The sequence below is a fragment of the Microchirus variegatus genome (genome assembly GCF_963457635.1).
Source record: "Microchirus variegatus genome assembly, chromosome: 4".
In the NCBI taxonomy this organism is placed as follows: Eukaryota; Metazoa; Chordata; class Actinopteri; order Pleuronectiformes; family Soleidae; genus Microchirus; species Microchirus variegatus.
This window is the reverse complement of record NC_139805.1, coordinates 15,958,786-16,030,874: the sequence shown is the minus strand read 5'-3', so window position 1 is coordinate 16,030,874 and position 72,089 is coordinate 15,958,786. Positions and strand designations below refer to the sequence as shown.

The 72,089-nt window shown below is 40.4% G+C and overlaps 2 protein-coding genes across 2 annotated transcripts; one reads left to right on the top strand and one right to left on the bottom strand.

The window, feature by feature from the left end:
• Nucleotides 1–15,052: 15,052 nt before the first annotated feature.
• slc44a5b (solute carrier family 44 member 5b) lies at nt 15,053–47,406 on the top strand (the record flags this gene model as incomplete). Its single annotated transcript, XM_083887875.1, has 22 exons — nt 15,053–15,092; nt 31,634–31,682; nt 36,919–36,992; nt 38,392–38,476; nt 38,684–38,768; nt 38,887–39,000; nt 40,778–40,838; nt 40,928–41,051; nt 42,745–42,828; nt 43,070–43,182; nt 43,279–43,410; nt 43,727–43,826; nt 43,911–44,003; nt 44,186–44,273; nt 44,383–44,645; nt 45,186–45,280; nt 45,373–45,476; nt 45,565–45,638; nt 45,853–45,923; nt 46,188–46,276; nt 46,434–46,518; nt 47,291–47,406. 22 exons carry the CDS (start codon nt 15,053–15,055, stop codon nt 47,404–47,406), a joined length of 2,139 nt encoding a protein of 712 aa, XP_083744001.1.
• A 5,167-nt stretch (nt 47,407–52,573) lies between these two features.
• Nucleotides 52,574–60,067, bottom strand: LOC310925645 (LIM/homeobox protein Lhx8; the record flags this gene model as incomplete). Its single annotated transcript, XM_083887638.1, has 8 exons — nt 52,574–52,650; nt 53,420–53,609; nt 55,148–55,243; nt 56,209–56,312; nt 57,121–57,341; nt 58,209–58,330; nt 58,501–58,626; nt 60,008–60,067. 8 exons carry the CDS (start codon nt 60,065–60,067, stop codon nt 52,574–52,576), a joined length of 996 nt encoding a protein of 331 aa, XP_083743764.1.
• Nucleotides 60,068–72,089: the final 12,022 nt, after the last annotated feature.

Genomic DNA, 72,089 nt, shown 5'->3' with positions numbered 1-72,089 from the left:
TTAATTATTAACACAGAGCTATTGGCATCCTGAACTGTGCACTGAGCTTCACAATGCATCAGGTCCTGAGGTGGAAATGTGTATGTGTGTGTCTGTGGAGTGCAATTATGCGTTGTCATTCCCCAATATACTTTCCAAAAGAAGTGAGTCTGTGCACAGAATCTCTCAGTTAGCCTGGAGTGAATTACACGCTTCACTGCACGATCACCTTCCCGGCCATTACTGCAACAAAAAAAAGAAAAAGAAAAGAAAACATTGCATTGCTCCTGTTTCTTCTTTTACATACAGCTGATGGGGTGCATTTCCCCTTGTGCACTGTCCAAACAATTACTCCCAAGGTGCGTTTAATCATTTTAATGGTCAGTTTGACTAACAAAAGGCAATTGACAGTGATGCTGAAGCTTCCCAGGTTTCTCACAGAGTGATGATGCTTGGAAAGAACCACTTGCAATGGCAGTAAGAGGGGTGGCTGGGGATGGCTCAATATCACTTTACTGTGTCCGACACCGGTGCTGGTTGGGGTCAGAACTCTGCTGCCAGGGTTTCTCGCTCGGACCAAACCATGGCAATACATCACCGCCACGCTGAAACATCTATGCCAGACCTCCTCCATGTGCACCGTCGATATTGAAGACAATTGTTCCTGCAGGTTTTTGTTTATTATCATCATCATCATCACCTCCAGTATCAACAGATACTAATATCAGTCTGATACCCTTTAAACTAAGGCGTGGCTAGCAGGTTACCACCTTACCCTTTAACTCTACCATAACACGGGGAAGTGAATGAGGGAAACTGCGTCATTGTCTTGACTGGTCCAGAAAACAAAATGATGAATTATTACCCACGCACACGGACTCCAAACTCATCAGTTTGATCTTGTTTATACACCTCACAGGGGAAACCCGAATGATACTTGAGTATTTTAACAGCTGTCTACAAATTACTTCTAGAATCCATTCTCACTTTTGACGTCACATCCTTGGTTCACCTCCATTTCTGTCTGAAATAAATCAAAGCTTTCCCCCGTCATCGTAATCAATCAATCGAGCAACGATAAAATAACGTGGCAAAACCCAATCTCATTTACGGGTACAGTCCAAAGAAAAGCCTCATCACAAAAGACAAGTCCTTTCAGCTCCTACCTTCAGGCTGCTGTTGTTAAGTCTCCCTCGCCAAGAAAAACACAGACAAGAACTCATTTATCCTTCCTTTGCAAAGTTTATACTTCTTTTTTATGCTGCTTTTAGACTTGTTTTCTGAATATACACACACTGACAATGTCTTTGTCCTGTTACAACAGAGTTTTCTGATTTTGAGACTTGCTTTCAAAGCAGACTCCATTACTCAGCTCTGAATAATGCACCACAGTTTCTTTTCCTTCTTTTTTTTAACACTACTTTTAGTTTAAGGACTGATTTTAACTTTGACATTCTCATTCATTATGAAATGAACTTAATTTGAGTGGTAAATGTATGATTGTCTTAAGGATCCCTGCAGTGGAGCTAGAAAAACTATGTAATAATACATCAACAAATCTGCAAGGCACTGCACTTTGTATATGGTTTTAGTTTGTCTTGAAATAACCTTCAAAACCTACAAAACAGACTGCACAACACATTTAAAACGGGGGGTGACACAGCGTTACGCCCTCTATGCTGTGTCTCTCGTTCAGGGTCGATGGGATGCTGCAGTGACTCGCTAAGTGGCAGAGCTTTTTTGCATATTTTTGCATCAGGGTAAGAGGTAAGACATTTCCGGGACAAAGACATCATCATCATCATCATCATATCATTTTTTTCAGGCCCTTATTCATTGGCTTATTTGCCTCATGCTTGATGTGAAAACAGACAATTCTGTGCTGCTTCTTTGTGCAAAGAACTGGTGTCACTCTCTGCTCAAACAATAATGACATCAACTTCCATATAGCCCCTTAAATATCACTCATAATATGAGCAGTATGTTATATGGAAGGTATAATAATAGAATCTCAGCTACATTAGCTCAGCTGAGAGCAGAGGTATCGATGATGAAGTGGCACCTGTTTGTTGGTGTGGCGTTTTAAACCGATCCGCACCGTTTTCTCTTCCTCTCTCAGAGGCCGACTAATTACACTGTAGCCCAAGGACAGTCGACATCTCATTAAGCTACTCATGATGATGACACAAGAAGCAGCCGCAAAACTTTGTCTGCTCTCAATTTCCCCGAGAATAAAGGTAGAGTAATCAAGGCAGGCTGCGCTCTCCTTTCTTCATAAGTCAACGTCAGACAGAGGGAGGAATGGAGCTATAGACGACACTGGAGAGACTCGTTAGCAGCCAGTAGCTGATGGAGAAATGTGAGAAACAAGATTAGACTGGAAATGGATCTGACAATGTCATCAAATCCCCCTAGGTATTGTTTAAAAAAAAAAAAAAAAAGCACAGCATTAGAATACAAGTATATTAGCATGACTACCAATTGGGATGTATATCATTTTGAAGATGACACCTGCCCAGTGTGACAATTGTAATCAGAACTCCTGTTCTGAAGCCTCGAGATTGGGGCCGAGTGGAGGTTCTTCAAATGTTAACCCTTAGAACACAGATCATTTGCTGCTTTTTTTTCCATGTTTAAACGTATAGTATATACAGAGGCTATACAAATGTGCAATATAGATTTCATATCCTTTTTTCAGCACAAACTATGCAGGCGATCTGATTTTCACCAACTACATAAACACACCTGAGCAAATAGTACTCAAAATGTTTAAAATTGGATTGAATTTGTTCATTTGGCTGGTTTTTATGAACAAAAAGGAAAGCAAAACGGTCTAATTTTGTGACTTCTGCCCAATTATTAAATAAACTAACTAACTATTGCTATTTTGTATCAGTACTAAAAATGTGATATCAAAATAATCATAACTTTGAGTGAACAACACATATTCATTTTTTGAAGCCTGAATATGTGACCTATAAACACACACCTGCAGGATGTCCATATAAGGACATTATTCCCACGGCGAATTACCCAGGGTGCACCTGCGTCACTGATCCGTGAGCACTCTCACAGACATCACCTGCAACCAGGCTCCTAATGGACGATACTAGTTCTCAAATTAGAAACAAGAAAATGTACAAAACTGACCACATATTATACTGAAATTAGCGACTGAGACAATTAAACTCCTCAGGAAAATGTTTGGCGATTTTGTAAATCGAGTGAGAAGTAGGCAAAGTGTCAGTTGGAATGGTCACACATTAAGTACATAAAGATAACAGCTTTTTCTAAGGCTACGTAAACCAAACTATATATATTTTTTTTAAAGCAATTATATATACTGATGGTTGGTATATTCCATTTCTGCCTTTGTACATTACAACATCTATAAGAAAGCTCAAAAGTGAATGTGTGAATCATTGTAGGTCAATTTCTTTTGCATAACTGCCTCTCTAATGATGCCTATTTCTGCGGCTGACTGCAGCACAAGGTGTCATAGCACAGAAATATATAGCCCATAATAAGTAGATGGATCCTGAAGTGGCACAGGCACACGTCCACATCCACGTTCTCACACTGGCTTTGGGATTAGTGTGTGTGTGTGTATATATAAAGGCCAGTGTGGATGTTTTCTGCTGACAGATCCTCAAAATCTAACATGTCTTCAACTGAAATGTGTGCATGTGGATGTGAAGGCGTGCGTTTGAAAGTGTCTATTCAACCCTGCAGCTCTAATTACTGTAGCCTGTCAAAGGAGAGACATGCACACTCGAGGACATCTCGCAAAAATCAGCAGACATTGCAGCGTGTCGACGGAGAGCAACATGGGGAAAAAAAACAACAACACAGAGACTTCAAAACATATCCCTCATGAATGTGCATAACTTTGAAGTCTAATCTCACAGCAGCAGTAGATTTGTGGCTTTTGAAAAGGGCTGTAATGATTAATGGATCAATTAACCACTAACTATTTCAGTTAATTTATTGTCGTCGTGATTTTTCAGCCTCTTGAATGTGAATATTCTCTGTTTTCCTTTGCTCCATATAACAAAGAAATCATTAAACCCGAATCATTTTGGTTTATGGACAAAAGACATCTGAGAATATAACGTTTAAGAATCACCAGTCAACATTTGTTGACACATTATGGGAAAACAATCAACAGATTCATATATCATGTAAATGTGTGTGTTTGTCGCAGCCCTATTTGCATGTGCATTGTTTGTATTTATTTTACTATGCAACACTGAAAAAAAACATGATGAAAAAGCCTAGTCTGGATCCATCTGCCACTGTAATGATTAATGTATGCAGGGAGCTTCATGAGACATGAATGGACCACAATCCACCACCGATACCTTTGTGAAATTACAGCCCAGCTCTCCTCACACATGGCTTTGATGAAGGCATGAAATCTTAACGTGTGTTCCTGTCTGCATGAATGTGTGTGTGTGTGTGAGAGTGCTTTATATACGCCATGATTCCCTTCAGCAGCAGCAGCAGCAGCAGCAGCAGGAGTCCTCAAATGACCCTGAAGAGAACAAACTGATTCACCCAGTCTGAAGCACCGTTTCCTGGTGGCTCTTTCAGAGCGTGCAGCAGACGTATCAGCAATCCATTCATGACACTAAGCGGTAACAGGAAAGTGTCACAGTGTGAAGCCATCATGTGACAGCCAGGAGGGGGAAAAAATCACAGAAAAATTAATATGGAAACATAAAGGGTAAAACTGCTGTCATGAAAGATATGAGCGCACAAGAGTAAAAATGTGTGTCTGCATTTATGCATCAATTCTATTTTGCAAACTTTTGTACAATTAAAATTGTATATACAATAGAGTTGTGTGTGTTTTGTATGTGGGGATATTATATTATGAACAGTATGGAACAGATGCATGAGTTCCGCAAATAGTGCATTCAACTTCCTGGCAGTGAGGTTGAAAGTAATGAATTACATTTACTTGCGTTACTGTAACTGAGTATGGTTTTTTTGAGTGTATGTATAATATTACTTTGACTTAAGGTGCCATATGTAAGAACGTGGCCAAAAACGGTTACTACATTCAAATTCAAAATACTGAGGTCTTTTAGTTTTCGTTTTCTGACGTAACTGGCAACCTGTGGTTGCTCGGCAGCTGAGACTCTACTGACTGCAATTATTGGTAGATGGCGGTAGGTGGCGCCACATGCCAAAACATGATTTCAAAACATAAACATGATTTGCAGTCTGCAAATATTTTGTCTGTACTGTTGTTGTTGGTGAGTTCAGTTTGTTATATGAACATTATTCCTGAGTCTCTGTGACATATTAGGAGGATTTTATGGCCAGTTGCTTTAGATTTATTACATAATGGACCTTTAAATATGTTTTTTTTTACGTTTTTACGCTGACCAGGTAGCTCAAAGCCTTTCCAATACCTGATGAAGGGGCTGAGTGTGTGAATGGCTTCATTGCTTGAGCTGCACACTAATCAAGGTCGCAATTTTCTAAAAGTGCTCTTTTTCGCAACACATGCAAAGTTCAGGTAAAGCAGTTCAATAGATCCTCACTCCAGATGATCTGGTGCTATGTGAACAAACAAAACAAAAAGAAGTGGGAGGAGCACCTGCCACAACTAACCTCATCCTTCCACATGGTGTCACAGAGTTCACACAAACTCATTGTAGAACTTTCTAGCAGTTATTCAGCGCATTCTGTACGGAATCAGAGTGGGATCGTCATCAAAGCGATCGCAATCAAAGCCTTAACATCCAAGGCACTTCTTATATATAACCAACCCCTTATTTGTGTGTTTTCATCTGTAACTGATCATCAGAACCTGTATGCTTTGCCGGTTTACAACCTATTAAGTAGTGTATTGAATTGTGTTTAGAATAAAACCTTTTAAAGACACTCGAGTTGTCCGCCATACTTGTTCTGGTCGCCCTTTCCAGAGGGTAGTTTATTGAGCTGTAAGAAGCAGCCGATAAAAATCTGGACAGTTGTAAACCGTGGTAGGGATCGTTGTTGAAGAACACGGTGCCGAGCGGGGAACGCCCGTCGTTGAAGAACATCGTCGGGACCACCAAAAACGCCACCACAACGGGCAAAAAGCTAAGAACCAACAGGGCCGTCAAAGGGCTAAAGCAGCCACCGCGACGGTGCAACCGAGGGCGAGCTAACGAGGCCGTTGAAGGCGAAAGAAGTACCGCAGCTGCAAGTAAAGTGGAGCTGCGCCAACTACTGGTAAAGGAACCAATAGTTACTGAGCAAAGTAAAGTGGAGCCGTGTCAACTACTGGTAAAGGAACCAATAGTTACCGAACTAACCACCAAAGAGTCAACGCTTGGCCGTCAAAGGAGACAAGCCAACGCTGCTGAGACTCAACGCAACTGCTACCACGACATCGAAGAATCGACGTCGCAGGGCGGCCGTATCGTTTATCGTTGTTACCGAGGCCCAACTGCTAACCGTCTTTGATCTCTTCAGTTAAACTGATCGAGAACCAAGAGGAAAGTAAGATGGCTGGCAACGAACTAGAATTGGAGGACCAAGAACAGGAGTGGTCCAGAGCGAGAAAAATCCTCACAACAAACATGCACCTTCTCATCGCCACGACCAGTTTACCAGGGAGTGAACCGGTCGAAAGAAGTATGGAAACGCTGTTCATCAATTACAAAAACTTCCTTAGCACAAGCTTTGAATATACCGCAACACTAGAGGAGATGGAAGACTCAATGGATGAGGATGAGTTCAAGAGGCGACAGGGCAACACCCTAGCAAAGAAAAACGCCACCATACGAGAGTACCACACCACCATAGAAACACTGTGGTTTACGCAAGCAGAACCCAAAATAGACGCTTTCATTACAGAGTTTAAATCAACTTTTGACAAGACTGAGGCACTCAGTAGAGACAAAACAACACCGCGGGCACAGCAGGAGTACCAAAGTACCAAACTTGACCAAAAACTCGATGAAATCAGAAACGCCGTGAGTACCTGGAAAGACTACCAACCACATGGAACAAAGAAATGGAGATTCCTTTCGTCATTAAAAGAAGACAAGGAAGACCTGATGAAAGGATGGGAACATCAATGAGACAAAGACGAAGGCGCTGACAGCAAGGTCACCAAATACCAACGGGAAACCTCCACCAGCACACCACAACCACCGAAACCCAGTACTACCCCTGTCAACTCCAGTATAAGACAAGGAAGTGGTGCACCACATGGTTCCTGCATGTCCTGGACTGGAACCCGAGTACAGCGGAACTGTCCCCTTGGCAAATCACACCACTTACAAAAAGTGACAACAAGCAGGGCGGTGAGGGCGGCGGCTATCAAAGTCGAAGAGCATTTCACAGGGAAGACGAGAGAAAAGGGCAGTGAGGAAGTCTGCACAACAGCAAAGGCAGCAACAGAAGCCGCAGCAACGACATCGGTGAAAGGGCACGAGTCAGAAGATGTAACTGACGCAGATGCTTGTGCAGAATCTGAGCCCGCACCGAGTGAGGACAGCTTTGCTCGGGCCGAGGCTGAGACTGAACCAGCGTGCAAAGCTGCAAAGGCCGAAACTGAGCCAGCGTGTGAAACTGCAACTGACCCTAGGGCAGGGCCTGAACCAAAGCCAAAACCAGAGGCCAAGGTAGAACCAGAACCGGAGCCCGGGGTCAAGACAGAGCCTGAACTAGAGGTTAAGGCAGAGACTGAAGATGACGCCAAGGCAGAGACTAAAGATGACGCCAAGCCAGAGGCGGATGAGGATTCCGGGCCAGAGATGGGGACCGAATCGTCTAAACCCACCCTGGACGTCGATGATGATAATCCCCTGGGACATGTAAGGCCTCCAGGCTCAGATGCTGAGAAGGCCACTGACGAGGTGATGGCCTCTACTGAGAAAAACCCAGGTTCAAATGCAGAGAAGGCCGCTGACGAGATGGTGGCCTCTGCTGAGAAATACCCAGATGCCCTCAACCCCATTAGAGCAGTTCTCCTCAGATTCAGGGAGGGTGACATCTCCAAGATGCACAATTCAATGTGGCCGGAAGAACAAGAAGTCTACATGCATCAATTCTTGTGGCGAGACTCGCCGCCTGATGAGATTGATGACCACACTACAGTGAAAGTGAACATGGGAGACAAGCCCACTTCATACATTGCACAGGCAGCTATGAGCGAGACCGCAAAGTTACCCCAGTTCACTGACATCAAAGAGGAAAAAGGAGTAATAGAGGAAAATGCCTCCCACAACAACCTACAGCACCAAGATGAGATCCTGAAAGCAGTGCAAAAGACCCTGAAAGGAGGGGTTTTTTACCTTAAACCCTGGGTCCAGTTAGGTCAAAGTGGGAGGAAGGACGAAACAAAACAAACCCAGACTCTGGTGCCATCCAATCAACTAAGGGGAGAAAACAACAACCTTGTGCAAGGAGGATTGTTTCCCTTAATGATGGCCCTTATTAACTCCCCCAAGAGAGGGGAGAAGAGGGGAACTGAAATTGACCCCACTGAAGAAGAAGTGGAAATAGAGACACCAGGACCCCGGAGACCTCGTTGTGTCCTACTGAGCCAGATTGCCGGGCGGAACAACCCCTGGGATAGAGGCAGGTGGTACAGGGTTAGAATCATCCACCACGTGATGTTTCCAGATGGACCCCCACTAGCGGAGAAGTGGTTGGCTCATACACTGAGAGCCCCTATTCCAGCAAAGTGGGAGGCAACACTGACGGTGAAAGAACTCAAACTGGACCTGTGCCTGGCCACTCAACAGGGAGTCCCATTTCCTGTAACAACGCTTAACTGGCTCGTTGTCAGCAAGGACGAGGCCTCAGGATTGCTGTGGTGCTACGGCAGAGTCCAGAGTTTCAGCCAGGGAGAGCCCGGCGTGCCCCCCGGAGTGCCCTTGGCCCCCAACAACACCTCAATTAATCATGAGGGCGTTGCCTCACCCTTTGAGTTAATGGCACTTAACCTCTTCGGGCCCTACGCTATCAGAGACACTGTCAGACGGAGAAAGAAGAAGACGAAAGTGTTAGGTGTAGTGTTCAGCTGTACGGCATCAAAAGCAATTCGCGCTGACATCGTAGAAGACTCGTCGACAGAAGGGTCCTTGAAGACGTACCAGCACTTCGCAGCTCTCAGGGGCCACCCAAGGAAGCTTTGGTTAGATCAAGGGAATTTTGTAGGCATCAGGCCAGTGCTGAAGGAACTTTATAGGTTTCTAAATAATGTCGATAAGGACCAGATCCGGGCAAAGGCGGCAGCCACAGGAACCGATTGGACTTGGGTGTCTCACCCAGCAGACTCTCTACACCGGAACGGAGCAGCTGAAGCAGCAGTCCGCGCGCTCAAAAGAGCACTGAGTAACATTGGTGAGGAGGGCAACCTGACAGCGCTAGAGTTCCAAGCCCTTCCCTACATAGCAGCCAGCCTACCTAACAAGAGGCCCGTCGGTGCCAGGGCTCAGGTGCGGGACGAACTAATCGGGGTTATCACCCCTAACACACTCTTGCTTGGCCGTTCTGGGCCTAGCGGGGACACTCAAGGATTCGAGTACCCAACCTACCCTGTTGTAAGACTGAGGGCGATTCAAATTGAAGTCAATGAGTTCTGGAAGCGGTGGAGCCAGCTGGCGGGCCCGAGCCTTTTCGCCCGACGGAAGTGGCATACACTTACTAGAAATGGCAATTGGAGGCTTGGTGTGGTTGGCCGACCAGAACGCATTGAGAGGCCAATTCAGGCTAGAGCGAGTCGTAGAAGTATATCCCGAAGCAAAAGGCGTGGTACGAGACTCGAAAGTAAGAACTTGCCGAAGTTGTCCAGTCTCTGGCGGGCATTGCGAGAGAGGCCAGGGGGTAGAAAGTTGCCCCTTCGCCATCCTCCACAGGGATGTCAGGCCGCCGGTAGTCCTACTACCAGTGGAGGAGCAGGAGTAAACCATCGCTGCAGAATACCCGACCTACCCCTCCACCAATTGGTGGAGTGTTTCGGTTAAGGATCAAGACCCCCCCCCCCCCAGGATACCGTGAGGACACTTATTCATTCTGGACTGATTGACATGTAATCAATGTACTTTGTTTAGGGAACAAACCTTTAATTACGCACATCGTGTGAAATGTGTAATGCGTTGATGTGGTAGCGCGTTCCTGTTTAAGGACGTGACTTTATGTACTTTAGGTAAACGTTACATCTGCTTAAGTCTTAATTATTATCATTGATGAATTAATTGTAATCTATAATCTCTATAACTGTTTGAACCGTTGTTGTGGCTTACTTGGGTTCAAGAACCAGGAAGCCAAGTGGGAGGTGTAGAACTTTCTAGCAGTTATTCAGCGCATTCTGTACGGAATCAGAGTGGGATCGTCATCAAAGCGATCGCAATCAAAGCCTTAACATCCAAGGCACTTCTTATATATAACCAACCCCTTATTTGTGTGTTTTCATCTGTAACTGATCATCAGAACCTGTATGCTTTGCCGGTTTACAACCTATTAAGTAGTGTATTGAATTGTGTTTAGAATAAAACCTTTTAAAGACACTCGAGTTGTCCGCCATACTTGTTCTGGTCGCCCTTTCCAGAGGGTAGTTTATTGAGCTGTAAGAAGCAGCCGATAAAAATCTGGACACTCATGCATGGAGGTTAATCAACCACAGAACAACTCAAAACTGACCACATGGGAGGAGCAGACTTCCTTTACAGTCTCAGTGTGAGACTTAAAGAGGCACAGAATTCAGCAAGAGAACAAACACCTCAGCACTGCACAAGAACGTCACAAGAAGGCATTGGTGACATTCGAGCGAGAGAACATTGTTCCAGTGTTGGAGATTAGGTGCATGTCAAGGATGACACCAACAAGAGGGGACTGAGCCCAAAGCTGCAAGCTCCATGGACGGGACCCTCCTTGATTGTTGCTGCACCTCGTGGCCCTGTCACCTGTGAGATTCAAGGACTAAAGCAGCAGCAAGATAACACATCATGATAGGCTGAAGCCATATGACAGTGCTCTTGTGTCAAGACCTAGACTTACATTGATGAAGATGTCACCAAGGATTCAGAGGCAATAAACCCCCCCAGGCACATGTGGTCAATAAGAGACACCTCAGCAGGAGAGACAAGACAAAAAAACTACCAGCAGACACATAGTCAATAATCCAGAGCGATTCAGGAACTAGTTACAAGAGGACAGAATGGCTGTTAAGTTGATGCTGATTTGCCTTTTTTGAAATAGTGCTTAAAAGAGGGTATGTTTTATTGCCAAATTATTTGTGTGTGATTCTGATTAGAAGATGGTCCATATTAGTAATAAAGTAGTGAAGGGACCTCCTGCAGTCTCCCCTCTCTTTCCATACAAAGTGTGATGTATTTTAGTAGGACAGTGAAAGCAACACGCACATTAGGTAGACTTTACAAGAGTTTTGAGTTGGTTATGTTTTGCAAAGGCAGTGAATGTCTGCTGTTCTGAGTATAGTCTGGCTTTGTGGAATCTGATGAGCAATTTAGCTCAGACAAGAAACAGAATATTGTGGTCAGATTAGATGCTGAAAGCTCTAAGGAATACAGCGCGCCTCCCTCTTTGTGTTTTTGGCCTAGATTCATTTCATTTCAAACAACGGCCATGTTGCACTAATTAGCCTTTCATACGAACGCCAGATACTTTAGAATGAGGTGTTATATTGAAATCTAGGGCTTAGTGATACATGATTTAGATGCACAATCCATTAGATCTTGTCGGGGGTTATGATAAATCTGAGAAGGCAAGAATTAAGGAGAAAAGATTTACAGAGATCAATACAATTTGAAACGTGTGTGTGTGGAGATTATACAAATGGAATAACATTATCTCATTATCAGATTTTAAATGGTAAAATATGGTTTGAAAATGACAATTTTGGTTAAATAAGCAATACATGCTTGCTGGATTAATAATTTCCCCAATATACAGAAATGCAAGTCAACTTTGTTGAAGGTTTTGTCCATTGAAACCCTATCATTAATTGAATAATCTGTATCCTGAATGAGTCGATCCTGATCGTGCACCTCATCATTGTGAATTCAGAGTATTGGATGGTTGGCAGTTATGTGTGCTTTGATTAGAGGTGTCCTCAAGGTCTTGAATGAATCTCAAAGCACACCTGCAGGGAGCGCGTAACACCGACATGAGTGAGGCTGCACATGTGGAACAAAACCTTTTTTAATTAACTCCAACCTCCTATCCGCTCAAGTCCCAGACAGCTGTTTGCCTGTGCTGAGCCAAAATCATTACAAATGCAAAATAACATGTTGTGTTTGCATCTGTTTTCAGTGCCAAAAGCAGTTTTGTTTCCCCTCATTATGGTGTCCCTGACTCAAACCACCTAAGCCTCTGGATGTTATTTACAGAAAGTCGAGGGACTACGAGTTACGGTAAAAGTCCCAATTTACTTTGTAATAATAATAATAAGGAAAAATAAGAATGGTGCTACAGCAAAAAAATACCCCAGTTGCATCCAATCACCCAGTGCCGTCTGTATCTTTACTACACATCCATGCTACTGCTGTACATCTTTGCTGGATCACATTTTTATGGTGGCAATGATTGCAACCGCAGCTAGGGTGCTGAAGAGTGGTTGTGTGAAGACCATATTCTGTTTCTATCCAGACTGCAATAAAACCACAGAAAAAGAAATTACCTTTGGTTTCAGAAATTGGGGAAAATGCTGCAATCCAAAGCCAGATATTGATTTTTTTGAACTGACATTCTGAACTCTGTGGAACTGAAACTTTGTTTAAAAAATAGCTTTGATCTGAAATGGCTTTCATTCAATGACATTGAATACATTCTTCACTTAAATAATGTAAACCATGAATTCATCCATGAATTGAAGCAGAGTCAACATCAAAGTATTCAAATTAAACACCATCCATCTGATCTCAATAGTGAAGACTCCATGAGTTTAGAGGGAATACTCTGCAATAACAAAGAAACTCCAGCTGAGGTCAGTGTTTGTTCACGGCACACTCTCTTTCACTGTCATCTAAAATCCCTATAGCTGCATTGTTAGCTGCACCGCTGCTTGGAAAGCACAGCTTTTGCTGTACAGATATACAGACTATGTATATATATATATATGGGTTCTGATGTGATGCATCTATCCTGCAGTCACTGGTGTGAATTCTACAATGTTTATTTCATCTGAAAAGCTCGGGGTATGTGATTTAAAGGGACAGTTCAGTTTTTTGAGGTGTACAGAGTCATTGTGTTGCGTACAGTAGACTCACTCAGGTTCACCACTCTTGAGCGTTTGGACGGGGAGACGGGAGATCACGATTTACTCCTTGTTTTGATGTAAATGAGGGACAGCAGAGAAAAATGTTGTTGTAGCCCTGTAAAAAATAAAAACAAGAAAAGAACGATTTTAACTGTTCCCAACATTTCAAATAGGTTGAGTGTCATCCGCCACACTAACACATATTCTGTTTTGCTGCACTTAGACATGTGCAAATGTGCTGAGAATGCCTCAGAACAGGGTTGTCTGACAAAATGGCAAACCTGTGAAAATATAAAACAATTTATCAAACCACAAGGGGCTGTCACATTACACGCACAAATGTGTTACTCTAAACAGAGACACACAACAGACATAATTAAGCACACAGAACAGTGAAGCCATTGCAATGCCCATCTGTTTCAACATGGATTTGTTGCCTTTTATGACATTTTAAAGGGAATTGATGATCGTAATTGTACACGCGTGACACAGGGATGGAAACATTGTCACAGGGCAGACAACCACTGGAAATGAGAATAGTGTGATCACATCAATACAAAGCGTAGATTGTGTTCCAGTTCTCCGGCATGCTTCTCGATACGATACGCAATACGTGGTCCGCGATATCAAAACATTGCAAGATCATATAGAGATGCATCACATTATCTGTCTGAATGAAGAAAAATGTGCAGGATTTCTCTATGTATTAACAACATAGAGAACAAAGTGCATAAAATCTATGTATTGAGCGTGCATATGTTGGCAGGAGGTTCGATATTCGCTGGATATTAGTTTTCGAAAGACATTTTCTCAATCAACAAATAGACATTTTCCCATTCTGATTGCTGTAGTAGTTGCCAATAGTGCACAGCTACTTACTACAGGTGAAGTTTTGTTGATATCTGCCATTATTGTGAAACGGTATGAAATTAAATAATTAAAATATTCACCAAATATCAACAAAAATATATTTTCTCATTACGATTGCTGTAGTAGTTGCCAATGGTAGACAGCTACTTAAAATGCAATTAAATACTACTACTACAGCATTTAGAATGAGAAAATATATTTTTGTTGATTTTTTTTGGGAACATTTTAAATCTTTAATTTCATACCGTTTAACAATAATGGCAGATATCAACAAAACTTCACCTGTAGTAAGTAGCTGTCCACCATTGGCAACTACTACAGCAATCGGAATGAAAAAATATCTGTATCATTTGTGTTGATTGAGAAAATGTCTTTCGAAAAACGAATATCCATCGAATATCAAACCTCCTGCTAACTTATGCACGCTATTCTCTCATTCATTCATTCATTCATTCATTCATTCATTTATTCAATTGAGCAGTGCCGTCACAAGAAAACATGAAGTGGCAGGGACTGTTTACTTCATCTGTGCATTTACAATATCGATATTATCGTATTGCGTGAGGAAGGACGACGATATATCACCAAATCGATATTTTTGACGCACCACTACTTTAGCTACAACAACAACAGCAGCAAAAATCTGAACTATCCCTTTAAATCTCATCCTAACAAAGAGAAAGTGAGACAGTTTCCATCAGCAGCAGCAGCAGCAACAACGGCGCACCGCGTCCCCTTTAAGACCGTTTCGGAATAATTAATGACGTCGAGCTGTAAACACGACTGACGCTCAGCTGCGTGGTCGAAGCATCCTCAGACCAGGAGCCAGAGACCTCTCAAGGTTCCAGTGTCAGTCCCCCCACCGACAGGAGCAGCGAAACACACCGACGACACAGCCCGCACTTCACATCGACTCTCATATGCAGTCTCCAAACCCCAGACGACGGTGCTGCATCTGTCCTACCAAGTGCCATGGCTAGAAAGACGGACATCCCCCCCTCCTCTTACTATGGTGAGTCGGTTCGTCTTTGTTGTAAACGCGGATATATTTACCCCCCCCCCCCCACACACACACACACACACAGCCCCCCCGTGACGCTGCATTTGTTTGTTTGTTTGTTTGTTTTTCCACACTGAATCATGTTTGACCCCCTCGTCGTCATTTACGGGGACCTTAGCTAGCTTCCGCCAAGTAGCATTTGAGAGGTTATTTAACGGTTGTCATCAAATGCGCAGTACCGCTGGGATGATGGTTTAAAGCGGTTATTAACGTTCGAATAGTTCATTAATCGAATGCATTGTGTGTTCTAATTCAGTCTTAAACAATGGACTGTGTTGCCACTGTTGAGTGTTTTTTGCCTTTTCATCTGCCTCCTTTTGTTTACCTGCTGTATTCTCCACTTTCCTCCTCTACATGAGGTTGACACATAGTTCCAGCATTAAGCATTAATAACACCTTAAGAGCTGCAGATGACTGTGGTTAATGAGTGATATGCTATTTTTTTTCTTTTGTGATCGTTCGATGAGGTTGAACAAATGTAAGAAAACAATTCTTCTCACAATGAACTAAATCTCAACATGATGTCATGAAATTCCTTTGTTGTAACAGCAGTCAGTCCACAAGGCAAAGATGCTCCAGTCTATCACAGCATCACAGCAGACAAAGGCCTTGTTTGGACTGTCAGGACAAAAACTCAGCCAGATTTGATCCAGATTGCAAATTATGTGTGGGGGGAAAAAAACAAAACAACAAATCTGATTAATCTAAATATGACTCAAACCACATTTGGAGTTTGTTTGAAATCTGGTTTCTGACTCCTCAAATCACATTTCTAATGATCTTTTTGCATTACCTTCGTTGTGACACACAACAATGTCCGAAGTACAGCACCACGCACAGTAAAGCCAGTCAGGTCTAATGCATGGAACATTTCAATATATAAATAATCTGTTCTGCACTGCAACTTGACAGGGCAATTTTATTTTTGGAGAGCAGGATGATGGACATCAATTTTTCCTGTGTATGTCATGTTTGAACGCCACACATCACAAACGTGGGTGTGCCTACATTGTTTCCAAAGCAACCCGTGCAGAAAAAAATAATCTGATTTGCCTGTAGTTTGAACATAGCCAGGGAGGAGCAGCAGAGATAACAATTTAGATTGAACACTGTTTTTCCTGAAAACAATTTTCAGGATAACTTACTGCAGTGGTAACCAACCCATTTCTCCAGGCTCTCGTGTTGTTGCTTGTATAAATTGAGCGTGCTTTGCAAAAATCAAAAACAACAGCAGCAGCATGGAACAATTAATGGTCACCCATTCCTTTCCCAAGTGTACCACTGAGCTAAGATAACCTTTGCATACCAGAAAGCACGCACTTCTATTTTGTTTAGATTGCAACTTAAACTCCCAAACTTAAAATACACACTCCATAAAAGCCTTATTTTGAGGCTCCGAAAATCCATTTTTTAAGCATGTTTTAAATGTTTACAAATATAATTATGGGTAGTATATTAACTTTCCGCAGATAAACTGTCCTAAATGTTATGCACTGGAACTCTAACTAAACTTTAACTGTTGATACTTAAAATCAAATAACACATTAAATACATTTACATACACTTCCGTGGATATCGCAAAGAATTTGCTAATATTTTAGAAGCACATTTCTCGCACACTGTTTGAGAACCTCTTACTGACTGACTAATCTTCTTAAGCCTCAGCAATGACCCCATGCTGTGATGTAGTACATTTGTCACTGGGATCAAATATGCAGTAATGGTAGATTATCCTCTGTTTTAATAGTTGTTGTTGTTGTTGTTTTTTTAAAGTGGTGGGATAAGAAGTCTAATACCTTTGATTCTTTTTTTCGATTGCTTCTTCTTTTGAACTGGCTCAGAGTGAGCCACATCTTTGGTTTACTCCTGTGATACATTTGTGTTGTGTTTTGCATTGTTGTGCTCTCAATAGGTGTCTGTTAATATCATCAAGTCTGAAGTCCACTTTAATGATTATAATTGCAATCTTGTAATGTCACACGACATGAGAAAAATGATGTACTAAGTGGTACTAATACACTCAGATAATGTGATCGGGATTCAAGCTACAACTGTATCAGTCAGCCCAGAGTCGGACTCAAACTGGTGGTCTGTCTGCCTGGTGCTCCATAGTTCCCACCCAGAAATAGTAAAATAAGCCAGTACACAGAATAGGACAGCGAGAAAATCGTTGTGAAATTTAGCCTAATGCATTTTTTTTGGACTGAGGAGGAGACTGATTTTATCCTCTATCATCTTAAATAATTTGACATTTTTAAGTTAATGAATCGCGGGAAGACTCAGAATGATGCTGGACATGCTAACAAATGCCTGCATTGCTAAACTACAAATCGCCTGATACTATCAAGCTGAAAGGTGTTGGTTTTTTGCCCCCTTGCGGAGTGGAGGCTGCTAACACACTTATTGTTGAATGAATGGATTTCCCACCAATACTTGTATACTGGGACAAGGGCAGCTGTCCAGTTGAATATTACAGTCTACTACAAATGTGCATGGAATCTGTCTCCATGTGGCATGTTTGTTATACAGAGATATGACATTTTTGGACAAAATTTCTGTCTATTAACCTCAGTAATAATTTGTTTATAGAAGCTATAAAATCCTTTTTTACCAGATGCTATGAAACAAAAAGTCACATAGTCTGGTGATTGTCTTCAGTTTTTTTTTTTAGAGTTGATGCCAATAATTCTAACGTAGCCAATAGTATTTTGTTGTATATATAATAATCCTCTATTTGATAACTCAAAGCCTTGTATTTTACAGGTGAATGAAAGGTTGTGGGTTCAATTACATGCCGATGTGCCCATAGGCAATACTCTTTGAGTGGTCAGGACTAGAAAAGTACAGAACATTTAACATTTTTAGAAATGTAATTCTATGAAATATCGTCACTGCAAGGTTATTGTGGGAAGCACGCTGTAATCTGTCTAAGCTTAGGTGTAAGGCAGAAACCAGTATTGTTACAAATGCTCTATATTGTAATATTTACAGCTGATACGTCAGAGACGTCAGTCACAGAGGCTTGATAAAGTAGATACAGTGGCTTTGTTGCCTGAGAGTTTCACAGGCTTTGTGGAGTTTGCTCCTGGCAGCTTGTGATGGGGAAAGCTACTGTGTGTCTCAGTTATTCCCTCACACGCTGACCTCCCCTGTGTCCCATAGATCTCATGACTCCAGCACTGCGCCAGTCAAAACTGCAACCTGTCAGCTATAGCTGTGTTTCCCTGCCCCCCCTGCAGACATGTAGCTCACCAGTGGGGCCTTGAAACACTCCATGATCCAGCTGGTTCTTTTACAGTATGCCACAAACGTGACGTTGGTTTATGTCGCATAAAGTGTTGTAGGCAAACGGCCCAGGGTGGAGTGTAACATAATATGTACAGTATGTGTGCCTAATTATACTATTTATATATTTCATCACATTTTGCTTCAGCCCTTCTAGTACTCTCCAAAGAATCTCACAGAATATGGGAAGACAATTTAATTAAGGAACATAATTTTTGCCTTAACAGTGTCCAGTGACTGAGCTAATGCAACACGCCACAGAGTTATAGTGCCCCCCTGTGTTTAGGTCAGCTGCTTTTTGCTACTGGCTCCCTGTTGTTTTTTTCCATTAGATTTTTGGGCAGAAGAGCAAATTGGAGTATTTTGCTTTGTGAAAAAAGCAAAAGACAAATTGTCCCGGAGGACACCCTGCCGGGTCGTGTTGTCAGCCTACATTGGCAGCTAAAGGCTTCACACTCAGCATTTGTCGAAATGCAGACTATATGTGCAATGCACAGTAAAGAAAATCACCTTTGTAGTTGCTGACTGTGAATCTCTGATTGTCTAACTTTGGGTGGATGGTGCTGTCCAATCAATTATTTCCAAGCCAGCTGGTTGCAAGACATCAGTAAATCGAGATATAGAAAAGGGTTTCTTTCTAAACCACATTGCTATGGCACATAGTGGAAAAGGGACATATGTGGCCCTGCGATGGACTGGCAACTTGTCCAGGGCGGACCCCACCCCACATTTTGCCCTATGACAGCTGGGATTGGTTCCAGCCCCATGCGACCCTCATGTGGAGGAGGAAGTGGTAGACAGTGAATGAATGAATGAATGTAATTAGGAAAACAGTGGAAGGGGTAGTAGCACATGAAGAAATTTTACTGAAACAAGTGATAGCAGGTAGACCAACAATCTTCCCTCTCTGCCCCCCTCCCTTGTTCACATCCACTTGCTCTACATCCCTGATTGATGTGCATGAGGCTGGTATATTATATAGGATTTTCTAACTCTGTTGCAAATGTGTTTAGTGGGCTTACACTTCTTCTCAAATCTTCAGTCTGTTAGAAAACTAGTAAAGGAAAAAAAAACCTCATCATTCTCTGAAAGGTTTGTAACAATTTAGATATGAGATCCTTTCACTATAGAAAACGGTGACTCGGGCACACTGTTAATTATCAAATTTCTCGCATGGGTGGCTCCACCTATGCACTGCATTTTTTATACCGAGTCAATGTAGAGTCTTGGCAAAAAAGCAGAGAGTGTGTTTTAGAATCAAATGCTCACAGCCTCGTCCTCTGAAATGGCAGTCGAGGAAGGCTGTGGTTTAAACGGCACCTAAGACCTTGTGCTATTGTAAGTGTCACTGTCCTCTGCAAATATGCATTTAAAATGAGCAAAAGAGCCGTGCTCACACGTATCTTGTTACACATTTTAATAGTGTGCGTGGCATACGACTCTGTATTGTAGACTGTTGGTTTGCATGTGCTCATTATTTTTTAACATGGTTAGGTTCTTTTGCTTTTATATTATTCACAGTAGTGATAGGGTGGGTCTGTGATTAACCTCTGCACAGAAGCGATGGATAGGTTGTGAAAATGGGACATTTAGTTATAAAAAGGCTTCGTAGGTGACAGTTTGTTCATGATTTAAGAGTAAAATGACATTGACTATTGAGTGTGTTCAATTATGCAGCTAGGTATACAACAGTTTTCAGTCATGTGACTCCCATCAGACCTAGACTACAATAAAACCCAAAACAAGATGGCAACTCGCATTGGAAACAATATTGAACTGGAGTCTGTGCTTGTTAATTTCCCATCACTTCAAAATAACGAACATTTAAGTCTCTCGACAGCCACAGAAAAACAGAGGGATGAATAAAAACCTCACATTTGAGGCATTTGCAATTTAATTTTACTGCTCCTGCAGTCACAGTGCAAGCACTTAAAACAACGTAGTGTCTGCCTCAGCTCAACTTGGTGATGTCTACATGGATCTTATCTACATATCTTCATCTACATATATCACAGGATGTGAGCGGACCATCTGAAAACATTGGCTATTACTGTGGGGTGTCTGTCCTGCATAATGATAATTCTGGAATCTGTAAAAGACTCACACAGGATGTCTTAAGTTTGACACAACTAATTTGCCTGAGAGAAAGAAGTTGGCAAACAACTGAACAAAATAGAAACCTGAAATGTTTTATTCAACACAGGCCAGTCCCAAGTTATATATGGGGACCTACTATTTACAGTTCTGCTCACAGTACATGTCAAGAGAAGAGCACATTTGTTCACAACATTCATGACCATTTCCGTCACACTTGATATTATTTACTTACTTATTTCTCTTCTTGTTCGCTGGAGTGTGTGATAAGACTGAGGGAAGCCAGTCTGAGGAGAATGGGTCATCAGATTTGGCACCTAAAATTAAATAATATGACTGTTATGACAACATACTAACAAATGTAAGGTTCATATTGCTAATCTCCTTTTTAAATATGACTATTATCAGCATTATCAGTATCATTGCACATAAACACACAGGACATCACGTTCAAATGGAAACAATCTAATAAACAACATTTCAGGCTAAAGGCAAGCCAAACTCCATTGTAACGTTAGTGTAGTTTTATTGAGCTACAAAGCTTATTTGCTAATAGCATCACTTGCTGTTTCTCTAGTCATTTATCTTAGTCTTTGGAGTTGTCAGACGACTACATTAACATGAGATTAAAATACAGTGATTAAAAGAGCGCCATAATTGCATGCACTTACATTTGATAAAATGGTCGCTGCAAAGACGTGTGCAATTCGATGGTCACCGTCACTGTGTTCCTTCCCCAGGGTCAGAGACGCGTCTAATGGCATTGATAAACAATCTTTGTCACTGAATTGTCTTTAATGGATGGGTCCTGTAAAAGCATAACCCAGTTATATCTGCTCATTGATTAGTGCCTCCGATGTAGCAACAACTGTACAGAATGTTGATTTAAAAAAAACATAGGAGTATCTTGGTTGTGAATGCTGTACTAGGAAGCTGTTTTGCCCTCCATGAGGTGCTCCTAAAGGAATGTGACATCTTGTGAAAACCATCAATACAACACAAAACCAGATCAGTGAGAAAACCACTGTCAAGAATATTTATGGTGGAGTGCTTCAAAGAATCAATAAACTATCCGTATCACGCCATGGACTATTGCGATATTTAATTGGTGTGTATTGCACACACGGATATCAAGATGTGGCCACTTATTTTTAAATCTTTATAAATCCAGGCCAAAGCTGCTAGAGCCTGTCACTGAGTCCTATTTCACAGGAACACGGGGCTGCCACTGACATGCCTGGGGGATCCCACTGAAGTAACCAAGGTCACAAAGCCTCAGCCACAACACTGCTATTTCTCCACTCAGAACAGCAGGATAGCTGTCAGTGACTGACACTCTGAGATGCTAACTCCCCTCCTGGGGGGGTGGATCCAAGCCCGGGTCGCTCATTCTCAGCATTTTAGGGGATGTCAGCTAGTGCTACTACCATTTGAAAATATGTGCAGCAAGTACCATTCATGCACTAATAGGTGTTACCCCAGTGGTATATCTAAGCCAGTTGTGCCAAGTACACTGTCCTGGACCATCTGCTAATAGTTGAGAGGATCCCAAGTGGCTGTGCTAAGTAAAGCTAAACTAGAGATCTGTATGTTGGTTATGTCTCAATAAGGAGGCAAAGTACGGTAAAGGTTGTGTGGTTCTCCAGGGAAGGAAACTATGAGCAAGACAGAAAATAATCCTGGAGTTAGGAGGGCAGTAGAGAAAAGGCAGAGACGGGGAGGGTGGTACTGCCACATGGAGCATGATTATGTGCATTAACGCTCCACATTTTCTAATATTATAAAGGAAGTGGGCCATCTGGAGCTTTTACCTCCTTGTATTCTTCAAGAAAATGATTCCAATAGGTCTTGTTTTTCCATTGCATGCAGGGGTGTGTGGAAAACTTAGAAATGATCATGATGCAGCCACCCCCACCCCTCTCTTTCTGTGGGTGTGTGTGAGACAGGTCTCAGGGTTAGTGGAACATAAGAGCTGCCTAATTTAAGTGAAGTTTTGCCAATAAATCTCTGCCCACCACCACTCGCCCAGAGCCTGCATAATCTTGATTGTGAACCTTTACTCCACGGACAACCACATGACCTTTTGTAGTCTTTTATTGTACCACAGCTTTGCTGGTCCCATTATCTTCAAAACAATGGTCCAGTTTTGTTACCATTGTCATGTATCCAAAGCTGATATTGCAGGAGGCACCAGAATACTGCAAGTTTTTAAATACAGAGTAGAGGAAAACTCAAAGGCCCAAAGCAATGTTACTGATGTTGTTTCTCCCCACGGATTGACAGAAGCTAGTGTTTTCATCAAATATGAATGAATATACTGTACACAGCAGTCAGACTTACATACTCTGCCTACCCTGCTGAGCAACATCATTATTCAGAATTTTGAACATTTAGTTTTCTCCTTTTTATTTATTTGTCCTCTCTAAGACCAGCATAGCTTTGACAGGAGTGCAGTCAGCACTTCACTCTCTCCAGGTCTTGGAAATATTTATGAATCCACAGAGTAAAAACAACAAAAAATGGCCCCACTCACTCAACCCATGTAAAGCACCTGCAGTGTTTTGAGCTGTTTGCCTGTCCACGGTATGAAAGAAGCCTGTGTTGGACAGTGGAGCTTTGGGACACTGGTGTCTGTGTCTGCCCACGTTTATGTGTCTGTGTACTGGATGTACATAGACGGGCTGAGACATGTGGGTAAGGGGGGGCTGTAGTTGTAGGGAGGGAATGGAAAAGGGCAAGAAAAAGTTTTCACTGGAAGGTACACTGTACTTTATATTTATTATTGCTACACATTACATTTGAGAGTTGTGCTCCTAATGTAAAACATATGTCAAAATATTCCATTCTAAAATTATGTACTTACATTTGTAGACATGGAGCAGTTTTGTAAAAGCAAATCACATTTAACTTGCTTGTCTTTGCCTCTCCTCCAGTTTGGGTTGATGGATACCAATTATCTCTGGATAACGCTATTCTCCTTTTCACCCTAAAACAGTGTATTTTGTTATCCTTTTATTATCAGTGCTCATGTACTAATTACTATCACGTTTTGTCCTTCATTTTACCCATTCTTCTTTGACATCAGTTGCAGATTTTCATTTAGACTTCTTCTGATGTTGCTGTCAGCTGGGATTGCAGATGGGATCTATCTCGACTTATTTTGCTCCTTGTCCACCACTGTGTCCTCTTGGTTAGCTAGCAGCTAATTCCCAGCATGTAACTTGAAATCTCTCAGGATTTTCAGGACCAGATGGGACACTAATCCATACATGGCATACATATTCCTGTACCTGTACCCACCAATGTGGTGCTGCCTCTCAATCTATGCTGCTCCAGCCTCTGTGCTGCAATTTTTTTTAGAGACATCTTGGGTTCTGTCTGCTGTTGTAGACTCCTGTCAGCCCATGGCCAAGTCGAAGGGAATGGGCCTTGTCACTGGTTCAAATCCCAGAACAGTTCAAGAGCTGGGGTGCTACTGAGCAAGGTACCAACTCCCATTGCTCCCCGTGCACTGATAAGTGCTGACCACTGCTCCTGTGTTTGCTTTGTATGTGTCCACTACTGGTGTGTAAAAAATGATTGGTTAAATCAGTTTGGTATGTGCAAATAAAAGTAATTATAATTTACTATGGATTGTGTTCCAAGGGCATGTTATTGTGTTGCTATGCTCATTGCCTCTGTATTGTCCTTCATGACAGTCTTTTTCCAGCCAGTGTTGAGATTTTTTAATGGCTGCCACTTTCTCTTTTTGCCAATGATACATCCCATTGAGGCACTGTGTTGCTGTCCCTGAGATGCCCCTCTGTTTTCTGCTGCCTGAGGCATTCTCTTTGCTCTATTCCTGACAGAAAAATCATGCATTGAAGTCTAACGTTGAGATAGCGGCCTATCAGAGATTCAGAGTGTGTAATATGTAGTTATATAAAGCCACCTGTTCATGGAAAGTTGTATCTTCCCAAATTGCAAAATAAGGTGATTTACTGCTTTTCTGAATTTTCATTGAAGAATTATCACTTCATTCTGGATTGTCATAACTGGATCTCCTCCAGCACAGACACTCTGGGGATGATTCTTCAATCGATCAGTCAATCTCAGCACATTCTTCTTCTTAAGTCACATGGACTTAAAACTAAAACCTGAATAGAAACGTACATTGATAGTAGAATTTTTAAGACGTCACAGCCTTGATTTAGAATGTTAGGTACTCATCATTGTAAAGTGATCCATAGATCTTGTTGCTTTCGTAGACTTGATTTAAATACAAACAATACAAGAGTGAAGATTACTGCTTAAGACACTTGTCTAATCCTGACGTGTAATCCCTCACCCCAAAGAACCTCATTGCTTTTGATCATTTGATTATCAACCTCATTTTTGTGTTTTTAATCTTTAAGTCACAGTGGAGACATGGTGTCATTATCCAATGCTACATCAATAGAGGAGACGAGCAGTCAGTGGAGCTGACAGATTACACTAACTGTCCCAGTGTAGCATGCCTGCCAGGCTTTTTCCAAATGATGTTGACTGCAGACCCCGATTCAACCTGACCATTGCCAGCATCACACGTCCAGCTCACCAGCCTCATCTCTAGCACTGCAGTGCAGTCTAAACAGCTGTCATCTAATGCAGAGTTCGGTGGCCTGGGATCACAACTGATTTTTACCTCTCTCTTATCCCATTGCTGAAATCTGTTATGTGGGTCAGAATTAAACTACCTCAGCCCAGTGGAAACTGTCACATCGATGCCATAACTATGAACACGAGCTAAAGCTAAATTTAGCTTGCTCACTTGAATGTTATTGTGGCAGACGAGTGAAGAGTTATATAATCCTCTTCAGTTTTTTGGTGTGTGGGGCTGATATTTCCAACTGTTGTAGAGATTGAAGGCTATCCTGACACAATCATGTTCTATTTCCCAGTGTCATATTCTATCATTTGTCTTATATTGTTATTTGGATTTATCCAACATAATGACCGCACCATTTGTGTCATTTGTGTGTTGGACATCTTGCTGGAGGCTGATCAAGAAACCACTGACATGGTTGAAAAAAAAGCCGCTCCGCATGATACTCACTGCACCACAATCTGTCCTCTCACCACCAGCTCTCTTTGATGTCATTGTGATTCAGCTTGCTCTCGCCATATGGACCAACCTACTTTTACCACTCTGCTCCTCCACCATAGAGACACGTGTGGTATGATCATTCACACGACCTATGGTGATCAATTAAATTGCTTTTATTTAAAAATAACATATATTCTGCTTGAATTGGGCAAAGTCTAGTAGCCACCTATGTTTTCACACTTGCCCTCAGCACCCACCTCTAATGTGAGATAATGTGACATAACCCACTGACCATGAAGCTGTAGCAACAACAAATAGACCGACATGTCTGTGCATTTTGTGCAGATTTATATGGACCTCAAATTAGTGCCACTGTATGGTGCTGTCCTCTTATCACATGTTAAAACTGAAATGTTTGACACTGACTGATTTGACTCATCTGAGCTTTTTAGTGGAAGTTGGTCATATATCATCATCATCATATAAAAAATTAACCGTCTGAAGATTGGATGATGGATTGTATACATTTGGTTCATTTGTGTTTCAGCTGTGCTCTCAACAGTGTAGACAATTTTAAATGGATATCCTCTTACTGTATATTCAATGTCAGTGCCATACAAATGCTGCAGTGAGCACCTGCTGTGACGATCTCTTCAGTTGCAAGTCATTAGAGTGTGGAGCTGAGGGGGAGGGGTTGTTGTTGTGTTGTCCATCTCAGCTGATTGGCCATGATCAGGTTGATGATCTGGCCAGTTTCTCTCTTTCTCGCCCTCCTTCCCTCCCAGACGCTCCTCATCCCATTCACACCTTTACTACACCACTGATTAACTGATCTAATAATGTATAATAACTTTTCTATAAATAAGTATAAATACATCAGTTGAATAATGGAGACTGATATGAACCGGTACTGTGTTGTATTTACATATCAATACGGATTGTCGTACCTGATTTTCGTATTCCCGTAGCAGCCTCAGCATTAAAACCACTGGAAGCTCAGCTTCAACTGTTCTCTATGGGATGACACAAAAAAGGTTTGTTTTACTGCGGTGAGCTTAACGGTAATTGGGCAAATATTGCAAAATCCTAACTTCCAGGTAAGCTCAGCTTCCACAACAGTGGATGGGGGGGATCCGGGGTGTGCCATGGCGGACACAGGGCTTCTGCATTGTGATTGGAGGAAGTGTCAGATAGGCAGAACCAGTTTTTGATTGACAGTGTTTGCCTCCTTCCTGTGTGGATTTTGCAAGGGAAGTTTATGGACAAGTAGCTGGTCGTTGTGTGTTATTTGCACGATGATATAGCCCATTTTTACACTATAAATAAAAACACTGTAGCATTTCAGTGTCACATAATTATGGAGTGTTATACTTATGTATGTTAGCATTTATGTATAAATAACTGGGCCTGACATTAGCTTCCCCTGTTTCAAAGACCAGCAGCTGCAACTTGTGCAGACGGTCAAAAGAAATAAAGGACAAAAGTAAAGCAATGGTTAAAAGGACTTAATGTTTGAAACATACATCCACCATAATGCTCAGCCATCTGCAATTTGCAGCTTGTATGAGTTAACAGAAACAGAGACGTGATTTTCCCACTCACTCATATACAAGTAGTGTCTGGTCCTGCCAACGATTGTTGCTGACTGTGCAGCTTAAGGACACCTGCTGGGTTTGCTGTTTTCCCAACATTATTTTGCTGTTGGCATCTCTATCCTTCAGAACTCCTCTGCTGTGCAAGAGGAACAAAAGCAGGCGAATGGTTCAGAGAATCTTGGACATGAAGGAGAAAAATGGTGAAAGCAAGTACAGTAAGCTGTCAGAGCACGGAGGGTCTGTGGATGTTAAAATATTTACAAGCCAGTGATTTTCATGCATTTACAAGTAAAATGTGTGAAACAGCCTGGTTTAATACCTTCATGCAGAAAAATCAGCCGTTGAAACCTTTTTTTTCCCCACATCATCTAGCAATTTCACCAATGCGAGACTATTGTCAGTCAAGGTAATTAACTCACTCACTTAGGGATGCATAGTGTGTAAGAAGCTGCTGCTGAATCAGTGAGATTTCAAGGAGAAGAGACAGGGGAAGATTTTTTTTTGGGGGGGATGTGTCTGTTCTACAGATGATGGCAGCAACTGCTGCCAGTCGACATCATCCAACTCCACTGTGTCCCAGGCTGTATGTCACCACGATATATAACATATAGGTACTAGTTTATGATTTACTAGTATATTGATATTTTATCTCAGCAGAAATTATTTTATTAAGTGGTTGATTTTTTACACTTATTTATCCTGCACTCTTTTTCCACCAAACAGACAAATATCAGCTTTTAGCAATTACATTTAATCAACAACTTTATATTTCTTAATACCCTGTAGTTGGTTAAACCCAATATACAGTATATTTAAATATGTGTGTATTTAAACAATATTTTTAATAGTTATTTTTCAATTTAAAGCGGTTTGGGTGATTTAAATGTTTTTAAAGCTCCCATAGAGTGGTCCTATCGCACATATGTGAGTTATTGGGGTGTATTTACATACATTAACTTGTTTTTATGGTCAAAAACCTCCTATTTGCTGAAAATGAGCCGAGAGAAATATCTCCTCACTGAAGCTCTCGTCAGCTGAAATCTCACCTCCAGACGACAGACTGTGATTGGCCAGCCAACGACAGCTTTCCCAACTTGTGATTGGCCAATACCTGGAAGTAACTACTCAGCACACCAGCTCTCAGAAGCGCAGCTCCCCCCTCTGGAATGGTGGATGTACTGCTACTCATTTTCAAAACATTGTTTTAACAATGTTTAAAAATCGCTTTGTCACGACTCCCCGTTGCAGTCCCTTTTACGCCTTTGACCCAGAGGCGGACCCAGAGTCAGACACTGTCGCAAGTGAAACACCTCCACAACGACCGTTCTTCTTCTTCTGTGGTACAATGTACCCGTGCCCGGAGCAGGAGGATCTGCTGTTCCAGGCTTTTTCAGAGATCTCGCTGAGCCCGAGAATACAATAAAACTCAGCGTTTCCAGCTGTGGCTGAACTGTTTGTTTCGAAACTTTAGGGCTTCAAAAACGAGGTAATGACGCAGATACACACCAAAAAAACAGCGTTAATTGGAACTTCCGGTCTATGGGAGCTTTAAACTCTCTACTCTTGTTTTGATTAAAACTGCTTCCATCATATCATGTGAAGTTACTTTTCTTGGTCTATTTTATCTCCCTCCTCCTCCATTGCTGGAGTGTATTTCTCACTCACTCAGTTGTTCACACATGGAGCTGCTGCTATGTTTTACACAGGGTTTGATCATGCCAGTTTTAGGTTTTAATACTGGAACAGGAAACGGGAAGTGTTGTTTTGGTGGTATGTGTGACAGATTGGGACTTTGCAATATACTGTGTTGGGAGATAATTGTCTGTTTATGTGGCACGTGAGGAACAGAAGAGAGCTCTCAAGCCAAGAAAACCATTGTGGTTCACTCTGCGTGGCGGCGGCTGTAATCATAATCCCGACCTGAAAATGAAACAAGACAGACATTAAGTAATGCAGACACTCAGACATCCAGTGTGGCCTGAATTTACTAATATGATTTGCTGCATGTTGTCACATGGGAATTGACAGAGCATGCAATTGGTCTGCATTTCCTGGACCTCATGTGCTGTAAAGGCTAGAAAAGCTATGGTAAGTTAGAATACAAATGCTCCATCAAAATGTCACAATTATCAGCACTGGCAACACAGATGCACTGAGCATTGACGTCATTGACCCGCTCCGTGGAAGCATGGCAAGCTCAAACATCAGTGAAGGAGAGTGCCTTCCTCCAGAGTTAAATTCACTGCAGTAGCTTCTGTTTATGAATGTTCTGTATCAGGGATCGATTAAGGTCCATCTTATCTAACCTCACATATCTACCACTTCATTGCAGAGTGGTCTAGAAAACATGACATTTTCTGTTGATGATGATGATGATGCATGCCAAAAGGTATTTGTGCTTGTGTGCAGTCGGATGCAAGAAACTGTCAAACCTGATCTGTATTTATTGATTTGAACAGTGTGGCAGGTAATCTGAACATACCCTGTGGCTTTTGTGTTTGTTGCCTGAGTCCTTGATAGGTTTTGTTTTCTGAACGTGAGCTTTTAGCATTTAACGCTACAATGTTTTCAGCATTGTCAACCTCTTCGAACAACAGAAAGGCTGCTGCTGCTGCCAGTCTGCCCAGCACACGTTTACAATTACAACATTTTACAGTACATTAAAGGTCACATAGAGTGGTCCTGTTGCACATAAATGTTAGTTATGGAGGTCTACTTACATATATTAACTTGTTTTTATGGTCAAAAAACTCCTAGTTGCTGTAACCTAGCCGATAGAAATCCTCTTTTCTGACAGTGTTTTTCTGCTGCGAGATTTCAGAGTGAACTTTCACCCCCAGAAGACAGAGTCTTGTGATTGGCCAGTACTATCCAGCGCATCCGTTCTCAGAAGCGCAGCGCCCCCCTCTGGAACGGCGGATGCACTGCTCCTCATTATCAAAACATTGTTTTAACAGTGTTTAGAAATAGCTTCTTCACGACTCCCCACCGCAGTCCCTTTTATGACTTTAAACCGGAGTCAGACCCAGAGTCAGAAGACACTGTTGCTCGTGAAACACCTCCACAACGGACGTTATTCTTCTTCTGCGGTTCAATGTACGTAACCGGATGTGCCCGGACTACCGCCCGGAGCAGGACAATCGGTTGTTCAGGAGAACCGCTGCTTACGTAACTATTACGGGATTTTCAGTGATCTCGTTGAGCCCCGAGATTACAATAAAACACAACGTTCTCAGCAATGGCTGAACTGTTTGTTTCGAACCGTCAGGCTTCATAAACAAGGTAATGACGCAGATACACACCAAAAAAAACAGCGATAATAGGAACTTCCGGTCTAGCTCCGCTTTAAGAACAAGGACGACCCTTCTCGCCATCCCGTGTGCGTCGTCCAATGCACTCATTCCTCACAGTTTGAGAAGCTGTTGCATCCCTTGGGTATGGCAGAGATGGGAAATCAGCCCACTGCTGCCCCTACACCTGCTTCAATCTGGGAAATATTACACTGCATGTGTGACTATGTGTGATATTACACTGCATGTGTGATTGTTGCCAGGAATTTCCTCAGGAATTTGTTGTAATTAATTGCGATAGAGAGACATTTGAGCACTTAAAAATAGTCAATGTTGAATGCAAATGTGTGTGCTCACACCTACAAGTAGAGTCAGAATCAGAGTTTGCCCCTTTAGTGACTGATGGTGTTTGCAACTGTGTTTCTGTATTTATTCGGCTGGGTCAAATGGGGAATCCTCACTGTGACCCAGATAAGTTGTTTTACTCTAGAGTTATTAAAATGATAAATGATGTTTCCATATTAGGAACATTGTTGTGGCTTTTATCATCTCTCTTCCATCCAGTCCTGCACTGTGAAATAACCTACTTTGTCCTGGCCAGTTGGCTGGCACAGCAGGTTAAATTGTGTGAGACTTGTGTATGGTGTCTGTCAGTGTAATAAAAAAGGATGTTCATAAATGTTTAGATATTTTATTCCTTGTGTCCCCTTTGTTTAACTTTGATGTAAATTATACTCTTCAACAAAGCAAAAAACATCTTCTCCCCTACTCTGCTAGTGAAGCGGATCATAGTTGGTACAGTCTGGTGCTTTGTCGTGCATATGCTTATTAGTGAATTTCACAGGCCAGTTTGTAAGAATTAGTGACATCTAATGGTAGGGAGTAGTAAAGACTGCAGATAATAACTAACAGAGGACTTCTCTGGACACACAAGTGCACACACCAGAAAGGATGTCACTCTTCTTTGTTTGTGTAGGAAGCTTCTGCTTCAACATACATACAGTACATACTTATTTAATACATACACTTACATAATTATTATTCAGGGTACAGAAATAAAACTCTTATGCAAACATAGTGAGTACATTCAGATTCTGCCAATAACCCCTTCTCAACGTTACACACCGATAATAATGTCTGTCATTATTTTTGCTTGTTTTACAGGTGAGCCACGCAAGTTTGACCCAAACTTCAGAGGACCTGTCCATGAGAGGTACTGTAAATACTCAACATCAATACTAGAGCTGAAACAATGAATCTATTAATCGATTACTAAATTAATCGTCAATTATTTTGGTGATATTTTGAAAATTGATTCATTAAAACGAGATTTCTGATTGTTTTAGCATCTTAAATGTGAATATTTTCTTAATTTCTTTGCTCCACATAAGAAAGAAATCATTAAAACTGAATAATTTTTGGTTTGTGGACAAAACGGGACATTCAAGAACATTGTCATTTCCAGGTTTGATGTTTTTTAACATTTTCTGCCATTTTTGGACAAAACGATGAATCGTGAAAATAATCTACAGATTTATCAATTACGAAAATAATTGTTAGTTGCAGCTCTATTCAATACCTGAATTAATATTACAACGTGTTGTTATCAGCCACAATAGAAGCACCCATTTTAGACACTGATATTACTTTTGTTTGTATAATGTGACCCTTTGACTACTATTCATTATATTCCTACACCGAACGCCCATGTGTATTGATTTTAGCCATTGTATAATCTCTCTGGCCCGCACCACTGTAAGGGCACCGGTGGATTGATCATTTGTCATGTTTGTTAATAAAGTTTGAGTCAGACTGTTGGCAGCTCTCTTCACTACACCACGCAGATCAATGGCCATAAGTCAAGCCGATGGCTGGACTTCTCACAATAACACACATTAGCAACCACTCAGAAGAAGCCGTAAAGGATACAGAGCACACACTTGGGAGGTCATTTTTAATCAGCGGCCCTGTAGTTCGTCTTCTGATGAACTGTAGACTTCCAACTGTCTCATGTAGATTACAGTTTTATAAATTGTTACCTCCACAAAGGAGGTTGTGGTTTTTTTGAGCAGCATAGCTCAGCAAGTAAAGGATGGATGTGGATTAAATTTCTAGGCCTGTAGGTCATGGTCCACTGAGAACAAATGTTACATTATAGTGGTGATACAGTTTTTCTTAAATAATAACGTAAGTAAATAGAGCAGTGTATTACTATGGGGAAGTGAGCAGGCTTGGCAGAGGTTGTCACTCTCATGTGTGCTTTCTCTTAAACTTTTATTTACAATAAAGTTAAAGGTGCATTATGTAACAAATCTAAAGTAACTGGCCGTAAAATCCTCCTAATATGTCACAGAGACTCAGGAATAATGTTCATATAACAAACTGAACTCACCAACAACAACAGTACAGACAAAATATTTGCATTAAAAAAAATATTTTGTGAACCGCAAATCAAGTTTATGTTTTGAAATCATGTTTTGGCATGTGGCGCCACCTACCGCTGTCTACCAATCATTGCAGTCAGTAGAGTCTCAGCTGCTGAGCACCTACGGGTTGCCAGTTACGCCTGAGCTACATTGACGGAGAAAAAGAAACCTAAAAGACCTCATTCCCCGCCATATTCTTACATATGGCACTTTTAAACATATGTTAATATGTGAAAAGTTTGGTATTTATAATGGAGGGCAATTGCCTCAAAAGATCAAAACCATAATATAAAAAAGATTGGTGCATATGAAATGTAATCTACTTTTCAAAACCACAGGTTGAATAGTTTCCCTACAAAAATGAATATATAGTGTTTTTTGGAAATGAGGTCTAAGACTATCATGATTTATCACGACGAAGAGCAAAATTTTGCAATAAAGCAAAACCCCTCAAGGGTGTCACCACAGGCTTCTTTATGATTTAGTCATTTTGTGGGGGGGTGGTAGGCTCTTATGTCTTTTTTTTTTGTTCAGTGTCAGTTCGGCAGGCTGCTGTGAAGGCATGTTTCAGTCCTCCTGTGTCTCTTTATCCCACTCTCTTCAGCCCATTTCACTGCTATGGCTGGGTGAAAGCACCAACTATACTTTGATGTTTCTGTGGCTCTGAGGCTTTTGTCTTAATGAGAACTGGGAGTGAACTGACTCTGTGGTCATCTTGGTTTCATCCAAGCTCAAATCCTAAATGAAGTTCCTGTATCTGTTACTGAGCAGTCCCCTCAAGCCCAGACAGAAGTGGACGTGGTACAGTGTAAACTTATTCCAGCTATAAAAAGCAATATCATGTCAAGAAACATTCTCGGTGTTAATGTGTACTGTAATGGCGCACAAACAAATGTAGCTGTAGATCGCTCGTCACAGAATGTGTGACACTTTACCTAAAAAAAGGTGTGTGTGTCTCAGAAAAGCTGCTCACTTGAGTCCTCGTGACTGTGAGAAATATCCCTTTTGTCTGCAAAATGTGGCACTCCAAATATCTCCTCCTGCTGCAAGGCAGGGACACAGTCTTGCAGTCTCACCGATTCAATGACACCCACTCGATTCTGTGGCACCGCTGCCATCTGTGTCACCTTGGCTCCTGCAGAGTGGCAGACTTGTAAATATACCGCGGACACAAAAGTTTCTGACTGCATCAGCAGAGCCCTCGAGTGCTGTAAAGCATCACTCGGTAAGTTTGCATGGAGTAAACATGCAAGCCTGGCTGAAATTTTATTAAAGGAGACATATTATACCCTATTTCTACAAGTTAAACTAGTTCCCTGGTGTCCTAATGAACATGTCTTTAACATGCTTTGGTCAAAATACCTTAAGGATGAAGCACCACAGTAGTTCAATCACCCTGCCAAAACAGCCCTGTTCAGAACGCTCGGTTTTGAGTGCATGTCTCTTTAAATGCAAATGAGACACAGGAAACTACGTCAGCGTCACTGAGGCTCCGGCAGCTAACAGCAGTTAGCATTTGGAAAAGCCATAATTTGCAGACTCTAGCTGGCACATTTCCGTCATATATAACATCCACTGGACACGTAAATCCTCTGAGGCTGGAAGTTTGTGTAGAACTCTGAGCTGCACTGTGTAGCCAAGAATAGAACACTGTGGACTTCCGCTCTTCCGTATACTATTGCTCTCACCAGCACTCTCGCGTTTATTAGGGACAAAGTGGAGACTCCGCGAGACAACAATTCCAGGAATGTCTCATAGTGACGTAGCAATGAGTGCGGAAGTCAACATCACGTGTTTTATCTCCTGTACTTAGACTGAGGCGGACCACAAAAACATGACTGAGTCATCTTTTTTCACACTTTGCCTACTCATAGGGCCTCCAGAGTCCCAAATATAAGTATTAAAATGATTAAATCAAATTTCTCAACATCGGGCAAACACATAAAGATAATGCAGTTAGACCCAAACTGACCGCTCTGCTTGCTCTGTGCTCTGCACAACTCTTGCCTCAGGGCTTTGACCAGGAAAAAAAGAGAAGCCAGTACACAGAAGAAGAAATAGACAACAGCAAGAAAAACATGGCATAATCCAGACTGCTGGATGCCAGGTCAGAGTTACTATACTTTTTTGCATGTTGGGATTAGACTTGGATTCCCTGGCTCTTGCTTCCCTGAGATAAGAAAACAAAACTTTTTCACTATCCTCAGTTGGTCCCCTCTAATCACCTGGGATGTGAGGCTGAGTTATAGCTTACATATCTAATATCTAGGTTAGAGAGGCATTTAAAGACAAAGAATGCAGCCATTGCCATGGCAACCTAGACAGCACTTCCCCTTGCTCTTTTTGAATGAATGAATGGATACTCCCTTTGTTTAATTATTTTCACAATATCAGCAGTAGTTTTGCTGGTGGTGTGGCGTGTTGTGTCTAAACTGTGGTCGTCTTCCTGGCTGCCTTTGTTTGTCGATTATCTATGAAAAATAATGTTGTGCAAGTCCCTAAGCTTTTCATATAACAACCAACTGCATTTATCAAACATTATCAGCTCCATGCATGTCACCGAGGACAGATGATGACTCAAGTTATCATATTTTGAATTTGCAGGTAGGTGCAGTCTTAATGAAATTTAGATAAAAATGGGATAATCTTCTTCCGAAATGAGAAAAGCAGAGGATTATCAGTCTGGCTGGGACAAGAAATACTCTCAGTCTACATTTTATAGGCTGGGAGCTCCACTGCAGATATTAAGGCAGGCCCACTTCTTAATGCCTCAGCATGCACATGAAATATTTGGTGGTCGTAAAAGTTAGCATTTTAATTCATCATTCATCACATGAGCTGATTGGTTAAGGTCAACAAAAATGTGGTCATATATTTCCCCACAAAATGTTGTCCAAAAGGGCATTTTATAAGGGAAGTCTGCATTCTATAGGACAAAACATAGTAATGAACATGTCACGGTAAAGCCTGAAAATGATGCATTAACCTTTGCAACCAAAGATATTAGAGACATGTTTTATTAATAATGCCATTGCAGGAAAATAAAAAGTCCAATTTCCAATGAATTTCCAGATTTATGTGGCATTTGGAAGTTGCAAAGCTGTGCACATACTGTACAAAGTGTCTATACAGAACCATGTAACCATGCTGCATACAAAACAAGGACAATTCACTCCTCAAAAGAACAACACAAAGGAGGCACTGTCACATCTCTGAGCCCAGGCCTACTCTTGACCTTGGCTTTGCTCCTCTGGATGAAAGAGGAGAGAGGTTGAAAACTGAAGGAAATGAGGGTGTCGAGTCAATTATGTGTAGCATATGGGGTTCGGAGGGTATTTCTGTCCCTCATACACGTCCACTTTGTGCACTGGTTTGCACTGGGCTTTATTCAAGGATAGGCTCAGTGCTCACGGTCTGAGGAGTTTTGAAAGAGCACTGAGGAAGGGGCTGGACTGACAGCTTCTCTCAGTGTGAAAGGGATAAGAAAGCTTGTTATGGAAGAGATTGTGAAAAGAGAGAGAGTCTCAGAGACACTGCTGTAGCTAGCAGTCTATGGCGACCGTGGAAGGAGAGGCAGTGTTGAAAATGCTTTGTCTGTGCCTGTGGGACACTTAATTCTGGGGATGGGAGTCCGATTACAAAGTTGCAAGAGCTCTGCAACATTGAAAAGCAGCATCAGGATGACAACTTGCCATGCCTGATAGCAAAGACTACACCCAGCTATACATCTCACACTTACTCACAGCAGCTGCATTATATATTACCATATATTACAAGCAACGAAACGGTTAAACAACACAATACCCACCCAGTATATTCTTTCATTCAAGTGAGGCATATTCCCAATTATCCCTGTGTATTACGCATAGCTAAATGATTTCCCCTTCTGATTCAGATTTGGATTAAAGAATGCAGCTAACCAACCATGTTAAATAATCAGTTTTTTGGTTGTTGTTTTTTTGCTCTTTGTAATCTTGGTTTCCCACATGTCTCTCATTGTCCCCACGTCTTTCCACTTCCCAGGAGCTGCACTGATGTGGTTTGCTGTGTTGTCTTCGTCATTGTCATCCTTGGCTACATCGCTCTGGGCACCGTGGGTGAGTTTTTGACACATTGTGCTCACACCAAGTTTCACGGTGACGCAACCCGCAGCAGACACACAAACACGGACTCGCGCAAGTGTAATGAGATTTCTTTGTCATGTTGTGGAAGTGTGAATTGCTCACTTATCCTGTTTGCCTGCTTGTACAAGGCAGAATTTGTAGCTCGTGAAATAATTAGCTTGTGTGCACTCTTTAAATGTTTGGGGGTTTTTTTTATAATAGTTTTTCCAACATTTTTGTTTACTACAAAATGGATTTGTTTGCGGGCCAGTCAACAAGACGGGGTAGTTTAAATATGCAGCTCCTGCACAGAAGGGACTCGGGAGTGCAGCTGGTATGGTTTACTCTAGTTGTATCCTGTCTTGAGGTGATTGTGGAAACAAAGCTGTTTTGCGTTACAGTCATGTTCTTGTAAGATCTTGGAACCATTTAGGCTACACTGAGATCAGATTTCTGTCAGTGCTGTGTGAACGCAGATAGTCTGATAGTAAATTTGGATTTTCAAATCAGATTTGTGTCACTTCAACTGTACCATATGCAGACCTGGCATATGTACTACAGAGTTCCATTTTGTGGTGTTTTTGTGTGGATGAAGACATTTCTTGAAACAATGCCGTGTTTATGTTAAATTAAAATACAAAAACAAAAAGATTGTATATGGGAAGTTCTATTTCCATGTGGATGTGGCCTTCCTCCCATCTATCTTTCATCCTGTCCATCTTTCTGTCTCATATCTTTTCACTCTGCCTCTTTTCTTGACACTAGAATACATCATCATTTTCCTCCAGCACATCTGACCACTTTACTTCCTCTTCCAAAGCACATTCATCACAAATCAGGGTAAATGAGGTCCCACTACTGTCGCTAAAGTGCCGACCCTCAACCGGCTTTTTGTCATTGGTGTCACGTCTCAATCTGGGCAAGAAAAAGACTCTGAGTTTCCCAATTATTTAAAAAAGAGCATAAGCCATGACAATGGATGTGACTTCAAATAAACTCTGGCAAGTCTGCAATCAGCTGACGAGCTTTGTTGTGTATGATTTTTCAGTTTCATCATCCTCGCCGTGACAGAAGACAGTGCGACGTCTTTGTTGTGCCGTCTCATTCACAGCACAATCTTTTTATTGACTGACTAGGTAAAAAGCCTTAACACTGTGTTGTTCAGGTTGGGCAAACAATTGAATCACAGAAATGGCTCAGTAAATTGAATGTCAGGGTTACTGTTGCTGCTGTCATGCGAAGCTGAACAGAACAAATTTAACTGATTTGATTATTTTCCCTTTTTTTCATAAAGTTTCTTATCTTTTCTTATTTCTTATCATCAGATATGACTGTGGCCTGTGTTTATGTTTAAGTCCATGCAGTTAACTAAAAAACTGTTGAATGTTTTCAGCCTGGATCCATGGTGACCCCAGGAAGGTTGTCTATCCGACTGACAGCCATGGTCAATTCTGTGGCCAGAAGAACACGCCCAATGCGTAAGTGCAAAATTACGGATTGGAGTAATTATGTTCTTCAATTTGTTTCTCGGCTTTCCATTGTCACCCTTCCACACACTAACGACTCTGACCACAATACATGGAGATGATTTGTGATTAATTATAGCAAGCACATATTTTTGTGCGTGTGGGTGATTGTGTGTGCACACTGACTTCTCTCCTCGTCTTTATTGTTTGTCTCCACAGAAACAAAGCCATATTGTTCTACTTTAACATGTTGAAATGTGCCAATCCTACCGTTTTAATTAACCTCCAGTGCCCTACAACCCAGGTAACACACTGAGTGAATCCCCTCTTGCAGCTCTTCATATTATGATGTTCAAATTTTCCTCCATGAATGATATTCAAGATTGATGGGCTGTCTCATTAAGACGATGTCTCTCCCCCAGCTCTGTGTCTCTAAGTGCCCTGACAGATTTGCTACTCTCCTGGATGCGTGGAATACCAAAAACTGGGAATATTACAAGCAGTTCTGCAAGCCAAGTTTCACAGTTGGAAGTAAGGTGAGAGAAAATGGTCCATTTTGGATTCTATGTTCGGTAATTTCTCTCCTCTGAATATTCAATTAAGTTTCTTTTTTTTTTTAATAACATCATGTCACTACGTGTATTATCTCAAAAATGATATTAGATCATTGAAAATTATCTACGGAATTTTAGCAATACAGAGTTAAGACCATTGACCAGGGGTGTCAAATTCAAATAATCTGGTGGCCAATGAGCATCTAATAATAATAATAATAATAATAATAATAATGCATTATATTTGAAGGCACCTTTCAAGACACTCAAGGTCGCCGCCAAGGTAGTCCAGTCAAGTGGGGCAAAAAAAACAAGTGTTCAGTAGCGAGTGGGCACAATATTCCATCATGATATTGCAATAAAAATATTCATGTTGATATTTCACATAAATTGAAAGTAAAAGAACACGTTTTCATAGGTAATGATGCCTATATAAATGTTAAGTTATGTGGAACGTATTTAAAGGTGCATTATGTAATAAATCTAAAGCAACTGGCCGTAAAATCCTCCTAATATGTCACAGAGACTCAGTAATAATGTTCATATAACAAACTGAACTCACCAACAACAAGAGTACAGACAAAATATTCGCACTAAAAAAAATATTTTGCAGACTGCAAATCATGTTTTAGCATGTGGCGCCACCTACTGCCGTCTACCAATCATTGCAGTCAGTAGAGTCTCAGCTGCCGAGCAACCACGGGTTGCCAGTTACGTCTGAGCTACAATGGCGGAGAAAGCTAAACCTAAAAGACCTCGGTATTTTGAATTTGAGTGTAGTAACTGTTTTTGGCCACATTCTTACATATGGCGCCTTTAAGTTGTATTAATGTAAATATTATATTCTGTCTATATTCCATCCCCTTGCTGGCAGCTGTTACTCACACGCTGTGTTTAAAGAAAGTTGGTGGGCCATGTTTTCATTAAAACATGGTATTAAGTGCCAGTTTGACACCTCTGCCATAGACTGTAGCTATATTAAAATGGACATAGTCCAGGCCACCAGGCTAACTGCTACATCCCTTTCTGCTGGTTGCAAAAAGAACTCTGTTTGAATGGAGGTCTACAGGAAAATGAGCATACGTTCATGTCTTCTACAGAAGAACATGATGTCAGTCTAAATTGCATTCCCTTTTAAAGTAAAATCATGGCAAAGCACATGTGTGGACACCAGTGTGATTGACAGTTACTCCTACTCAATAGGTACCTGGTTACAGGGTTTTTTTTGTTGTTGTTTTTTGCATCAGGACGACTAAATTCACTTTTAAACAAAAAGCCAAAACACCCTCAGATCTCCTGAACTGTATCTGCACAGTTAATGGTATTCATTCATAACAAGCAGATCTGGATGTGCTTTGAGACACAGGCCGGCTTGAGCTAGAAGCCACTGATGCACATCACAGTCTGGTTGTGTTGGGCTGGCAGCAGATCAGTGACAGTGACGTTAGCATGTCGGTCTGTAAAGATCATTTTAGTGAGGTGGCGTGTGGGAGCAGCTCACAACTCAGTCATACTGTTAGTGCTGAATCATCATCGTCACTTCCTACATCAACTCAAGTGTGGCACTGTTACATCACGTCAGTCACAGTCACATCAGGGTTTGGTTTTTTTTGGCGTTTTCCAGAAAACGGAATCTAAAATCACTGAAAATTAAAACATTGCTCAAATCAAATAATGACCACGCCACTGTAATTTTAATCACTACTAACCAAGATCACATTTTCAGTTTGAATCATTATCTCCTTAATTTCCTTTTCAGTCAGCGGTGGAAGTCATACGAGATGAAGACTGCCCGTCCATGATTGTGCCAAGCAGACCTTGTAAGTGTCCCTGACACCTTTCAAAACATTCAATAGCTCCTTGTGTGTTTTTGGCAGGCGTGCAAAGAAAATCACTTTTTGTCTTCCAGTCCTTCAGCGGTGCTTCCCAGATTTTATTACAAGAAATGGAATTTTAACTGTAGCTAATCAGACCATCTTCAAAGACGGGGACAATAACAAGAGAAGTGTCAGAGACCTCAAAGATGCTGCCAAGTAAGTCCTGCTTCACTGCACCCTGAATCCCTGTCTTTGTTGTCAAACTATTCATGTTACATACATGTGTAGTGTGTTTAAATGATAAACACAACATGTGCTGTGGTTAAAGGAGAATAATTTACCACTGCACCACAGCGTGTGTTAAAACTGTTGTACTGTCAATAGGGCTGCTGACTCCACAGAGGTTTGGACAAATATTACAGGGTAGGACAAGTGGACATGTCTCTGATGCCCAGGAATGTGTCTAACCACATTCAAAATCATGTGCATGTCTATTGCATGAAAGCGCAGCTTCGCTAGAGGGAACTGCAAAGTGTTACTAAAAAAACTTATAACAGCTGCTTCGTAAATCTGCGCTGTCGACGTGTTAATGGACTGAGATGACAAAGATCAGATGAGTGGAGGAATCATGCATTTAAAGCTGTAAATAAACATGATTCTGCGCTTGCTCTTAGTAACCTGCAAATGTAATCTGCTTTCATGTTTTTTTTTTATTCTTTATGTAGCCATTCAACAGGGAGCACCAAGGTCTCAAAAACAATTCATTTGACCCCTTTAACTTGTGTAGACTAACCTTTATTCCTCTTTTCTTCAACGTGAAGAATCTGTGCCTGCATCCATCCGTCAGACTGAGTGAAGAAGAAATGAGACAGATTAATAACTAAATTGTTGGAGGTGTATTTTTAACACCAGGCAGTTCACAGCCTTTGTCAATTAAAAGAGCTGCAGTAATGTAGTGCCCCCTTGTGGCCACCACATGAGCCACTGTAAAATAATATTAAAGTGAGGTTTGCATAATGGTGCTGGATATTATCCACGCTCTTGGACGTGCACAGGGTGTTATTGACCTTTTTAGGCAGTTAAAACAGAGTTCTTCATAATAATGAGGTTGTTTTTAGAACTCCTTTGAGTGCTGTGTCTGGCGTGTTAGCTTGTCCTCTGTTTGTCCTCTGTCTGTACCTGTACTGAGTCATAGGGCAGTGTGTCTGTAGTCAAGCCCTGTCATACTCTTGTATTATATTATACATAATATGTATAATATCTATATATCATGTATACAAGTTAAATGAATAGAATGAGAATATTATCTTGTAAAGAAGAACGCTTAAAACTGTCCCAGAGAGAAGTTTGAGTTTATGATCTAGGTTATTTCTACATCAGTGTCAGTGAGTGATATGTGTCACTGGGGTTCAGTAACATTTCTGATTAAAGAAATATATCAAGATTTCTTTGCAGATTCAGTGAAACGTGTGACGTTTTATCTTTGTGACCCACTTTTGAGAAGGTTCAGGAAAGATTTCAAGGCAGATGGAGACTTTAAATATGGTTCTTTTGCTTATCTGTACTCTGAACCTTACTTCAATACTTTCTGGATCTAGCATGATATTACTTAATGCTTCTTTAATCAGTGCTTGCCTGTATCGCAGTTAGTAACATGCTGCTGTGCCATTTTTTCTCCACATTGTAGCTTTCAATGCTAACTATTTCAGCAGAGCTACTAAAGTTTTGTGACTCTTTGATATAAAATAATAACCCAGCGTAGCGGTCACACAGTTCAGATCAACAAAAATAACATTTTAAAAGCAAATGTCAAAGATGACCTCACACAGCCTGTGTTCTGTGCTCTTAGTAAAACTCTTTTTGTCACCTTTTCTGTTTCCCACTTTTCCCTTCATACTATGTTACACAGAGGTATCGCCAGCCTGCTCAATGCCAAAGAAGTTGGCATGAAGATTGTTGAGGATTATGCAAATTCCTGGCGCTGGATCCTAATGTAAGAATTCCTGTGTTTTACCTTTACCTTTGTGGTCAAAGGCATTTCCCTGACTAAGAACCATTAGTGAGAGAAATTATGAAATAATGAAAATGCTATGCAAAATTCATCTATGAAGGTGTTCCTGGGTAGTTATGTAGCAATGCTCTTCCATGTGATTTTATCCAACCTATAGATGAATTGCCATATTATGCCATATTTAACCAGCAGCTTTGCATTGTGTGTGTCTGTGTTGTTGCAGTGGTTTGGTGATAACCATGGCGATCAGTCTGCTCTTCATCCTACTGCTGCGCTACACTGCTTGTGTGCTCCTGTGGCTCATTGTGTTTGGTCTCCTCGCTGCTGTTGGTTATGGTGAGTAGATACAGTACATCTCACATGGTTTACCCACAATGCCATTAAACAAGATTTAGATTTGTCATTCTGTCTCTCTCTGTCTCGGTGTCTTAGGTATCTGGTACTGCCACTGGGAGTATAGGTCTCTGAGCGGGAAACCGGGTGCTAATGTGACCATCTCTGACATTGGCTTTCACACAGACTTCAGTGTTTACCTTCATCTCAGCCAGACGTGGCTAATTTTCAGTATGTTGTACTCTTGTTATGTCATATTACCGTCTTTGTTTCAATACGGATGTCATTGTTTTCAATGTTTTTAATGCATATTTCTTTCTTTTTTTTTTTACCTGTTTTTCCTTTTAAGCACTTAGTATTGTTGTTGAAGTCAAACCTTTATAGCAATAGCACTATAACAATGCCCCAGTTGTAAAAGCAATGTTTTCCATGTATGTACATTTGTGTTATTTTGTATGCAATCGAGCAAATTGTAGAACACTAATTATTAATTATAATTTTAATACTAATGATGCATATAATCGGATTTTTTTTATTTGTTTTGTAGTGATCATACTGTCAGTGGTTGAGGCCTCCATTGTGATAATACTGGTATCTCTAAGGACAAGGCTGCGGATCGCTGTTGCGTTACTAAAGGAGGGAAGCAAGTAAGAATGGATCAAAGCTGTGCTGTCATTACATTACTATACTGTGTTGACCCAGTTTTTCAACATTTGATCTATGTTTTTTAGGGCCATTGGCTACATCATGTCCACTCTGATCTACCCTGTCTTCACCTTTCTCCTGCTGGCCATCTGCATCGCTTACTGGGCTGTAACAGCAGTGTATCCTTTAAACAGAGATACTAATGAACTGTTTCATGCTGCTTGTCATGGTTTTAACTTTAGAAACACTCACGGAAACATGCACTGTGAATATGAATTGACATGGAAACACGTGTGTATGTTGTCACTGTCGAGTGTTGGAGATGTCACTCAAGAATTGTCCTTAAATATGCTGTCCTCAGCTTCTTATCGTCATCTGGTCATGCGGTCTATAAGGTCACACCTATTGATGATAAATGCATGTATGCCAACCTCACATGCAACCCAAAGGTAATCCACTCTCTTAAGGAGATCGGGGAAAACATAAGTAACAAATAAGAGTCTCTGAATCCTTCACTCTGGTCCATCAACACTAAAACTTTTCCTTTTCTTCCCCCAGACCTTCAATCAGACCAACATCACCAAAGTATGCCCCGGGTCACAGTGCATGTTCGCCTTCTATGGCGGGGAGAGCGTATACCACCGCTACATCTTAGTCCTCCATCTGTGTAACTTGTTCATGTTCCTCTGGTTGGTCAACTTCATCAACGCCTTGGGCCAGTGCACGCTGGCCGGAGCCTTTGCTTCCTATTACTGGGCCCTGAAGAAGCCTAACGACATCCCTGCCTGCCCCCTCTTCACCTCATTTAGTAGAGCCATACGGTATGTAGCTACGGACACACATAATGCACCGGAATTACTTAAATCATAAATTCTGGTATTTTTTGATGATATGTTATATTGTGATCAGAAATAATATAACATTATTTGCATGCTGCATCTTTCATCAGGCTCTGAGGGAGCGTTTGTGTATAACTGCTGACACAACCAGATTTTCAGAGCCGTAGAATTCACTTTCACAACTTCTACTGGGCTTTTCTTTGCATTTTCAGTCCTAGTGCGGCCTCCTTTGTTAGGACAATGTTGCTGTTGTCTGTGTTGACATTAAATAAATCACTTCCTGTGTGCGGTGCAAAAATGTCACCAAACAACATGAGCTCTAAACACTGCTATACTAAGAAATGCAGAGGGAGTGGTGTGGAGCTATGTGAGCACATTTGACATTGGCTTGAACGCATTTAAAATTCACACTGAATTAAAGTTACATACAGTTTTATGCATAAATGATTAAATATAACACATGTATTCATTGCCAGTTAAAATATTGAAAAAAAATAATTTCATTTGTACCTTGTGTCACAGTTATCACACAGGTTCCCTGGCCTTTGGTTCTCTGATTGTCGCTGTGGTGCAGATGGTCCGAGTTGCTCTCGAGTACCTGGATCACAAACTGAAAGGTATATGCCGTCAGTTTTAAACACACTGATGTTCTTCCTCTCACACAATGTGATGGTGTTATTCATTGCAATGTCTGTGATTGTTTTCACAGGTTCACAAAATTCCTGTGCTCACTTCTTGCTCTGCTGCCTCAAATGCTGCTTCTGGTGCCTGGAGCGTTTCATAAGGTTTATAAACAGAAATGCATACATTATGGTGAGTTTGTGGAGCAGGGCAAGGCTTTGAGCTGCAAGTGATCAAGTTCAATTTGTACTTCTTACCTCTGTCTATTCTTTCTCTATAGATGGCAATATATGGGAAGAACTTCTGCACCTCTTCAAAGGACGCTTTCTTCCTGTTGATGAGGAATATTATTCGGTAAGATTCTTATGCTTCTGTGTCATAGATGAGTTATACTCTTTGCTTCTTTTTCCATTTTAGTGGGTAAAATGTTGGAGAGGCAAACTAAACTAAAATGTTAAAAACCATGTGCACTTTTGAAGTGATCTCTTCTTGCATGTGTGTTTCAACACATAACAGCGTGTTTCCCATTTTCTCCTCCGTTCTGGCGTTTCCTCTCACTCGTCTGCAGAGTGGCTGTTCTGGACAAGGTGACAGACTTTCTACTCTTCTTAGGAAAGCTGCTCATCACAGGAAGTGTCGGTGAGTTTCATGTCGCCTCCAATCTGTGAAGTGATTCAAACTGAAGAAATGGAGAATGAATCTCACTCTTATGTTTATGCAGTACATTTCAACTCACGTCTTCACAAACTGAAATTTACTGATGAATAAGCTCCCTGACTTTAACTTGGTTTTAGAGGGTATTTACTCACTGGCAAACTACCTGTCCTCACTTTTCATCAAAATATGAACTGAAAAATGAATTTATAGTTTCTTTTTCCTTTGCTTGTATTTTATCTTCTTTAGGTGCTCTGGCATTTTGCTTCTTCACACGTAAAATACCAGCTATTCAAGAGGAGGTGCCGTCACTAAATTATTACTGGGTACCCATCGTGGTAAGAAATCAAAACTCACTTTCTGCTGTTTTCTCTTCAGTTTATTTTATGTCTTCGTATTTTCATAATGTGTATTACTCATTTTCTTAGTGCTGCACAACTTTGTTCACATAATAAAATACTGTGCTTACTGATCGTGAACTGTCGATTCTTTCAGACGTTGATATTTGGATCTTACATGATTGCACACGGCTTCTTCAATGTGTACGCAATGTGCGTGGACACACTGTTCCTGTGCTTTTGTAAGTATGGGCTGCTTACTCACTCACTTTGCGTGACACAAACACAATACTTATACAGATAAACGTAGGCTAAAGTAAAGTTCCAAAAACTGTTATTTATGGGGGACACATTTGGCTGTAACACAGCCTTAATCGTTGTGCTTGCGCTCACAGGAGCTCGCGTCCTGGGCTCCGGCCAAAATGTTGACAGAGGAGACTGCAGTATTTTACTCACGGAACAAGATGCACACTGATGCGGTTACTAAAGCAACACTCCAGTCTTGCTCGGTGTCAGTTACTCTCCTATCTGGCTCCTGTGCATAAAACTATTAACTTTTGTGGAGTTTTTGTTTTCTTTGGAGCTGCTGCTGCAGGAGCTGCGTGTTTGTTGATCTTGGCAAACTCCGATCCTACACGAACTACAACAGCTCGCTCACTGCTTGTTACTGCTTTAGTAACAGTGGGTGGAAGTCAGCCACTGATGTTACCTGAGGCGTACAAGAGGCGCACATAACTTTGCATCTTGTAGATTCACTACAGAGGAGGTTATTGTGGAATTACTGGCTTTAAAATAAACAATTAATGCATACACAGTCACTTTAAATGTCAAGTATCCTGTCAGTTGTTGACTGATATCTTCTGTAACTCTGTTTCTGCTCTCAGTTAATTCCTGCATGTCTTTGTTAATTAACCTCTACTAAGTCTTTCTCTTCTTTCTCTTCCTGCCTGTCATTCTGTGCACTTTCCCTCCTCCTCCTCCTCCTCCTCTCCCCGTGCTGTGACCTGGTCTCAGGTGAAGACCTGGAGAGGAATGATGGTTCTTCCTCCAGGCCCTACTACATGCCACCTGGCTTGCACAAGATCCTGCGCAAAGGAGAAGAAGGTGCCAAATCTCGCGCTGGCTCCTGAGCAACGTGCAGCCATTTTTGCTGCATCTATTGACTCTCTCGCACACTTCCCCCAGATAAACTATAATGTGCAGGGGCCTAGATGTTTGAGAGCAAGTATTGTAGGGCTAAACATCAAAACTGGATGCATCCCTGCCTGGTCCCGGATGACGCGGACATGAAAGGACAGGCTTTTACGACAATTTCTCACAGAAAAGGCATCGGGGATTAGAAAAAGGCGTCTGATTACTTCCTCTCTCAAGCCAACTCAGATTCTTGCCTTTTTTTCCCCTGCTTTTTTCTTCTTTTCTGCTGACCTCTGCCTTATTGAGAGGGTACTTGTCAACTTAAAGGACGGATGCACAGACAAAAAATAATAATAAACATGAGCATTTTTACCGACAAACAAACATGAGGACCTTAAAAATGTACAGATGCCACTGATGAACTACAGCATAAAGCATCACCGTTAAAAGAAAGAGGTGGTGGACTCGCGGTCACTCTTGGCGCACTTCAGTCTTCTAGTGTAAACTCATGTTTTGTATGCACTTTCACATGTGGGAAAAGAACCATGTGATGTACTTTTTTCTGCCTGACATGATTGTTTTGCTGGCTGTTGATGTTTACCATTGTTTTTTGTTTTTTTTCGATCCACTGTATTTATACTAACACAAAACACACAAATCCAAAATGGTGTGTCTACTGCACTTGGAAAAACAGGTTTCTCCTCTTCTTCTCTTAAAAAGGTCACAATCATTTCAAAGTTTCCATTATGCTCATAGACGTACTGTAGACCAGACGGAGAATTTGGGGGAGGTCAAGACTTTAAAAAAAAAAAAAAAAAAAAAGATATTTTATGGTTTTCACTTCAAATCTGAACTGAACCTGAGAGTTTTCAGGAAACTTCTGAATGCAGCCACTAGTTTATGTGCCTAGTTGTGGAAAAAAGAAAAAAAAAGAAAAGAGAAAATGTTCCTCTTATTCTGTTGTTTTAGATATAACACCAGGAACCTTTGCGATACAATTTATAAAAGGATGTCAAAGCCATTTTTGGTAATTTTTTTATTGGATGGTTCAGATGTAGTGCTGTTTTAATACTAAGTGTAATACACACATCTGTCTGGAGGCGATTCAGTGTTCTTTTTGTATAGGGGACTTTTTTTAACCAATGAAATCCAATGACAATGTGAATCATTTTTTGGAATAAACATAAATGGTTGGAGTATTGTCCAGTTGCGCTTTCAACGTAGCGATGTGATCAGATGAATCAGGGGGGTTTACAGTCACTTTGATGTTTAACACGCGCATTTTCATGACTTTTAACACACTGCTGCTGCCTCCTAGTGTGGGACCTGGAAGTGAACGACGGCTCTGCTGTGCGGCCTTACTACATGAACCAAACCCTGAAGGGCATCTTCAAGAAGAGGTCAAGACGCAAGGTGAGACGAGGTCGTCGACCAGAGTAACGACAGTGTTGGCAAATGTGGTGTATGTGTATATATACATATATATATATATGTATATATACACTGTAATGGACAGACAAACTGTATGATGTGCAGATCTGACTATATTTCATTTACCTGCACAGTACTAGTTGAATTATGTGGTACTTGTATTTATTGCTAACTCCAAGAGTTTATATGAAAAAATCATTCATATATACATATATATGTATACAGTTTTTGATAGATAATGAGGTTTGTTACTTACAACATTTGTATCAGGTTTATTTGTTCTGGGAGTTCTTGCAGTTGCCATTTGCCACCACTTGGTGGTGCCAGTCGTTACCAGACCTTTTTGCAGTGTGCGGTTGTTGAGCCAAATGCACTTCTTTTTGTTTTTTTCTTTCCATGAAATAGTGTATTGTGAACTCATCTGTGGATTTTTATCACAGTATTTAATGTCTCACATTGAGAGAAACAGGTCATATTGTCAACGTATATCATATTGTTTTTCTGTTCAAGTGTTCATGTGTTCAGTTGTATGTGATTTGTTTTGATTTTGCAGCCACACAGTTTACATTTACATGTTTTTGTTTGTGCGACAGACGGTTAACAACAGGGCAATTTGGGATAAAACCAGGTAACTAAAAATCATAGGTTTCACAAATCACAAACGACAACAAAAACAGAACCCTTAGGGTGTGACATACATACAGTTTCTTTAGTTTTTAAGCTGGACTTAAAGTCATACTCCATCAAAATGTTGGTCACTAGTTTCAGAGAGTTGCCTCTTCAGGATTAAAAAAGCAGCTATTGAACATGTTTACTTGATTAATTTCCAAATGATCATAACGTCCTCAGAATCTAGTGTTTCATTCACTCTCTAACGCTGTATTATATACAGCAACAAACAGACTGTGGACTAAAATGCAGTGGTTTGAGAAGTTTGTGTTTATCTTTGCAGCTTCATTCTCTACAGAGGCTGAATCTATAATGACCAAAATAGATTTCTGGCTACTGTTATATTCATATGAGATGTGAAATATAACTGTGCTTTGTATTGTAGAGCTATAAGCATTTCATTTACTTGGTGTTAAAAACCTACTCTGCTGTATTTATGTCAGATTATGAGCTTCTATGATTTTATAACACTATAACAGCTATGTGAATCCAGAATATGATCGACTTTCTTTGTATTATAAAAAAAAAAAAAAAAAAACGACACAGCATGTGCAGCAGGCTGTTATTAAGCCAAACAATAAGAACTCTTGGCACATTTTACATGTGGAGTCCTTGTGTCCTCCACGTATGAAACCTGCGATGAGGTCACCTCGTGCGTCTCTTTGTGCTGTACGCCTCTCTGTGACCCTCTGATCTCTGAGAATGCGACTGGTGTTTGTGAGGCTTCCTGTTGTGTTTGTCAGACCTCCTGCACCCTCATGGTGCCTCGGAGTGACAGCACACGGGCAGATTTACACACACTGTCTACCCCTGTTTGAGCTCAACACGCCGGGACACGCACGACGTTAACCATTCAATATAAGCAAAACAAGTCGTACACACAAACTTGTTGTGTGTATGAAAGAGGAGACACGGTGCGTGTGGTGCTCAGTTTGGCATATTACACTTGCAACATGTCATTATTCAATATTTTATGGGCTTAAATCTACTGTTCTCTTAATTGTTGCATCTTTCTGTGCATGAAACGCAGGTTCAGTTTCATTCTCATGAGAGTGAATACCTGAGATCTGATAAGGGGAGTAAAAGCTGTTTTTATATGCTTCTCTCTCCCTCCCACGTCTGGAAATTAGATTCTTTTGGTCAACCACAGTCAACAAGTACACACAAGTAAAACTTCTCTCTTTGTTGGAATGGGCGTCAGTTTTCTTACTGCAAACTCTTAAAAATAAAACTCTCAAGATGCAGCGCTTTAAGCACACAAAAAACAAGGCCTGTTGTTTTTTTGGTCTGTAAATACACTTCGGCGTCATTTTTGGATCATTTCCAGAAAAAACTGATCAATTTTAAGCTTTTTAGTATCCCATAGAATTTGATTTAATGCCAACTCCACAACTGTAACAGTCAACAAGATGCTGTATTTATGGATTCTAAGCCTTGGAAAAGTATTCATGAACAAGTTATGTCACATGACAGAACCGTATTTGATGACTTATAGAAATCGTTTAAAGTACATAAACATTTTGGACACAACGTCCTAATCTGTAATTCTACAACACTTTTGCGTTTGCATTGCTGTACTTACACGACAATTTGTGCTATCGAAAAAAATTCCAGCTGTTTCTGAAACCTGAGAAGTTGCACATTAAATCCGACATGTGGTTATTACGGTAATTTCAAGGAAGCTGGAGAATCAGCATCTCACAAAAAATCTTAAATATGTTGCATACTGTTCAAACTTAACATGCAAAATCTGTTGTTCATGTACAAATTCAGTGTGTTTTTGTTTTTTCTTCACTTTAAATTGTTAATACACTATTTTAACATGCAGTAAATTGGAAATAACTGCCAGGTATTGGAAGTTATTCTGGAAAAAAAAAGATGGACATGTTGAGGGTGAGGTGTTAAAGGGTTAATGTCCTGCTCCAGACTGTTTCAGTCATTCTTGCCTTTGTCTGATATTTATTCACTAAATGAAAGCTATTTTTTTAAAGAATAAATGACGTGCCTGTATTCAACAGAATATAGATGTGTGTTTTTTATTGTGTTTTCATCAATAAAGTTTTTTCTACACACCGTGGATCTCTGCATGTCCTCACTCATTCACAACTCCCCCCGCTGTGTGAAATTAGACATTTTATTTTGAAAACAGACTTCACATACAATAAATAAATTAAAATTGCAAATATATTCAAACACTGCTAAACAAACAAAGTTCAAGTTCATCTCGGGGGGGGGGGGGGTTCACGTTGAGTAGCACGAGTACGTCAAACTATGTCAACGACTACACAAACAGAGTGAAAAGGATAATAATGATAATGACATATATTACGTCACAGTCCTGCGAGGTACACTGAAGCCTTTCCACCTCCACGCTGTATGGTCAAATTTAGGGTTGGGAATTATTGTATCCGTTAAAAAATGCACCGACATTAACATCAACGGCTGAGAAAGGTTTGAAGATTCCCTGAAAATGAAATTATATCAACTATGGAGATTTGAACCCATGAGTCTGAGCCCGTGTGTGTGTTTGTTTCCCAGCATAGATACTGACCTTGTAAGGACCAGTAGTCCTTATGGAGAAGCAAAACTTGGTCCTAGTGAGTGAACCTCATTTTTGAGTTAATGGTCAAGTTTAGACAGCCAACCGGTGGCGCAGTGGCTAACATTGTTGCCTCACAATAAAAAGGTTCCACTGCAGTTTGCATGTTCTCCTTGTGTGTGTGTGTGTGTGTGTGTGTGTGTGTGTGTGTGCGTGCGTGTGTGTTCTTCCACAGTCCAAAAATAAAATATGCAAATTAAGTTAATGGGACGCTCAGAACTGACTGTAGGTTTTGAGTGTGAGAGTGAATGGTTGTTCCTCTGAGTGTGTTGGCCCCGCCCAGGGTGAAAAATTAATGAATGAATTGTTACGTTTAGGGCCAAGACTTCAGTTGTGGTTCGGTGAAGGTTAGGGTTAGGCATAAACCAGTTTGAGTAAACACTCTGTGCTGTCCAAGTGAATGGAAGTGGATGCGCTGTCCTTAAAAGAATAGACAAATCTGCGTGTGTGTGTGTGCACACGGCTCAGGCGTGAGACACAGGCAGGGAGGTCATGGCATGGGCTGGCAGCAGTGGCTGAAACATGGATGGAGGAGGGTGCACTGTGGGCACACAGAGCACCAGAATCATTACAGGGATTCACACACGTCTCATTAAAAACAAAGCTCATTCTTTCTGATCATTGTCACCAACATGAAAACCCTCAATAAATCTGTTACAAAAAGAAATAAAGGACCACTTTTCTTTTGACTTAGCGACCAAGAGTGATGTACAGCATATTAATAACCACATAATTCATCCTTCAAATATGTTTATAGGCAGCTTTCTTCATCTGTGACATCATTTTAACAAATACTGTTTTCTATGTTCATCTAATAGCCGTATATTTATGATCTTTTTTATACCTTTGCATTTTTCCTCTTAGTGTAAAATATACAATGAGCTTATCGAAATATACAAGTCAACTTTTATTTTTATTCTGAGCAATAACTTCATATTTTAACACAAATAAAAGAGACAATGGAGCAGCCTCTACTTGTTAAAATACAAGAGATTATTTTCTATTTAACTTAACCTGAGCAGTGCATGATTCGAAAAATAATCGTGGTTTTACAGTAGATTAAGTCAGATTAGATTAGGTGATTCAAATAGCTATGCTAAAAGGAATAAATAAAAGTTTGATTTGAACACAGTTCACAAGTGATATAAGTTTTTTTCATTGACTTTGGTGTATTATCACATGTGGACATTTCTCGTGTAATTGTGCACACAAATGTGAGTTCAACAACACACGCGTGTGAAAACGTAAATAATAAACAATATAATAAAATCATTCAGGTAAAAAGAAATCATAAAAAGTCTGGTTCTCACTGTCTATGAAGGAGTGTAGTGCTGAGAGCATTGAGCCCTCTGGGCCTCCGTACGCCGTGTACTGCAGCTCCTCGGGGGTGGGGGTCGGCTGTGGGGGGCGGCTGGGCTGCAGGGAGGTCATGGGGGCGCTGGAGCTGTGGTTGGGGCTCACGTGCTTCTTGTGGCGCGCTCGGCAGTTCTGGAACCAGACCTGAGTGAACGGAAAGAGCTTTTGAAGGCAGGTGTTTTCTGCTGGTGAGGGAAAAACAAACACTTTTTCACATTATTAATATAATAATGTCGTGATATGCGGTATGACGCAACATGTTCCACTCCATTTGAATGTAGCGGGGCCTTTAATTTTCAAACTCTGCCCTGAAGGTTTTTTCCATGAAGTGACAAGAGGAACGACTGCATTTGTTGTCAGAGCATTTTTGCATTTTACAACGATCCTAATACGAACATTTCAGCTATTTAAACACACTTTAATCATATATATAGTAGATGGAACAATAATGGACATATGACTGATAGTGGTAAAAGGTGTGTTCTCTTGGCTTTAAGATAAGATTTGCATAAAGTAAACAGTACACACTTTGAGGTACTTTACATGACCATCTTTTCCATGTAATGGTACATACAGTGCTTTATGCCCTAAATTAACAGCGATAGTAATTATCAAAATCATTATTTATGTAATGATTAATACACCACTATGTAGAAATATAATTATTATTGTTGAATGATTCTTGATTAAGATGTCAAATTTTGTTCATTTATTTAGTTTTAGTGGTTGAATATTGTGCTTGGTTAATTTCTGATTTCTCAGAGAAGCCCAGTAAGCCGCCTCAAATTTTAGTATAAAATGTGTGAATTCAGTTTGTTATTTACCAAATAAATAACAATAGCATATTTAGTTTTAAACCAAAATATCTATGTTTTCTCATTTTTGGTCTAATAAATATGTTAAACACTGGATATTTATGTGAAGACATTGTCTTCTGTACTCATTTTCTAAACAGCTATACGTTGCATATTTTGCCAAGTATTACAATCTTGAGCACACAGAATAAGACACAGATTAAAGTCACTTTAAATCACTAAAAAAATGTATCTGATGAACTGACATAAGGATCCTCTGAAACCAAGATTAAAGCTGTAGTGTGTAACTTTTGAACAGAAACAAACGCCTCAATGTTGCGTTCAAACAAACGTTGTGAGTGCAACGAGACTCAATCAGCTCCACTTGACTCTCTCTGGATGACTGGTGAGTTATAGGAGTGTTTCCATCTAATGTTGCTTGGCAACATTGGCGCACTGCACACAGGAAGTGATTAGTTTTTTTTATACCAGGACAGACGGAGGCAACAGGGACGCTGCGCCGTCAAAGCGCGGCGGCTACAAACACGCTGGTGTGCGAATGGAAACACAAAAAAAGTGAATTCTGCTGCTCAAAAGAACAACAACCCAGGGACGCAGCAGTTCCATGTCCCCACCCACCTCAGGATTGCTGCTGTATACACACAAACGCTCCCTAAGTCAGATCTGGTAGTGCTGATCCTTTTTTCAGATGAAAGCTACTCATATATTGTTTCCCTCATATTAGTATCATTTATTTTCTTATTCATCACCTTTTTTATTATTATTAATGCTTTAATAATGTGTTTTCAAGCATCTTGAATGTTCCTGTGGGACTAATAAAGGACTTGTTCCTTCATCATCATCATCATCATCATCAGCTTCACTGACCTGAATGACTCTTCGACTGAGGCCCGTCTGCTCCGCCAGCTTCTGTAGTGTTTGGGCGTCTGGGTTGTTGTCCTGAGCAAACTGGCCCTGCATTACCTGCAGGTAAAAAAGATCAATAAATCACATTTACTTTGTTGTAGAATAAAATAAAGATTCACTCACGATTGTTCTGACCTCACAATGTCATTGTATTGTATAATGACAATAAAGTCATTTTCCTTCCTTTTCTTTTCCTTTGAAATAACTTTAATACAGTTTATTTTAATTATCCTTAGAAGAGAGAGGATTTCAGCTGCTGTTTTCCACTATGTTATAATGAACAGTATATACAGAGGCAATAAACATGTGCAATATACAGTGTCTTATATTCTTTATTTGTGTGATTTCTGCACAAATATTGCTACTTTATATCACAACTAAAAATGTGATATAAAATGAATCAAAATAAAAAAAAACTTTAATGTGTGACCTATAAACACAAACCTCCAGGATGTCCATATAAGGAGCTGTGTATTATTCCCACGGTAATTTACCATGGCTGCACCTGCAGCACAGATCCGTGCCGCATGAGCACTAACAATTAATATTTCATTTGAACGCCGGATTTTTTACACCAAAATCCAACAACCTGGCTTTTATTGGAATAATCTGGATTGACACAGTTCATTAGAATTAACTGTGGAGTGTGATATAATTAGGCTGCCCACTTCTTTGGTTTAAATGAGTGATTATTATTCCATTGGTTAATTTTTTTTTTTTTTTCATGATAGGATTCTGTTGCTACACATGCAGCAAAAGTTCAAGTATTTTTTATTTTTTTTAAATGACATGTTTACTCACTTCTGGGTGATTTAATGCTCTTTTCTGACCGTTTCATCATAGAAATGTAAAGGCAGAAGCCAATATTTTTTCTTTATCTTAACACTGGAGATTTTCATGCTAAGAATTCTATGAATTGTAGTTAAGTCTTTGTCTAACACTTCATATAATGACATGTTTGTTTGTTTTTTTCCATCAGTAAATCTGACTGGTACTTGTGCTGACGGATGATGGAGGTTAACCTGCAGCTGGTCGGCGGTGAAGCTGGTCCGAGCTCTCTTTGAGGGTTTGGGCTGGTTAATCTCCTGCTCAGTGGGCACAGCCCCCTCCATGTTTACATTGTTCCCTGAAACAAAGACAGTGCTATTAGAAAATCAAGAGGTCTGTGTGGTTTCTGCACAGGAAATCAAGACAGACGGTTGTGTATGAGTTCATCTGCATGCACAATAAGAATATACATGGAAATCGTTGGATGGAGTTTAAAACTTGTGTCCAATTTGTTTTTATAAGAATCCACAGACAGAGGGTGAATTACAGGGAGGTGAAGTGATGATTGCACATATATGAGATTTTAAAAAAACACTCTCTTCACTATGTTTTAAACTGAAACATATTTAGCGTTCTTCTTTTGGAAGCAGGTTTTATTGATACGTATTATAACAACATATACCAACACTGATACCTGATTAAATATGGTCTATTTATAGTGATGCACATATTTTGGAATTAAAAATATATCACAATAAGGAGTCATGGTGACCTGTCCAGACTGGACCTCTGTGTCAGCTGATTGGCTCCAGTGACAGAAGATTTATGAATGAATGTTAACATTCTGACATTTCATTCAATGTTTATCCCAATAACTAATATTTTGATTTTATGAAACAAGTTGCCCTCCTGCAATTTTTTTTTTAAAGCCCCTCTAGTCATTTCAGTCAGGTCTGACTGTACCAAATAAAGACATTTTTTAAACAAATACAATCATAATTTAATTAGAAATAAGTTATCATCATTTTTTGTGTTTCAGAACATTGGTTAAATTTACAAATATATATATTTAGAGAGTATATGTTAAACATCTATTAAATAAAACAAATAAAGAAGAAATAACAACAGTATAATACTAATAATAATGTATTTTGGCACATGCTCACCTTTCTCCACGGCTCTCTTCAGGTTGTCCAGCATACAGTCGTAGTGGACTCTGCACAGAACCTTCTCCTCCACCAGAGCGAACTCCTCGCCCGTCGACAGTTGTCTCTTACAGGAGAAGCAGGCGAAGCAGGCCAGGTGATACACGTTCCCCTTCGCCCTGCGGACCCAGTCCGTGGCGTGGATGTTCCTGCCGCAGCACGCGCACCACGTGCCGTATCTTCTGCGGGTGAACGACATGCGCACGTCACACTTTAGCGCGTGATCCTTTTTTTTTTTTTTTAATTTTCTCTGACTGTTCCCACGACCTTTATTTTTGACTTGTTGTACAGGACAAGAAAACGTATATCCCTCACCTCACCCTTCCATTCCATATAAAGCCTTCAGTTTGCATCAAAATTCTAGATATGTTTAGTTTGTTCATTCTGAGCTGCTGTAAAAACATAAAGGTCCGGAATGGTGGCCTCTGTAGATCTGATCCAGCTCCTCATATAAATAAAAAAAGGCCAATAAAAAAACTGAACAATTCACAAACCAGGTGATTGTACAGTCATTTAAAATATATATATAATTTTTTTTATTAAGTAATTTTATCTTCAATTAACTGCCAAATAAAAAATACATAATATTCCACCTAAAATTGACACACTGGAGCTTTAATAAAACTCTTCAAATCAATTAAAACTGGCTAATGTAGGTGGCTGGATGCTTTACTCCACCTTTTTTATTTATTTATTCCACATTAATATCTGCCAGATTATTGCTGCTACCTGAATACATCAGATTAATGGCATAAAACAGCATTTAACCCAATTATCTGACTCTCACAATTCTGAGGTCAAATGCAGCGATAATTTATTCGGTTTATGTGTTTGGATAAACTTAATGCGCTTTTGTTTTCCAAATGTTTTAAATTAATTAAGCTATTATTATTGTTGTCGTTGTTATTGTTATTACGCAATTTCTGAAAGACTAAAACATAATTATTGCGCGTTACATATTTTAACACAATATTTTTTTTGTTCCTGCAATTTCGTTTCAGTGGCTTCATTTTTCGTTGGATCAGTCCTCAAAGAATCGATGCGCATACCGAAAGTAATCCACTTTGCAGAAAACCTCCTTTTCTTTGATGTAACAGCTCGTGTGGCTGCCAAGTGAAGTCTGGCACACGCTGCACGAGAGACAGCGCACATGCCAGCACAAGTCGTTCACCTAAACCAAAGAAATGGGGATAAATTATATAAAGTTTGCACAGAGTAGACGCTCTAATGCCTGCGAAACCACAGCAATGCAAACCCAACAAACACAAACATAAATCCGCTCCAAAGGTTTTGATCGATCGACACACACAAAAAAATAAAAATAAACATGGCTGTATTTACCTTTAATAAATACTTATCCACAATTTCCTCGTTGCAGCTCGCGCACACAGTTCTGCCCAGCAGCGGCGCAGATGCCATCGTCTGCAGCGACGACGCGTCTTCATCCAAAACTTCCACCGGCGCGCCCTGAAGGCACCGAGAGCTGCGGTTAGAAAATTACGCACACGAACGCGTCGCCCCACACTTTGAGTACAAGCAGGATTAGAACCCGATATGCCTTTTAAACTCCCTCCACCTGTCGCTGGTGTGACAAAAACACACCTTTATAATCTGTGTGTACATTTTCACTTCACTGCAAAAGTCACCGAATCACATACTTAATCATTTACAGGCTTAAAAGAAATGTAGTAAAACAACAAAGACATTTATTTGAGGGACGTTTTTAAAGAAACGAATTTAATGATGGAGAAGAATTCAATGATGTTTTGCCAATTCACATAAAACAGGCAAACCTGCACCAAGGCCGCTGAGTTTCCCACAGTGCTATTTTTTACACTCTCTCATCTCGCATAATGAACAAATGCCATTTAAAAACACAGTGAATCCTCAAATTGCATCAGCACTAAAATCTAACCATTGCTTCTCTGGTCCTTAACCCACAACTCCAGGAGCTTTCATCAACATACGTCCATTATTTTTTTGACTTATGTTGCTCACAAACACTAATAACAAACTTCATCCACTGATGGCCTCAGTTGAATCCCCATGTCAGTCCTACCATGATGTCTCCACTGTCCTCTGAGCACGTGCCCAGCAGCTCCTCGTCTCCCTTGCAGTCTTCACACATGTCTGTGGGAGGACGCCGTGTCTCTGACACGCACACTGCCGTAGCTGCGTTAAATAAAGCCCCCCCCCCCCTGCCCCTTCACACAAATATCATGGCGCGCGCTTTTCACCATGACAACGGCGGGCACCGCGATTACCGAAATGACATTTAAAAGAGAAGTATAGCCATTACTTAGAAAAACAGACAACACTTGAACTAATACCCACAGTACTTAATCCCCACGTGCATTAATTTCTTCAGATCTGCATTTTGTGAGGCTGGCCGCGCGTGCGCCCACGTGCCCCGCCGTACGGGACCCCGACGCGCCAATTACGCGCGTCAATCACAAAGAGCAGCGCCGGGTCTCGAGGATAAAAAGGGGGCTGATTTATTTAATAACAGCAATTAAAAAGGCTAAGTTCACCACAAACGTCTGCCTCGGGTAACCAAAAGGTGAAGAGGTCTCATTAACTACTTGAGGTTTAATTGCAGAATCCAGGGAGGGATAATTTCCCTCCACAGTTCTGCAAGTTGTGAAAATACCGAGGTGTCAGCGCGTGGAAGTGTGGCCTTTAATGACAGACTGACGTCCACTCTGATTTAATTGACAAAGCAATTTTAAACACTATTTAACTTCCTGCGTGATTCGCACTGACTTCACGGTCCAACCTGCAGCTGCGGGGGAGACCAACACGCGCACCTTGTGTCCTCCAGTGTCCCATCATCATCATCATCACTCACCTCATCATCGTGCTCGCCCACGACGCAGCACTCCACTTTCACTTCGCCCTTCCAGCGCATGTCTTGAGTTGCGTCCACGAGTGTTTTTTTTCTGCTCCGGGACTCCTGCGTGGATCTGTCAGTCAGTGTGTGTGTCTCTGCTGCGTGTGTCAGAGGGAGGATCAGGGTTCATGTTTTCCTTCTGCTGCTCTGTCTGAGGCCGCGCCTACCGAGGCGAGAGCGCGTGCTGTGTGGTTTTATATGAGCTGTGGAGAGGGAGAGGGAAAACACACACATCTGTCAAAATGAGTTCAGAATGATGTTAAGTGCATTTTTAATTGAAAAGACTGGAACTAACGTTCTGCTTTATGTGCAGTCATAAAGTGCAGAATAACACTTTACTTTTATGATAGTACTGTACTCAGTATTATACAATATTCCAAAGATGGTCCCTTTGTATGAAAAGCTTATAAGGTCTAATTGTTGTTAAATATGGCTTATGTTAGTTTTACAATAATTAAACCATGATATGAAATACAGCAACTACTAAATTACAGTCAATTTAACAATAAATATTTAAACCTCTGGTGAAAATATGACCTTGTATTAAGGAACTTAACCGTGTATTTAGATTACGTTTATGTTCAATTATACTTTACTATTTACATTATATTACACTTTGTGACATTTGTAAAAACAAAAGTGCCCTTTTAATAGAGTTCATTATCATTATTATTATTATTATTATTATTATACAGCATTTTTATTGATCCTCTACATTAATCTGACACCTGTTAATACTTTTCACAATAAAAGCCTGCACATGAAACATTTGATAGATAAGTAAATACGATGCATATTAAGAGATTAAATTACAATAGAAGAGAAAACAGCAAATATCAATGTCATATATTAGGGAGAAAAAAAATCTACTTAATTTCTAATCCTGTGAGATTAGATAAGATTAGAATCCCACTGTGTAAATTACATATAATTATTATAATCAATTATTGAATGTCTGTTATTTCTGCAGTGGAGGTTTTGGTTGTTTCTTGTGTGTGTTTTTGGAAATTGGTGGCCGAGTTTGCACAGACAGTAAATAAACTGAGGACAAAAAAAGTGCAGACTTCAGGATCTACAGTATGTGCATTTCTTCTTCTTCTTCTACTTATAATCATTTCTGGCAGGCTGTAAACGGAGAGGTGTAGCGCCCTCCACAGTAGAAAGTACTTTATTGAAGTTTGTCTTTAAATTGTAGATGATGTTTCTGCACTGATGCCTTTTTCCACATCACATTGTCTGCGTATTATATATTTATACACATACATATATGTATATATATACATATATATATACGGCTAACCAACACACACATATTGCCAATATATTAGGTTCCCTGCACCAGTCAAAATACAGTAAACATATATGATGTACAGCAGTGCTGCAGCGGTGTGATTAAATCAGTATCCAGACAGCAGTCTTCGACTTTGTTAGAATTTTAAAATAACATGTTTGAAACACATCTGACAAAATCACAAATTATTAATTTATATATATATATATAGTTTTATTTTATGGGTCAAAATAACAGGTACCATTAGTCAACCTTGGAAAATGCCTGCTACAATTGAGGATCCTCCACTGAGGTTAAAACACAATGTGTGTATTTTCTGTGTTAATTGTGCAGCATAATAATCACGTCTTAATGGTTTATTTTGGTTTAAATCACAGTGCCTAAATAAACCATGGAATAATGGACAACACAAGTATCCAAACACACTGGTGAAAACGATATATGCACCGGAGCTTAAACACAACACCTGGATTATGTTAAGTACGCGCAGTACTCACTCACCCACATATAATTAAACACTTATCATCCGCAGAGACTCTTCCTTAATAGTTTGATGACAGGTGGAACAAAAACATGTCTCTTCAATCCATAGGTGCTGACGGATGAATAAACCTGTCAGTCATTTGTTTTAAAATGCTGCAGCAAAGTGGCACAGGAATATGATCTGGTCTCAATTTACATTATTGTTTCTATATCTTCAGCTGCATCCATGCACTGATGGACGGGGAGTAATTCAGAAGGTCCAGTGTGTAACATTTAGTAAGCAAGTGGAAGCTTTTAGGGCTGGGTCGTACTTGTCACATTCCATGTCTGAGGAGAACTGCGTCGCATCTTGGCATGAGTTTACAAGCCTGTAGCTCATCTCATACTTTAACAAGGCGTCTCATGCAGACTCCCTGTTCATATTCCACTTTGTTTCCTTGTATTCTTTGACTGTACTGTACTGGCCGCCTCAGTTAAATAACCTCACGCAAGTTTCCTTGTTGACATCATCCTTGTGGTGTCTTTGGATCAAAACAAGAGCCTGTCACCAACTGGATGCTACAGAGATCATGGCGCATATGCCACGTGAAATCAAACTGTTACTAGACTAGGAGTGGGAAGCACAGGGTACATAATGATAAGATACACATGGTCCACGATACCAATAATATCACGATACAGCGATTCCGTGACAATCAATATATTTGCAAAACAATCATGAAGCGATACAACATGATATCTGTCTCACTGAAGAAAACAAAGTGTTAACATGAAAAGTTAAAAGTGCAGGATTTCTCTATTTATTCACAACACAGAGAACAAAGTGCATAAGGTGTCTATGTGTTGAACATGGATGGAGCATCTCTTGACTCTCTCCACCATTGTGCCACTGTAAACACACTATTCTTCTGTCAGGTAATTTCCACCCAAGTTTCCCCTCATTCATGTGAGCAGTGACACCCGGTGAGTAAAAACTGGCATGAACTGTTCACTTTCGACGAGTGTTTCTCAATCCTAGTCCTCATCACAGGTGGAAAAAGTACTATAATATTGTGCTATTGTAAAAGTACTAATACTTTGATGAAATATTACTGAAGTAGAAGTAAAAAATTGTTCATTTGAAATGTACTTTAAGTAAAAGTTACTTAGTTACTTTGCATGTGGTGTGAGGGTAGTAGAAATATGACAAGGGGTCAGAAATCCAAAACTATTTTTGAGCTCACGCGCCCGGCCCGACACAGGATATTACGTCACTTTTTGTGTGCGCCCTCTATGTTCACGCGTCAGTGCTGGTGCTAATCACATCATCATTCGTCTGGTTCTGGTGTATATTTTCCCCCTGTAGGTCTTCATTGTGCTGAATTTTTATTTTTACTCAGTAACGGATAGGATTTATAAAGTAACCAAGTACAATACTTGAGTGAATATGTACTCAAGTAAAATACAAAATCCTGATTTTAAATTGTAGTTTTAGTAGTTACTTTCCACCTCTGGTCCTCATGACCCTCTTCCCTGCGTGTTTTAGATGTTTCCCTGCTCCGACACACCAGGGTCATGAGGACCAGGATTGAGAAACATTGCTTAAGGTTTAGTATGTTCATATTCTGCCAGCTAAACCTTGCTAAATGTTATACACGAGACCAGGGTTTCTCAGTCCTGGTCCTTGGGGAACGACTGCCATGCCATGTTTTAGATGTTTCCCTGCTCCAGCACACCTGTGGTCAGATCAACATCAAGCAGGAAAACATCTCAAACATGCAGGGTAGTGGGTCACGAGGACCAGGACTGAGAAATGTGTTCATTAAAATATCGATATTTACCCTGGTGTATCGATTATCGTATTGCACGATGAGGAAGGACGACAATACAGCGTCTACCAATGTAGAAATGAGCAGAAGACAAAACTCATAGTGGACCTCTGTGCTCATGTGGATGCAGAATGTTCTGCAAAGAAAGAAGTTCAACTTCCTTTATGCTACAGAACGGTGAGGCCATTATATCTCCCTGATGAGGTGTGGAGTCGTCCCTTCATTAGTCTGCACTCTCACCATTAGATGTCACTACCTTCAAATAACCAAGGTCAAGATGGCAGGAGTCTCATTAACCAACCGCTGCGCTTTGCTGTAAAGAAAACAAAAAATGTCCTTCCCTTTATTCTATATTTTTCACTGACTCGTTTAACGCAGGCACTGTGGCAATCCCACCCATCATCATTATCACCACACACACACACACGCATCATTCCACACCAACCGCCATGCACACACACACACACACACACACTCCAAAGTGGGCTATTTTTTTCATGGGACAACAGTCCGACCTGCACTGGCATGAGTCTGCATCCCTATCGCACACACACATCGCAGACGGGTAAAGGAGTTAGCGTGCCTCCATGGAGATGTGTCCTGTTCCAGCTGGTGGAGATGAATGCCCCCTTTATCAGATAATACATCTGCATCGCTGCATACTGCAGAGCAGACGTTGCTCTGAGGCAGCGCGCGATGCTGTGTGGATATGAAGCCACTGTTCCAAGTCTTTGAACACTGCAACACTTTAAAGTATAGACTGAAAAACTGATGAGTTCACATGCAGAGTAGAGGTCTGCAGTGAGAGGAGAGCTGTGTTTACACATGATAACCCAAAGTCGCGAGCATGAGAATTTTATCAGGGTAAAGACAAAGTATCTTTCAGATGTGGAAAAAGACTTTGAACGCACCACTTGTGGACTCCCATGATATGAGCTCAGATGGTTGGGATAGATGTGTATCTGAGTGTGTAACAGTTGCGTGTTTTCAGTTTCAGGCTCTGCATGGCTGACTTCATAAATGTTTTTCTGCTGATGTGGACCAGACAAAAACAAAGTCTCATCTGTCATCATACTTACAGACTCGTTTGACTGCTTTGCTGCTTTACCTCCGTCCTTGAATCCGGCTGCTGGTGCGTGTGTGTGTGTGCAGCATGACCTAAAATAAAGGCTGGGTATTGATTAAAAAAAGGAAAGTTTGGTTAAATATCAATATCTGATCCCTAGTCATTTATTTGATACCAACTTATTCAAATCTGTACTGACTTTAAAATCTTGTCCACGTACCTTCATTCAAAAGCAGCAGCCTCTCAAACTGTGTGTGATTGTTACTGATGCTGCTTTTCCTTAAGTTAAAGAAAGGGTTTGATCCTCTAGCACAGGGGTTCTCAAAGTTTTGATACCTGAGGGCCAATTTAGGAACTCAACATTGGACTGAGGGCCACCAAAGGGAAAAAAAACAGAAATAAATCCCATTTGTAATAATTGTAATGACCAGATTGCAGTTCTATAGTTTACACTTTTTGGTTTGTATCCAGTAATGTCCAATAAACATTTAACAAGCTTAGTAGCTCCTGGATTAAAACTATCAACTGTAATTCATTGCGGGGCCGCCAGAAATGTTTCTGCGGGCCTCCATTGGCCCGCGGGCCGCACTTTGAGAACCAATGCTCTAGCATAAGTATTGTCACAGTGCGTTACATTTACAGTATTGTTTGTTATATAAAATGCATACATTATTCTCCAAATTCATACTTTTTTCACTTCATCAGAGATTTAACACCAATTGGGAACAAACAAAAACTAACCACTAAAGTGGGTGAATCTAGAGGGGACTTCACTGTACCCTTTACGAAAATGACTTTTGTTGAGCTATATTCTCCTTTCATGGATCTCAAACAAAAAAAATCACATATTTAAGAGCGACTCATGTGTGGCAGGCCCCAAACATAGACACATGTTAATATAATACCTACGTAAACTAAAACTATGAGGAACAAAGCATACAAAACAAACAAAAACTCACTTATTCACCTACAAAAGCTTCTAAAGGACACAAGGTCAGACATCAGGGGAAATAAACAGGCTCATCCTCCTTCATATTTTTTCACTTCCAACTTGTTTTACTCTGCAAAAAGTGAGCTGAAGAAGACACACGACCCACATACAGCACGAAACGAGGAATGTGGGCGACGTCTGAGTGGCGGCGGTGGCGGCGAGCGCTTGGGCCTCCTCTCTCTCTTAATTTGCTACTTCCACATGGACCTTTGCTTTCTTTAGAGCTGCAACTGCTCATTTCTTTCATTGAAATCAGTCCGAATTGGGGTGGTTTACAATTGACACAACGAGTTTGGCGTGACCTTTTCTCCTTGCTGTAAATGGGTACTCATTGAATCTGAAGGGGAAGAGGTGGGGCGCCCCGGAGGAGGGACAGTGGCTGTGGGGCGGAAGGGGGAGGTGAGGGGGGGAGGAAGGGTTTACGTTGGCTGGGGGGGGGCGAGGCGAGCGGGTGGATTGGGTGGAAATCACAGCAGTGAAAATGGCAGTGCAGTGAAAGAGGGGCCTGATTGCATCGGGACAGCGTGTGAGAGGGAGCAGCATGCTCAGCCCAATCAGAGCCACATAAGGAAAAAGTGCTCTTATCAACCAGTAATGGCCCACTTGACAATCACACAGGCACAAAACTGCGCTATTTAACACTGATTGCAAAAACTGTTGCTCCCCCTTCCTCCCCCATCTCAGAACCGCATGACTCCCCAAGATCTCCTTGCCACCTCCCAGCTTACAGCCAGGACCTTTTCCTGAATGGAATTTATAATCACCCCTCATCTATTTCTGCATTAATTGTTATTGTGAGACTTACATTTCAGCGCATTGTGAATTTGATGCTGGTGAAATGTCTGCCTTTGATTACGGTGTTCATTGTGAGCATCAGTGGCATGTCTGTATCAACTTAGCAGAAGGTGAATGTGTCCTCAGACATCTCTGTTTTACCTGGTTCTTTCAGTCCACATCATGCTTTACAGTGAGGGACGTGCTGCTCTTCAAATGCAGAGTGAAAGGTTAATCGTGGATTATAATCTATCTATCTATCCATCCATCCATCTATCTATCCCTAACCCTGGCCCATTTATCTAAACATGTCTAAGAACAACTCTGAAGATAAGAGTAAATAATTAAATATTTCTCGCATGTATTGATTTAAAAATGAAATTTCAAGCAAACCAGCACACGCACACAATGTCTATCCATTTTAACACTTGCATTGACTTCCATTCATGTGAGCCTTATGCACCAGTTGATGTCTAACTCTAACCTTAAACTTCGAAAGTAATAGACGTATCATCATAACTGCCAGATCTTGAATCTATTTGAGAGACTAAATTGGGACAACACTGTCTCCACCTCCATTACCTACAAGAATCTGTAAAGAGAAACTCAAATAGATCAACTAGAGGAGACTGTGATGTACCTTTTAGGAAAAGGACTTTTGTTGAGCTATATTCTCCTTTCATGGATCTCTAACCTGGAAGTGAAAAACTGGAACTTCCGACTCTCATCTCATTTACTAAACACCTTAGAGCAAAACCACAGCTGTTCACAACCTTGTTTAAAAGATACAGCCTTAATGTTGGGCCACCACTAATGAGCACCGTGCTAACATGCATGAGCTACGGTCTGCTATGTTGTTTGTTTGTTTCTCATGTTTGTTTTTATTGTACTTACTTTTTTTCATCCTTCAATAAATCAATGAACCTAACCACAAAATGATGAGCCCTTAACTTAACCAGTTCTTCACACACACACACACAGGTTTCCATGACGTCAGAGGACATAGCATGTCCTCATGATTTTTGTCCTCATGAGGAAGACAAGGCCCTATAATGTGACGGTGTAAACAGATTTAGGTCCCCACAACATAAGGAATACCAGGTACACACACAGACGTACACACACAGACACACACACACACACACACACACACCTGTCTCGTGTACCTTGTGCAGCCTGGTTTCCTCAAACATCCACAGGTGTGAGCAGGAGTGCAGTGCAGAGAAACTGCTGCTGGGTGAGTCCACCATCTGAAACCAACAGAGAGCAAACTTCATGAAAATAATGATTGTCATACAATCAGTGAATTTGTAATTATTTATTGTTTATGATATAGCAGTGCTGTGCTGATGTATATAATACATCATAAATATTTGTATTTATGTAAATAATTGTCAATTGTCAAATTCAACAGAGGTACTTGTATCTGTGGACAACGGTTTAAGCAGACCATATTGTCTGTATACTGTTTGTGATGTATGTGATGTCACACAGTTCACAGTGGTAAATATATTTGGAGATAATATGAAGCTGCTTCTTCCCCGGCTTTTTTTTTATTATCTCTTAAATTAACATTAACCTACATAGAACATATTATACATATACACACAGGAGCAAAGAGCTCACTTCCATATTAATAACACATACTAAACCATTTGTGGCATAAACTGAACAGATTTGACTTTGAAACCAAAGGGCAATAAGACAACATTTTTAATGTTACTTGTTGTTACTGTTGACGTGATGTTTGCACACAGGCTCTCTCTGCAATTTTTGTGTTCTGAATACAAAGATCATGTTGCACTTGTCACTGTGAATACACAGCAATAGTATGTGGCACTAATATTGATAAGTCTGAAAATCTTTATTGATCTAAAATCTTTTATTTATATATTTGTGATGTTAAATGTTGCGGTGAATCTCTTTTCTCCAGGATTGTTTTCAATATCTTTACATATAAACATAAATCTCTATTTCAATGTACCATAGACATCTGTGACCTCAACGCTTACATTAAACATGAACCGTGCATTATGTGACATATTGAAATTATGAGACATTTCCTACTTACATGGCTGTGTCTCCTGTTGCTCCTCCTCCTTTTCTTAAATTGTTTTATCAATGATACTCAACTTCAACCATAAACATGGTTACTAGAATTTAGTATCAAAATATATCATTCTATTGTGTTTTAAGTGAGTTTATATCAAAGATGGTTTCTGCATTGTTTAAACTGATATTCTGCAGGCAAAAGCAATGTTCCTTTATTGCCACAAGAGGGCCACAGAGGACCTCCAGTTTACATGGAGCTGCTCATGTATTTTCTGAGGTGGAAGCTGAAGGTTGTTTACTTTATCAGTGACTGTGTGCTGAGAGGACTCATGGCTCACATAATATGTGATATAATATTATTATATCACATTTAACGTTATCATTCAAATCAATAAAGAGAACAGTGATTGGATGTGTTGTCGTTGCAGCCACTGCACGTAAACATGATTATGTGTAAGAATTTAGTAAGGATGGACTCATGGTGATGGTAGATAACATCTTGTGTCTATGACTGTTAACCTTTGAAATGACCAGTAATTACAAATTCAATAAAAATTGAAATATATTTCTTACTTTTTAAATTAGGTAGAAGTGGTAAGTATAATTTTAAGAGTTTAATCTTTACAATAAAACTGTAGACACAGACTATACTTCCAAGGGAGCTTCTTTTCTTAAAGCAATGGATTAAAACTTGTGATATCCAATCCCAAAGTGCTATATACATGACATGAGGACAAATACAGAAGCAAAAAGAATAAAAGACAGTAAAAGAATGAAAACAGTAAAAGTCAACATCTCAAACTGAGTTAAAAATATAAAAAAGATAGGAGGACTTAAAAACAGGAAGTGAGTCGGCCTGTTTGATGTGCAAAGGCAACTCTAATGATGAGTAACAATGACTGATCTGCCACTGACCTGTGAGAACCTGAGGGAGTGTACGACTGAAGCAGGTCCAACAGAAACTGTGGGACAAGACCATGAAGACATTTAAAAACAAATGAAAGAATTTAAAAATCAATCCAAAAACGAACTGTAGCTAATTAAGTGACGCTAAAATGTGAGTAATGTGCTCGGGCTTTTTCGTACCAGTTAAAAGCCGAGCAGCGACGTTTTTAACCAACTGTAGTCGAGCGAGTGACGTCTGGCTGAGCCCAAGAATAGAACCTTGAGGCACTCCACAAGTGAGTGGCACTGGAGTATTGTATTTTTATTATTATCTAAACATTTTTACTGCATAATTCTCACAGTGAAGCAGGCAACATTTGCCCCATTAAACTGTGAGCTCATTGTTAGTCGAACAGTTTTATTGTATGACCTGTTTATTGGTGGTGTTTTATATTTTCTGTTTTTAGGTCTATTAGGTCACATGTTGTTTGTAAGTTTTATTTATTTATCTCTGATGTAAAGCACTTTGTTTCAGCTGTTGTTGTTTTCAAAGTGCTTTATGAATAAAGTTGGATTGGATTGGAAGTATAACATGTCAGCGGTAAAGGGATAGTTGAAGCACCAGTGGATTAAATGACGTAAACACTAAAACCACACACCACTGGGATGGGTGTGGGTACCGTTGTTAACTAAACCATCATTTCAAATGCACACAACAATGAAATTATTATAGATGATTAAATGGGAATTCAAAGTATTGACGAGCAGCTAAAAATGCTGCTTAAACATTAAAACAACACAATAACTTACATAATGAAGAGACACATTCTACATTCTGAAGAACTGGATAAGTTTGGGGCTAGGATTTAAATGATATTATATTATATTAACGCTTTGTTTAGCCTGTCCTAAGAAGAATAGCTGTGCCAACCAGTGTGTGTGTGTGTGTGTGTGTGTGTGTGTGTGTGTGTGTGTGTGTGTGTGTGTGTGTGTGTGTGTGTGTTATGGTTTAGATGTGTCTGTAAGTGGAAACCAGCCTTGTTGGCAGCCTCGTCACGTGATCTCCCATGGCAACCAGCAGTGAGTGTCATCAGTTCTGCAGCCTCGGTGGTGGTGGTTGGTGGTGTCAGCTCCAAATGTCCTGGCGCACTTCATCACTCCTGCTCACACACACACACACACACAAACACTCACGCGCCGTCAGACATAGAGCAGCAGACACTGAAACTCAGACAAGAAGAAAAGAAAAGTAGTGGCAGCCATGAATCATCTTAACCCGGGGTAGGTGCAGCTTTTTGTTTTTTTTTAAACTTTATCAAATGTCAGATCTGATTGCTGTCCTCCATGTGTATGTCCTAGTGGTCAGAAACATGTTATATATTTATTTTTAACTCAACATTTACACCACAATATATAGTACTATTAGTAGTAGTATTATTATAGGGAGTAGAATATCTGTCACTCCAGGGGCCACTACTTTAAAATGACACTTGTGTTGTGCGTGTTAGAAATAGTTAATTTGACAACACTTTATAAAAAGGATATTTTCTTTAAATATATAATATTTTCTATAAAAGTAAAAGTGTCAAAAACACACAATAACCCATGTATTTAACGGTACTTGAGCATTTCCAGTGGATGCTTCTCCACGGCAAAGTTTTTACTCATTAACATTTTACTCTACTCACACCAGTAACACAATTAAGTGAGTGTGTTACTTAAAACTAATTTAAAAGTTAAGTTGTTATTGGTGGTTATGTCTTATGGCAGTTGGTATCCATATTTTTTTATTATTATTATTTCTATCCTCTGGATTTCAGTTAATCATTCATTTACTGGCCAAAAAAATGGCCATTTCTCCTTTATTTTCTAATCTCCGGGTTTCAAACTTCAGGAAACATTTGCACTTTAAATTTCTGCTTCACACTCCACATCCCCAAACTCATTTCTTTCTTTGGACAACTGCCCTTTTCATTTGCTGCATGAAATGACTGGAACTTTTTACAAATGATCTGCTTTTAAAGGCCGTCTAACGGCAATTCTCAATGACACTTGTAAATGTTTTACCACAGTTTGACATTGTTTTGCAGTTTCTAAAGACTTGTGTATTACTGTTGTGTTGTGTTGGTGTTTGTTTATTTAGTTTTCTCCCTTTTTCCTTACCTCTACAAGCGTTTTCTGGCACTTGCCAGGTCAACATCGTCAATTAGAATTTGTTCTTAATGATTTGGCCAGGCAAAATAAAGGGTAAATAAATAGATAATATCCATATTTGTGTATTACTGCTCTCTGGAATTAAGTTAATCATTCATTACTGGTTAAATTTAAACTTTCGGAAACATTTGCACTGTGCATTTCTGCTTCTGTTTCAAAGATATAAAGGATGAGAGAAGTCATGTATAAAATGATAATACACACACACAGGTAGACAAAGGGGCGACAGGCAGGGTTAAGTGTCTCATCCCATCCTATTCCTGTGTGTAATCAGACACTGGTAACAGACCCCTATACGGGTTTGTTGTCCTGTTCACATAATGTTAGAGGAAATCAAATCTGGTTTGGAAAAAAACAGCTTCCAGACAGACTGATGTCTCATTATTGAGGACAACAAATTAGCTGCCAACAAACAAACAAACAGTGATGCTGTGGCCATAGTTGAGAATCATTTGGTTAAACTGAGGATTGTAGTG